The sequence below is a fragment of the Phlebotomus papatasi genome, chromosome 1, assembly GCF_024763615.1.
Source record: "Phlebotomus papatasi isolate M1 chromosome 1, Ppap_2.1, whole genome shotgun sequence".
Lineage (NCBI taxonomy): Eukaryota > Metazoa > Arthropoda > Insecta > Diptera > Psychodidae > Phlebotomus > Phlebotomus papatasi.
In genome coordinates, this window is record NC_077222.1 from 28,533,324 (window position 1) to 28,605,412 (window position 72,089).

General features: G+C 33.3%; 4 protein-coding genes across 5 annotated transcripts; 2 read left to right on the plus strand and 2 right to left on the minus strand.

Moving 5' to 3' along the window:
- Nucleotides 1-8,534: 8,534 nt before the first annotated feature.
- Nucleotides 8,535-37,986, minus strand: LOC129799555 (MICOS complex subunit Mic60). Of its 2 annotated transcripts, XM_055843571.1 has the most exons (7): nucleotides 37,797-37,957; nucleotides 36,785-37,505; nucleotides 32,566-32,732; nucleotides 31,975-32,503; nucleotides 31,866-31,886; nucleotides 13,279-13,729; nucleotides 8,535-8,915 (listed from the first exon to the last, which is right to left on the minus strand). In XM_055843571.1, exons 1-7 carry the CDS (start codon nucleotides 37,836-37,838, stop codon nucleotides 8,738-8,740), a joined length of 2,109 nt encoding a protein of 702 aa, XP_055699546.1. In that variant the 5' UTR covers nucleotides 37,839-37,957; the 3' UTR covers nucleotides 8,535-8,737. The 2 variants fall into 2 exon arrangements, with proteins under 2 accessions (XP_055699546.1, XP_055699547.1); XM_055843572.1 differs by lacking the exon at nucleotides 31,866-31,886 and having other exon boundaries at nucleotides 37,797-37,986.
- Nucleotides 37,987-42,946: 4,960 nt separating this feature from the next.
- On the plus strand, nucleotides 42,947-43,724 carry LOC129799584 (39S ribosomal protein L35, mitochondrial). Its single transcript, XM_055843609.1, has 2 exons — nucleotides 42,947-43,091; nucleotides 43,153-43,724. Exons 1-2 carry the CDS (start codon nucleotides 43,067-43,069, stop codon nucleotides 43,662-43,664), a joined length of 537 nt encoding a protein of 178 aa, XP_055699584.1. The 5' UTR covers nucleotides 42,947-43,066; the 3' UTR covers nucleotides 43,665-43,724.
- LOC129799578 (fumarylacetoacetate hydrolase domain-containing protein 2) lies at nucleotides 43,655-49,429 on the minus strand. The gene is made up of 4 exons (XM_055843602.1): nucleotides 49,248-49,429; nucleotides 48,797-49,184; nucleotides 48,396-48,727; nucleotides 43,655-43,881 (listed from the first exon to the last, which is right to left on the minus strand). Exons 1-4 carry the CDS (start codon nucleotides 49,328-49,330, stop codon nucleotides 43,722-43,724), a joined length of 963 nt encoding a protein of 320 aa, XP_055699577.1. The 5' UTR covers nucleotides 49,331-49,429; the 3' UTR covers nucleotides 43,655-43,721.
- A 3,499-nt stretch (nucleotides 49,430-52,928) lies between these two features.
- Nucleotides 52,929-59,457, plus strand: LOC129799573 (arrestin domain-containing protein 17). The gene is made up of 4 exons (XM_055843595.1): nucleotides 52,929-53,356; nucleotides 53,499-53,971; nucleotides 58,456-58,824; nucleotides 58,887-59,457. The coding sequence occupies exons 2-4, from the start codon at nucleotides 53,516-53,518 to the stop codon at nucleotides 59,082-59,084; spliced, it is 1,023 nt and encodes a 340-aa protein (XP_055699570.1). The 5' UTR covers nucleotides 52,929-53,356; nucleotides 53,499-53,515; the 3' UTR covers nucleotides 59,085-59,457.
- Nucleotides 59,458-72,089: the final 12,632 nt, after the last annotated feature.

Here is a 72,089-nt window from a genome sequence, read left to right on the forward strand (position 1 = left end):
CAAGTTTCTAGAGAGGCAAAAAGCTTTTAGATCAACATACGGAATCCGGTAGAAAACCATATTTTATCAAATTTCAGGCCATTATGAGCTTCAACTATTTCTGTAATATCGACATATTGCATTTAAGGCAAGATATCGAACTATTTATTGAGGTAAGTACAACATATTGCAAAATCATTTTCAGTGATATATTTAATTGTAGAGCCATTTGTTTGCAAATTTATACCAATATTATAATTGTTTTTTGATTTAATTCGGCAGAAATTTTAAATTATGCTAAAAATGTTTCAACTGAAAAAATTGCCGGCGTCAGCTTTTCCATTGAAAATATTATTTCATAAAAATTATGTTACTCGGCTCTCTCAAAATACACCAACAATGGTGGTACAACGTTCCAAAGAGGAACATAGGCCTTCCCGCAAGGGGAGTTCGGAACATCCATTGTTATTCTTTCTAATACAGGGATAGGGTTGTCAATCCCATGCCCTGTGGAAAAATTTTTTTGTCGAGATTTAATAAATTCAGTGATGAGAATCGATTGGTGGAACCATTTTAAGTATTCTTTGTTAGTTTTATCCAGAAATATTAAGAATTAGAGGAAGAGTTCATAATTTTGGACTATATCTAAATTTGGACACTTTGAGGGTAAAATTGGACACTAAAAATAAATTGATTAAAATAATGGGTTTTTATTCCAATAATTGATGAATTCTATATAAATATTTGATCTTTTTGGAAGATTTTAACACTAAATACATTAAATTTTGAATATTATTTGAGTTAATATTGCTTTGTTTAAACTTCAGTTATATTTTGCTGTGATGAAGCACTAACAATCTTTCCTCGTTATTTTTAAGTGATATTATTAAATATTCATTTAATATTGTGTTGATTCACGTTAATAGTGATTTGTACATTTGACCTGAAGTGAGATTTGCCTTGTGAATTACGTTTTTCGTGTGAAAAATGTGAAATTTTCTCAGAGATTCACCAGTGAGGTGATACTTCTTATTTTAGACAGGTGTTTTTCTCTCAAAAGTCGTGTAGTTTTTGCTTTTTAGATGACTAGGTTGTATAAATGCCTGGGAAAACAAAGGAGCATCACCTGTACGAAAGAGAGTGCCGAAGTCAACTCACTTTAATGAATGATATGGACAGTTTCCTGACTTCTTGTGACATTCTACGGTTCCCTTATATAAGCAAGGAAAAGACTTGGCAAGATTGGTTCTTGAAATACAGAACAATGGTCATCCTTTTGAGGTGAATTAACTGTCCAAAATTACAACCAAAGTGTCCAAATTTACAATCAAGTTGTCCAAAATTTGAGTCAAATTCACCGCTACATACCAATTAATTTTTAATCGTATTAAGACTAATTTTAGTAAAAACAAAGACGATAAACAGCTTGCCAGGTTTCTAAACAACCCTTCTGAAAAGAGAGTAATAAAATTCTTCAATTTGTATTGAAAATACCGCACTTAAAACTATGGACATTGGTACTTATATGCAGCACCCTGTCCAAAATTATGAGCCTTTACTGAAAAAACGGTAAGGGGTTAGCTCCGCTAGCGCTATCCAACGGGTAGATAACTGTGACGCTAACGGTTCACTCTAGTGGCGATATGCCAATACCTTGTAAAAATTGTGCCGATTTGCTGATTTCGCACGCATTTATCGATTTCGTGCCAGTTTATCGAAAAAAGTAGTGGCAAAGCGTACGAGGCTTTGCGAATTGCTTGAACTATCCCGAGAAGAAGCCATCATAAAAACCAAATTGAAGTTAATAATTGTCTAAGAAGAGGGTACTTAAAAAAAGTGCTTAAAAATAATCATTTTAATTAATTGTTTGACCAAACCTCTTTAAAATTAGGCCGTTTGACTATCAATAAATGAAGATGGCGATTTTTCTGGCGATAGATGTAGATGTCGACATGTTCACCTGAACTACTTCCAAAACATATCCAAAAATGAACAAAATCGCCTAGGCCAATTTTGAACACAGTTAGAAAAACCTCATTTTTGACGCCTTTTATGGAGGAGGGCGGGGTTGGGGGAAAAATAGATTAGCTTTGAGATTATGTCGGTTTAAGAAAGTTATCGAAATCCGTAAGCTGATATCTCTTACCGTTTGAATTTTATATGTTTTTTATTTTTAAAATAAAGCTAATATCGTTACTTTCCCGATCCATCACCTATTGTGACAGATGCAGCCGGGCTTAGAATTTCAAGATCTTTCAAAAAAATCCGTTGAAAATTAGGCCCTCGCGGGTAATTTAATTAGGACCTTCAATAATTCAAGATGGCGATTTTTCTGATGATAGTTGTCGACGACCTCCAAAAAAAAGCTGGACTACCTCCACAACAAATCCAAAAAAAAACATGTTTAGGAAAGGGGATAGAAGAGGTGGGAGTAATTTGAGTAAGTTATTTCTCTACAGTATGCTTATTTGTGGGGGAGGGGGGTCATCGAAGACCGGAAGACAATATCTCTCACCATTTGACAGCCAGGATGGTGAGAAGTTGAAACAAAGTTGATTGTGGAAATTGATCTCGTGGAGTTCGAGCAGTTAAAATGACATATTTCGTGGAAATTCTCAGTGGATTTCCACGGGAGTTTCATGGAAATTCTACGGAATTTCAACGGAACTTCTACGAAATTTTCGCGGAATTAGACAGAACTTCCACGTTAGTGTTCACAAACATTTACAGTAGAGCCTCGCTATAGTCCATATTTGGTTCCAGATTTGACACTTGGGTCGCACATATTCCATGTCATTTTTAAAATTATCAACGACTTTTAGTATTGAAATTGCTCGAGGGCTTCCACTTTCTTTGCGATTGTGGTACTTGTCCTCGCTCTCTTCATTATGGATCACAATTATCACAAATATTCAATAAAGTTTGCCAAAAAATATTAAAATAATTATGAAAACATTGCATGTCGCGTACTAAAAAACATAACCTAACTTAAAATCGTTTTGAAATCAACGGTTGATAAATTGTGGACTATAGAGCGATGGCCTATAGCGGGGCTCACTGAGAAAAAAAAGAGGGTGCGTTTAACTTTTTTTCCTCATAACTTTAATAATTTTTAGGTGTAAAAATATATCAACATTTTTTAATGTTAATTTTACACCTTTTTAAGGGTAAAATTAACATGAAAAAGGGTAACTTTAACACCCAATACACCTAAAAAGGGTAATATTTACACCGATTTTGGATAAATACTGCAGGGTAAAATTAACATTTCCGGAATGTTATTTTAACTTTTTCGGATTTTTCTCAGTGTTCTACTGTATGTACTTTTTTACGAAATACTTTTTTCTGAGTCGTCATTACCCCACTGAGAAAAAAGTGGGTGCGATTAACTTTTTTTCCTCGTAACTTTAACACTTTTTATGTGTAAAAATATATCAATATTTTTTAATGTTAATTTTACACCTTTTTAAGGGTAAAGTTAACATAAAAAAGGGTTAATTTAACCCCTAATACACCTAAAAAGGGTAATATTTACACCGATTTCGGATCAATAATTCAGGGTAAAATTAACATTTCCGGTATATTATTTTAACTTTTTCGGATTTCTCTCTCAGTGCCAAGTCTCATGACATGACCGTAGATGAGACCATTCAGTAATCTCCCTCATTATTGCCAGAAGCCTGACCGATCCACGGCGAGAGTTCTGCGTTCTTAACCATACGTGCACCTCCATAGCTGTTTTAGTAGAAAAGCATTAACAAATGTCAAGTGCAAATGCATGCTTAAGCTTTTCATCACAAGATCCCAGAAGGACCAAGTCATCTCCAAACAGGAGATGGCTTATTCTGAAATCTTAGATACGAATTGCACTCTGTCCCCGACTGTTCTCCATCATCTTGTCCATGTACAAAATGAACAATAACGGTGATAGAACACATCCCTGGCACAGTCCAACACCCACCTGCATAGCACAGTTTGAAGATATAAATTGGTTGTCCTAAGAAATATATTTTCTGTGTGAAACAGTTCTTTGTTCTGCTATTGAGAAAGTGGAAAAATCAAATGAAGCACATGTTTCAGACGGTAAAAAACCCTAAAAGCAATACAGTTAAATTTTATTATAGAAAATATATTGATACTATGTATATAGCAAGGACCCCAAAAAGATAGAAAGGTGTACGCAATGCGGATATATTTCTGTCATTCTATACCGTTGAAAAGAAATATTGCACAGTGAAAAAAAAGTTAATTACATTACTCACACATTTTTCACACTTGCTGTAGCGCACGTGAGATGTGGTTCAACATTTTGGAGCTACAATTTAAAGTATGTAACAATTCTATGCAGATGATGCAGACAATTCTCACCAAGTGCACACGGGAATCATAGTGATAAAGCTTCAATTTACAGAGCAGGGAATATTCACTGCTAATATTTTTCTCCCGATAAGATTACTACTTTCCAGCAGCACCAAAATATTCGCGCTGCATCTTTTTTATTTTCCAAATGTTTGTAAAGAAGGTACATGGTGAAGTCGACTATTATCACTAAAGAAATTTACGAAAATTCTGCTAAAACTTGTTGAAAATGCAAAGTTTTCTAAAGATATCTTCAGTCTTAAAAATTCCTCATACATATATATTCAGGTGACTCTAGAAACTTCCATAGTACAGAAAACTTTTGCTTCATACGTTTAATTTCATTGTAGAGAAGCTAAAACACATCCATTAATTTATTCTAGTGCTTAGGAAACGAATACTTAAAAAGACGAATATTTAATTTAGTCAAACTTTATGCAAATAGAATATGTGTATAAGCTAATTTGAGTGAAATTATAAGTCAATGATTATTTGTAAAAACAACCAAAACCATATAATTCCGATTATAATAACCAGCACTTTCATCGTATATAGTTCACAAATTAAATTAAACCATTGAAGTACAAACTACCGAATTATTGACGTCTAAAATTCAATTTATTTGTAACCCAATTTATTAAATAAACATTAATCAATTCTGTCTCATGATGAGTTGTATTGACATATTAGGTTAAATTAATCTCATCAATTATGGTCATCGTGAAGCTTCATGTTCTCCAATTGGGTTAAAGCTTAATTTCGAAAAAAGTGTTTTTCGCACTCTCTAAATACGAATAAGACAAACTGAAGTAGTAAGGTGGTAATTTGATTTGATATTCCAAGAATGCACTAACACAGAAAAATGTTGACTATAAATTTAAGAATAAATGTAAGACTCCGGGAACTTAAATTGGACGTGAATCCTGGAGGTGTTTAAATTCAGAAGCTCTTTCCCAATGAAATAGGCTAGAATGTCTATTTTTTGACGCTAAGATATCGGGAGTTTAAGTTCAGCATTACCTGAAAAATGTCTTAAGATTTGCAAATTACGATTAAAACTAAATGATAAAAGGATTTAGGATCAGGGCATTGGCATTCATTGGAAGGGATTTGAAATTAAATTCCTATGTGTATCTGTTTAACTCTTTTGTCTCCTTTGGGACTCTGGGTACCCATGGAAACAACAATGTTTTTAGACTATCTAGAATCGATAAAAATCCGATTCTTCTGGATAAGTACAAACTATAAGGATGTCCAAATCTAGGATTTTTTTGCAGGATCCTAATTAACTCCTGAGCTTAGATATTTTTGGTCAAAAATCGTGAATATTCGATTTTCTGCTTCCTTATGGATTGAAGTTTAAAGGTAAAATTCTTTTAAAATATGCAATTTATTAACAATTATAAATTTTGGGATTATTTGAGAGCCCTATTTCTTGACTTCTAGCACTCCGAAAAGTTGGAACACTTTACCATCTCTTTTTGAAGAATTTTTGGAATTCTAATCAAGATTCTAATAATTCTAAAAATTCTGAATACAGAAAATTCTGAACCGAACAATGGTTTCGCTTTCAATAAAAACAAAATATTCTGAAAACACACTTAACACTATGCAAGAAATTGATATTTATTTTTGTACAGGGATCTCACATGGTACGTTTGGTAGAGTCCAGTCTCTTAATAAGAATCTATTCTTAGTTTAGTTCTTAGAAGACACCCCGCTTTGCTCTTTCTGAATGCTTTTTGGACCTTCAAAGAGACAAAGACTAAGGGAATTCTCGATTTTCCTTGTCTTAGAAATTGTCGAATCTTAAACTTGCTGCCATGTCACATTTTGCCCCAAGTTCCTCAAACGACTCATGCTTCGGACAATGCATTTTTTTCTTTATGTTTTTAATAAATTTGATCCTTGGCTCTTTACAGACAATTTGAGAAGTTTAACTATCTATTAAAGTATAATATTTTAATGGATCAAATGGATTAAATTCATTAAAAAGATATTGAAAAAAAATGAGTTGTTTGATGCTTGAGTCGTTCGAAGGTAGTGCGCTTTCCTCTACTTGAATTTTTTTCAATTTTGTCTTCTGAAGTTAATTTTTTCAATGAGCCTATTGGCTTTTGGAAAATTGAAGTTTGTCTCCTTTTCGTTCTTTTGGGGACGAGAGTACCCATGAGTTTTCCAATTTCCCAGAGGCGAAAAAAAATCTTTCTCTACAAAAGTATCATATTTGACCACCAAAACTTACAATAAAGTGAGTTTAACTGAAATTCGTTCGCTGGATATGTTGTGGTTCGGAAAGAGTTAAGCTTGTGCATTTTAGGGTAAAGAGACTTAAAGAAATCTAACCTTTTTTTTAAATACAAAACTTTATTAGCAAATATGAATTATCTTCTAAGGACGGATATTAAGAATTAATTTTTAAATAGAAAGGAAAAACGCGCAACCTTCGAACGACTCAAATCTTGAACAACGTTTCAATATGTTTTTAATAAATTGAACCTATTAAAAGTTAGCTCAGTGCTTCAAATTTCCTGAAAAGAGTCATGAAACAAAACCATCAATAATATAGAAAAAAAAATGATTGTCCAAAGCTTGAATGATTCGAAGCTAGCGCGCTTTCACCTATTTGCCTCAGAATTGAAAAGAAGGATTAAACAAGGCTAAAATAAAAATGCAGTACTTCTTTAACACTTGAAAGAACCCTAGTGGCAGCCGCTGCCAATTTAGTTTTTAATTTAATTTTTTATAGTGAAGAATATCATTTCGCCTGGAGGCCTGATTGAATGCGTGCAGAATATCTGGCTATTTTTTCGTTATAAAATTTTTAATAAAAATTAAATATTAATGTAAATATATTGCAAAAACAAAAAACTGCACTCGGAAGGACCAAGTGGCAGTTGCTGCCATATGCATTTTATATGGGAGTTTGACGTTCTGTAGATGTAATTTTCTTGATTGTTAGTGTATAAAAGCCTTAAAAGAACAAATTAAAAGTGTTTTTGCAAATTATTGAGAAGAATTATGGGAAATATTGAATTGGGAAATATGAATAATTTTGGGAATTATTCAATTTTTCTCTTTCTTCCCAAAGCTAAAAATCCATTTTGTTAAGTGAAGTTAATAGAAAATAGTTAATAGTTTTAACTATTGTTCATAAAGTAGAATTTTTGCTTTGAAAAATAAGAGAAAAATTGAAACATTCAAAGGCTGCCGCATCCAAAGGCACACCACTTTCCCTGACGCCATGATTCTGATAAAGATGAAAACATCGAATGGTTAAAAATCCTTAGATACAGTACCCAAGGAGATAAAATTTCTGATTCAGACACCAGAAAATAACTGACTAAAGCTCCGAATGTTAAAATATAATTAAAAATATCAAAATATTATGTAAAATCCGATAAGTGGCAGCGGCTGCCACTTGGTCCTTCCGTGACACTTTTAGTTAGGGTTCTACGAAGTGTTAAAATATCATTAATTTTAAAACTTTACAGAAAGGAGCTTTAAAAATCGAAAATCTTTAATTTCGATATTGAATATTTAACTTGAAACTTTAAGCTTTCTTCACCTGAGAATTGTCCTCATTAAAATTTTAAAGTGTTAAATGTCAGTCTTCAAGCTAATAGAAAATGTCACAATAACGAAGCTAAAATGGATGTTTTAAACTGTTTTTAAATTTTTCTTGAAGGGGTTTTAATCTAAAATTTGCAAGCAATGCTGTTCAATTTATTTTCCGGCTTTTAAAGCTTTTCCCCGATGTTATTAGAATAGACACAGTCTGTATTTGTTCTTTTTTTAATAAATGAACAATAAAATAGTTCTTGACATAATTAAATTGCATTATACAGCATCTTCACAAAAACCAATTTAAAAACTGATTTCATTTTCTTCATCTCAATTAATTTATTTTTGGGAAATCTGATTGAACCTGTTGCATTTATCCAACTCAATTTTATTGCTTCTCAAATGAATTATTGTTCTTCCCAATTTATCAAAACTTTATAAATCTATTTATATCTACTTACCTCAAGTATTTTTAGAAGACTATTGATGCTGAAAATCTTTTATTTTCAATTTCCATCGCACGAATTCTCCAGCACAAGCAGAAAACTATCCTGAAATCAAGATTCTAGGGATTTTTTTGAGATTTGCAGCAAATAAAAGTGACTCATGATGAATGGATATCAAGAAACAAGTTTGGAATTTAACTTTCATGTGTATTTCTCGCATTTCTACCGCTCTCAGCACGACCATGAAGAACACACCACCTTCTGCAAACGTTCATGCACTTCGACGTCCAATTTAATTTCAACGTGACTTTAAATTACAATAATTAAATCTGACGAATGGTGGAGAAATTAAATGTCTAATGGAGTTTAGAAGCTGATATATAATTTCACTACAAGTACATGAGACCAGTGGTGGCAGCGTGTGACATTAACGTATTTATCGCTTGCTGAGTCTCCAGATACAGACGACACTCCTTCAGCCAATCACTGGCCACTTTTCTGGGGGCTCCCTGGAGGAGGTTCATGTATCTCAGGGTTTGCGTTAGATTTCCACGGTCCATCCAGTAGCTAACAGGACAAAATTCACCATGATAAAAAATCCATAAATATTCTAAATCTCACACTTACTTTAAAAAAAATAGTAAAGATTTTTTTCAACTTATATGCATTGATGATAAATATATACGATATCTAATTGCAAAAACAAAATATGATAAACCTCAATTTTCATGTAAAATTCTAAAGGAAATTCGTATTCTCCGATAAAGACCTTTTTTAAACTGACAAATTTCTTCAAAAAATTTAAAAGTATCAAATTCAACAATAATAAAGCTCAAATGGAACTGCTAATGTTTTTTAACCAATTCGAACAAATAACTGGTGAAAATTACTGTAATGTAAAAGACCATTTATTAAGCCAGATTATTAACAATCTCACCTTTTAACTGCTCGAACTCCAAGAGAGAGAGCAGTTTTAACAATCGTGTTTTTTTTTTCAACTTCTCACCATCCTGGCAGCCAAACGGTAAGAGATATTGACTTCCGGTCTTCGGTGACCCCCCCTCTAAGTCAACATTCTCTATCGAACTAACTTACCCAAATTACCTCCCCCCACCCCTTTTATCCCCTTCAACAACATGTTTTTTTTTAATTTTGCAAAAAATTGGCCCTGGCGATTTCGTTCATTTTCGGAAATGTTTAGGAGGTAGTCCAGGTGAACATTTCGTCCTTAGACACCTATCACCAGAAAAATCGCCATCTTGAATTACACTATGCAACACGATTTTTGGCACACGGATCTCACATGGTACATTTGATAGAGTTGAGTCCCCTGATCAAGAATCTGTTCTTGGTTTTTCTCCTATACGTCACAAGTTTCTTTAATTATTTTTTTTTGTTTTTGCTGTTTTGTCACATATTACCAACCGATTGTGTTTACTTGAGGGAAAGATCATAGGATAATTTTAACATTTGGATGATCATCGGAAGTCCAGGACTATCGTTTTTATGGTATGCACTTCCATGATCGCAAATTATCGCTTTCCACTGTTTCACGGTCGCCGGGTGCAAATCCGTTCGACTTCTCCGTATAGGGCATTTTGTTGGCCAAGATCAGGACTAAAAAATGTAAAGAATCTCAGCTAATACTAAAGTGTTGAAGACCTGAACTCAGCCCTTCGTTGTGGATGGGGTTGTATTACGAAAACTTACGTTCGGGCAACGCTCAATTTCTTCATCAACAGATTTAAGATCGTAATCCGTGCCAAAGATGGTTATGCCCTAGACACACTTACGACTTAAGCCGAGAGACGACTTAGTGGAAAATTATGGAAATGTAGTTTAATTATTACGGCAGAATCACATTGACAATAAAATGCTCGCCGTAGCCTCACCGTATTTCATTAATTTACGTATTTTCATTGCAACTCTTATGCAAATATTCCATTACCGTATTACCTTATCTCATACGCGGTGGCACCAGGTGAAAATAATACAAGAAAATTGAAGAAATAAAACGAAAATGCGATAAACGGTGAGTAAAAAAACTGTACGATTAATTTCACTTACAGTCTTTTTTTTGCTCACCGTTTATCGCATATTCGTTTTATTCCTTCTATTTTCTTACATTATTTTCACCTAGTGCCACCGAATAGGCGATAAAGTAATACGGTAATCCAGAATTTGCGTAAGATTTACAATGAAAATGCGTAAATTACGCATTGAGATTTCTGACTTTTTGTCGTTTACACCAATAAAGCAAATTTAAAATTAAGAAGAAAATACAGCGGTTTAAAAAGGTTAGGGGAATGTAGGCAGCCTTCGCACATTTTTTCGTGCTTCATATTCAGGATGTTTTTCTGACTAAACTGTAAAATGGGCAGTGAATTGCACTACACCAAAAAGTTCTCTGATCTTCTAGGTTTCTATGCATGTCTAGTTCACTATCACAGAATTGTTGGTTTTTCCTGGACAGGAAAATGAAAAACATATGACGATTTGTGCGATTCTTACCCCCGGGGGCAGCGTTCACACGATGGGGGTCTGGGTTCATCATTGCTTTTTTCTCGAAATAAATTTTATCTACAATTAAAAATTATTTTCCTATTGTTATACTGTACCCCCGTGAACCCCCGGAAACTATCACTGCATTAAAAGAAAATCTTTAAAACACCTTTTTTTACATTTCTGGAGCACTGTTTTTTCTTCCAAATGAATATCGAAAAATCGACTATGAACATGTTCACACGGTTCACACTGTCAATAACCGTCGTATCATGGAGATGGGAAGGAGACTATACGCCTGTCGAAGAGGAAATGACCACGAATGTCTCACTGTGGCTTATGAGGCTTTAGTGAGGTTATGATTTTCAAGCTAGAGTTGTCTAATGGATGTGCGAAAGCTCACACATTCAGTGTTTGAAACCACACACAGTGTAGTACTTGCAAATTTTCCGACACCGTGAAAATAATTTCCTTCCGATGCAAAAAATTATTACGTAAATATCATCTCAAGTATACTCTTTATCCACTGTGTAAGTGAGTTTTTTAGAAATGAGTTTAACTATGAGAAATCAAATGAAATGTGGCACCATCAAAATTACCCATTTTGGGCCAATTTTCTATTTGTGATCCTAGCACCTAGGAAAGAAGGGCCTGGCTGCCTATTTTTACAATGAAGATAAGGTTCATAAATACTTAACTTATGGCTAAGAAATGCGGAACCAACTCTTTGAAAATAAAGAGAAAATTCGCATCGTTCGAAAGCTCACACGTGCGAAGCCTGCCTACATTCCCCTACAGTTCAATTGGACTACACTTTACACAGCTCTCTTTTTAAGTTTGAGCAGTAATATCGACTTATGAGTGAATTATCGAAGACCAAAAGTGAATATCTCTTACCGTTTGGCCTCTACCTCTGTTACAAGATTTCAAACAGTTAAAAGTTTCTTTTTTAATATGGAATAAAGATAAATCAAGCACGAATATTTTAAAGATTCATTAATGATTAACTCTCATGTAGCCGTGCTAGAAATTTCAAGAACTAAAATAAACCAAATTTAAGCTAATCGCTTGATTAAAAACCCTCCAAAACGGGTTTACTTTGACATTTAAACATTCAACATAGAAATATTTTTCATTTATACACTGAGAGAAATCCGAAAAAGTTAAAATAACATTCCGGAAATGTTTATTTTAACCTGTAGAATTGATCCGAAATCGGTGTAAATATTATGCTTTTTAGGTGTATCAGGGGTTAAAGTCACCCTTTTTCATGTTAATTTTACCATTAAAAAAGTGTAAAATTAACATTAAAAATGTTGATATATTTTTACACCTAAAAAGTGTTAAAGTTATGAGGAAAAAAAGTTAATCGCACCCCCGTTTTTTTCTCAATATAAGTGTCTATGGATCAAAAACTTCATCTTGACTACATCCAAGACATCTTCAAAAATAATTAATACTTTAGGAGTTGTTTACTAAATAAGTTAAAAAAAAAGGTTGGAGGGGGGGTTAGAAGCGGATAGGAAAAATCTGAATTTTGGACTCTGTAGATAAGATTTACATATGTAGAAGTCGATATCTCTAACCGTTTTCGCTTCACGTCTCTGACAAATTGAAACAGCGGATTACTGCTCTCTCTTTAAGTACGAGCAGTATAAATATATTTGTTTCTCAAAATTAAATAACTTTTTCGGAGAATACGAAACAGAATAATTATGTCATATTTATTTCAGAATTGAATAGATAAATGAATAAAATCAATCAAAAAATAAAATCTAGGTTTCGCTTTTAAATTATCAAAAAATATTCAAGTTTAATATAATTATTGGAAAAATTGATGAATGGCTAGCGAAATATTTAAATGAAAGCTTAAAGTACATATAAAATATTTCCACTGCTATCTGCCACAGTAAATTTGCAATGAATTTATATGTATAAAAGTAAGAAGCCTCACAAAATTAAATTCCGATACATTCTAATGCAAGCGACGTTATGTTAAACTTGGAGAAATTAATTCAAAACATAATTCTGACATAGAAAATTCGCTTTGGAAGAATACCAAAGTGTTATAAAGTTTGTAGAATCTTTATAAACATTATAGATAATTGAACATTAAGCCCAAAATGCATATTTTAATTAACTAATTAATTAAACATGAGGATTAAAACAAATACTTTTAAAAAAGAGCTTTTGAGAGGATTACAAAATTGCTGCTTCATGAATTTTCAGAAATATTGATAAATAGGTTAAATAAAATGTTTCAATGAAAATCAAGTAAATAAATTAGTTTTAGCAAAGTCACACAAAATTTTATGATTGCAGTATGAATAAGCTAGTATAATTTAGTATATGCATGTATTAAGTGAAAATAAATAAATTGCAAATGAACCAAATAAACAAATGAAAATAGAAGCAAATATAAACTTACCGAGCTCTATTTAGTATGTCATAAGTATCCAATTTGCTAAAATCAACAATCTCATCTTTCAATTCCTCTTTGGAAATGGGATTGTCGGGCGTCAGTATGAAAATAGATTGCAAATATGACAAGATGTACATTGGAAGTCGGGCACCACCTTCTGGCACAAGTGCAAGACGTCTGGCCAGACGATCAACCTTCAGGAATCGCTCCCTGAGAGCCTCTTCAGGATAAACACCCCTTGACAGTGCCTCAGTGGACATGGAGCCCAATATCGTCTTAACCACTTTATCATTCTCAGCGGCTGCCTTTTCCACCGCTTTCACAGCATTCTCCAGTGGCACCAATCCCTCACGCCACGACGAATTACTTTCTCCCTGCCTCACACACAACCACAGAGCCTGACATGCACTCCACAGTCCCCGTGCCTTCTGGGACTTTTCCTCAGCTTCAGCCCTTGCTGAAAATCACACGCACATATTACGTCAAGTAAAACCCTTAATAGCCTTTACTTTATTATATTTTCTTTCGTAAAACTCATCAAAACCTTTTAAAAATAAATTGCACGTAAAATCATTTCCGTTTCCGTCAAAGACCTAATTTTTTCGAATTTACATATTTTTACCTCGTTAAGAATTCGCAATTATCAAGCTATATCTTTTATATATTAGATGTGATTCCTTCATAATCGCCCCTATTTAAGATTAAAATTCAGTAAATGGAGAAAATTTACATTTCAGTAAAATTAAAAAAAAAAAGAGAGAAATAAGCAGTAGGGGAAGACTTTCTGGCTTCCAACGTTCCAACACTTCATATCTCTCCCGTAGTCCTTTAACGAATTTGACTCATCTATTTAATAGTCTTAATTATATAGGAAAAAGTTTGAAGTGGCCGAAGTCAGAATATGTTCTCCTAAAAGAGATTGTATAGAATTTCAGCATAAGTGTTAACAAAGCCTCCTTATTTGCCATCGATAACCTAGATTTCATTTAGATTGCTGTACTCCAATAATCGTTTCGTATTATTTGTCTAGCGTTCCAAATTATTGGAAAAACAATCATAATCACCAGTTGGAATATCCCCTAAAGTTCTCTTTAATTGTTTAACATGTTTTACGTTTGCTAATTCAAAATCGATTTAAACCAATTCAATATTCGTTTTAGAAATTTTCCTAAAATTGCATAAAAAAATTAAATAAAAATTATTTATCGATAACTAATCGGTTTAGTATCGGTTGGTATCTGATTCAGAGAAAGCGTATAGTCGTTTCAGAATCGGAGTAGCACGATTCAAAGATAAAAGATAGCGATGGGATTTTTTGAATTAGGGGGAAGTGGGCACCTTTGAAAGTGGGGCACCTTTGAAATTGGGATTTTTCACCTATTTTAAAATAAAATTGAGCCTTATCTCTATCGTCTCCTTTGAGACTCTGGGTACCCATGGAAACAACATTTTTTTTTAGACTATCTAGAATCGATAAAAATGCGATTCTTGTGGATAATTACAAACTATAGGGATGTCCAAATCTAGGATATTTTTTGCAGGATCCCAATTAACTCCTGAGCTTAGATATTTTTGGTCAAAAATCGTGAATTTTCGATTTTCTGCTTTCATGCAGATATTGTGAGTTTTTTGATATTTCTAGACCCGAATAAGGAAAAACCTCTCGGGGCCAATAGGTATGATAAGTAACAATTACAGATTGCATAAATTTGATAAACAATTTTTTCTTAAATTTTCAAAAAACTTGTTCAAACTTTATGGGTACTCTCGTCCCTAAAAATCTAGAGGTCAAATGTAAGGTTATCCCGCCAATGCCCGTCATTTCCTTTTTGACACCAACCTTGTAACAAAATTCCAAGCGGGAGCGACATTTTTGCCAATATGGCCGATAATTTTGACATTTGGTAGCGCGAGAGATTGCTTTCAGGGAAGTTTTTCCTATTCTTCCTGATTTTGGTGAATTCTGATTGTCCAGGAAGTGTCTTTTATGGTTTTGAGAAAGCTTAATGTGTCTGCAATAACATCGTGTTGAGAGAAACGTGTTTCAAAGGGTCCCGGTCAAAATCCCGAAAGCCAAAATCCCGAATTCTTAAAAGTGTCACAAGCTACTCCCACGATTGTACTCGCGCTTGCTGGAGGCAAAGGGAAAATTTTCTGTGTCTCAGGAAATTATTCAAAACATTTTCCTCCATATAATTTCATCCCTTTCAGGATTTTGAAAATTCGGGATTTTGGCTTTCGGGATTTTGGCCTTTTCGGGATTTTGGCGTTCGGGAATTTGGCGTTCGGGATTTTGGCTTTCGGGATTTTGGCTGCCACCGGTTTTAAAGTGTTGTTGGTTTTAAAGTGATGAAAGAGTTATCGTGATATGATTTAGCTGCACGAACAGATTGAGAAGCCAAATTACATTATAATATGGCTGAGTTCCACTTAAACATGGGAGAAAAATCCCAATTTCAAAGGTGCCCCACTTCCCCCTACAGCATTATGTGTTACTGTAGGGTAGTTCAAACTACTGCCCAATTTTGTGTTTGTCCTGTATCTCCCACGACTGAAGGTATATGGAACTTAAAAAAACAATTTTTTGACTAATTAAAATCGATATAAAACCGATTTTTCTGGATGATTACGAACTATAAAGATGTCCAAATCTAGGATATTTTTTCGCAGGAGCTTTACTAATTCCTGAGCTAAAATATTTTGAATCGAAAAATCGTAAAATTAGCTCGCTAGATAAAAATACTGTCCTAAAATAGTTGGTGACGGTAGATACTGCCGCCATTATCACGGACTGTTTCTGCACAAAACAAGTTTATTTTTATTATGCCCTAACCGACCCGATTAAAAATAGAAATAAATCTGATTCAGAATTGTGTACCATCCCAAGACCTTTGAAATGAAATCATGCTTGTCTAATTAGGTCTAGACATACACACAATCTCTAGAACGGTTTAACATTTGGCTTTAAAAAAAACATTTTTCGGAATGATTCAAGGGCATTTTCGTATACGAATGACGAGAAATCCGGAAATATTAAAATAACATTCCGGCAGTGTTACTTTATTCTCACGATAATGATTCGAATCTGTATAAATATTACCTCTTTATGTGTATTAGAGGTTACAGTTACCCTTATGGAAAAAATACCCATAAAAGTTGTAAGAACATAAAGAAATATCGATATATATTTAAGGGTCCCAGTCAAAATACTGAAAGCCAAAATCCCGAAAGGATCAAAATTCCGTATGGGTCAAATCCGGAATCACAAAATTCCGAATAGCCAAAACCCTGAATGGACCACAATCCCAAGAAGGCCAGAGCCCCGAAAAGCCAGAATTCCCGAATAGATCAAAATCCCTAATGACTCAAAATCCGGAATAGGTTAAAAAAAATTGGTAAAATCAAGAATAGCTAAATTCCCGAGTGAACCAAAATTCCGAATAGCTAAATTCCCGAATAGTTAAAATCCGGAATAGGCCAAAATCCTGAATGTACCAAAATCCTGAATGAGCCAAAATCCTCAATAAGCTAAAATCCTATATAGGAAAAGTCCGAAATGGGCCAAGACCCCGAATTCTTAAAAGTGTCATAGCTACTCCCACGATTGCATGCGAACTTGCTGTATGCTGTGCTGATACCGATTTTTACAAATAAAAAATGTAACTGTATGGAATAAAAAAGCTAATTCTACCCTTTTTGTTTTCTCAGTGTATTGACGTACGTGCCTAGATGACGCGACTTCCCAAACATTACTCAGAAAATGAAACATCAAACGACGTGTTTTAAATGGTGCAAAGAAGGATAGGGAAAAAATAAATGTAATGCAATTGGTCTCGAAAATTACGTATGCGGCTTATGTGGGTCCCTCGAATACCTTAAGTCTCTATCTGTAACCGTTTTGTCTCTATCTTTTCTAACGGTCATACGAATAGTCATAACATAAAATTCAAAAAATATTGAGGAATGAAGAATTATCGACGGTTTAAATTAAATAAATCCGTAAACTAACTTGCAGAAATGAGACTCAGGTGCTGCGGCATCTGAAAGATAACCATTAGATAGCACACAACCATTGCACTGGCTCTTGTCAAGAACTGGATTGAGCAGTCGATCAATGGAGAGATATCTCGCCTCTGATGCACGCATGTGCTCATGAGGAATATTCCGATGAGATATAAGCTCCATGGGGAAACCGCAGCAGAGGAATTTTAAGCTTATTGTGGCTTTTCATCTAACAATATTGCTCTCCATGTGGAGTACGAGCAATAAAATGACAACAAAACATTGAGGTTTTTAATAAACAAATAATATAAGGCCTCCAGTGAATTCAGTGGATAGAGCATATTCTCTATGACTCGGAAATCCGGGTTCAAAACTGGTCAGATACAGATTTTTCTGATATAATATCGGTTTCGAATTCATTTAATGAATCAATAAAGATAATGCCAGAGCTCTATCAAAAAAGAAATTAACCGTCTAAACATTTAGAATGGAACAAAAATGATTTTCAGTTTGGAATGGGGAGTTAACACTAAATCTACCAAGACCCGATCAAATTGACCGGTTTAAGAACTTCTTAAAATTAACACATCTTTAAACGGTACAAAGTCGCTATCAAACTCTATGAGTTTCTTAATGCTTGTAATATATTTTTCAATGTTTAAATTTTAATATTTTCCTCTTTTCCAAGAAAAATTTGTTGAGTATTCTATCCTACTACAGTCTGTCAGTTGACCAAGTGCGCTAGAAAAATCGACCAAAAACGGTCGGTAGGTTTAGTGTTAAGACGATACATTATATTGACTACCACCGCCGATTTAATCTTTATGATCATTTTTCGCAGACAAAACGGTGAAAAAGATTTATTTCTTGAATTTTATTATTATTGTTATTATTATCTAAATTTACCTAAATACGTCTGATTGTCTTGAAAATTTATCTGTTTTTAGATAAAATTTAACTTATTGTATAATATTTTAGTGATAGTTATTTCGACGGCTATGCGTTATGTAGGATAATTGCAACGATAAAACGAACGGCGTTATCACATTTGCACATTAAAATTTTAATGTGATTCACATTAGCCGTACTCACTATGGCGTTGTTATCTCGTAATCTCCGTAATCTGTTATCTTGTTATAATTTCTCATTTACAAAATACATTACGAGAACATAACGAGATAACGAGATAACGATATTACAAGATAACAGCGCCATAGTGAGTACGGCTATTGATTGTCGCTTGTGAGCGTCCAAATATGTTATTTGTGTCTTTGAGTCACTTAATATTTGGGGTTTTTCTATTTATTGATAAAGAAATGAACTTGGCCTGCAAAAATAAATTTAAATTTACCTAAAGCATAAATATTTTTCACATTAAAAACTTAAAGAGAAAATCGCATTAATTTGTCGCAATAATGCTATAAGTGAATTTATATCAAATTTTGCGGGCCAAGTCTACCTTTTTATCAACAAATAGATCAAATTTTGAATATAAAATGATTCAAACAAACAAAATACACATTTGGACTCTCACCAGTGACAATTAATGTGAATCATATTAAAATTTTAATATGCAAGTGTGATAACACAGGAAGGCTATTATTAAGCAATAGCTTAAATTCTTAAAAGGTTCAGCTAAGTCAGGTAGACGGTAGAGTACGGCACAAAAGTTTATCAAAATTCTGCATAATTTCAGAATTAAAAGTTGGGAACCACCTCGCCTATGCACAAAGTCATTTTATTAAAATATTTTGCAAATCGCCGTTTACTCATGAATCACATTATAAACTAGAAGCCAAAAGGTTACAGATATAAGCTTCGGAACACCCCCAAAATATGTAGATTCAAGGAATTAATCTGTATTCTCTTTCTCTCAATTCATTTAAATTTTCCATTCTAGAATTTTGGTGTAAAAACGGTCTCAGTAGAAGTAAGATAGAGGGAAAATACAGACAACATTTTCCTCACGATATTCCTTTCGATTGTGCACTAGACAAACACAATCGATTACCACAAAGAAAAAGTAAATGGCAAATTCATGAAGATTTCCCACAAAGAAAGTGCAAATCCTTAAAATTTTTTCCAGGACCATTTGCGGGTTAATTACTCCCACAGATGCTATAAGCTATCCATTGTCATAATAGTGACCAACATTCATTTTCATGTGAATTCAACCCATATAATTTTGATGTATAGGTCATATAGCCAAATTAACACACGTTTTCTATTTGATTAATTATTCTACCACGCAGAAATGATACTATTTGCAATAACCAGTGTTGCTCCTTTCCGCACACACCGAATAACACCGAAAACTGTCAAGAGTATCTGAATATTTTCCAAGTGATTTATTGTATTTGGCATTACAAAGCCTCCGCCTTTTATTCTTCCGATTTTGCTCAAAATTATTCAGCTCAAATATGAATTGTATATTCTAGTATTCAGTTCATAAATAAGCGTCCAAATTATTCGATTAAAATATTGATATTATGCAATTTTAAGAGATAATGCACTAAATAAAATGACTATTTATTGTATTATTTGATGACTTATTTTTTTAATTAAATTCAGCTTTTTGATTAAATTGTGGATTTGATGCTACGAATTCATTATATGATTCAATTGAAAAGTAAGTTATGTTTCATCAGTGTCAAACCTTGTTGATTTTAAGCTTTATTTTCAAATGGATAGTATCGTCTAATTTTTGTTCAAGCCAATTTATTTTACTGCTAGAACTCCACGAGAGACCATTACATAATTTTTCTCCATTCTAGCTTCCAATCCAAATGATAAGAGATTCAGTGACTTACCGACAAGTTAACATTTTCTAGCAAACTAACTTTCTCTCTGAAATATTTATGAAGTAGTTCAGAGATACTCATCCACCGTCTTACATTCTGCAAAGTCAAAGTTCAGTAAACCTGGAGAGCCTATTTTTTAAACGATTTGATTAAGGGTTTCCAAAAATCTGAGAATATTAAATATTTTACTTATCCGGCATTTCAGGTTCCCGGGACTTCGGAAATCTTGGACTTTAGGATCCCGGTTTCTTGGATCCCGACATTTAAAAGGACGCGGGCTCCCGGGATTTCCGGATCCCAGGATTGTTGGGATCTGGGGATTTTCGAGGTTCTGGGATTTTCAGAGTTTCGATATTTTAGAATCCCGAGTTTTTCAGGATCCCGTGATTTTCGAAGTCCTGGAGTTTTTGGTTTCCAGGTTTCTTGGGGGCTCAGGATTTTCGGTATTTTTCTATTATTTTATTTTCGGGATTTTTTGATCAAATTTGGATTTATTTGAAAGGTCTTGAAATTCTAAAACCGAATGCACCGCTTAAAATCGATGTTGAATCGGTAAAGTATCGGTAATACATTTATTTTGAAAATACTGTTTTTCACGATTTTTTGATCTTCTGAATCATCTAGAAGACAAAGGGTAAGAAATATCGACGAGAGAAGATATCGAGAAGGGTCTTCGATGATCCCTCATCTCGAGTTTAATATCTTTCTTTTTTCAACCAAACCTCTCATCCGTTCTCTATTCGTAATTGATACAAACTTTTTCAATAATTTTTAAATTGTTTTGTATAGTTAATCCAGCTGAACATTTTGTCCTTAGACACCTTTGAATTATTCAAGATTTAAAGTCAACAATCTAAGAAAACCTAAATATTTATAAACCGATTTGACCAAATTTGGATTTTTTTTAAATGGTTTTGAAAATATACTTGTTTTGATCAATTTTCGAACTTCAAGAGGGTTTTATAATGACTTACAGACAAATTTGAATCGATTTTAAACGAATAATGCATCCAAAAAGTTTACGAAAAAGAATATTCACTTGAAGCTCCTTCTCAGAAGTACAAGGAGCTCGAAAGTATTCTCACCTTTTTTTCGTATTTCAAAAATTAAATAAAAATTTTATGATACTTGACTAAGCTTTGCGCTCATTTATTAATTGTTTGCCCAATTTTGAACATATCTAGTATTTTATTACTGCTTATTTTCTTTAAGATTTTCCGATTCACAGCTAATCTAAATATTTCTTTAAATCATTTAAAGACTTTAAAAATAATTTAAGTGTAATTGAACTGAATTTTGGATAAAAAATATTTGTAGGTTCATACCCGACTCATTACCGTTCGGTACCGGTTCCGACTTTTGTAGAATTCGTAGGTCTTTTCAACAAACCCAACCTTATCCAAATCGGTTGAGAAATACGTTTTCTACAGCTATTTTTAAAGTGTAACCATGGAAAATATTATTAAGGGTTATACAAGGGTATTTTCGAATATTGAAAAAATTGGAAACGGTTTTGGATATATGCGACGGGATGGGAGAAAAATAAAGGCCATTATTAACTTTTTTGTTAACTTTTACTGAGACTTCTGAAAACCCGAAGTCGTCATCTTTTAACGTTTGGTCTCTAGCTCCCTCTTATTAGCCTCAAAGGTAGATCGGCATAAAGACAAATCTCGCATTACCATTTCACAGAAAAGTGTGAATCAGGGTATGATATACGGTGATGACATTTATACTTTCTTGTCCTTATTCTCTCATATAACACGTCGGAGGCAGATTTACCTCCTTTCTATAAGTACAAATAATTCTGCACTGAGAGAAATCCAAAAAGTTAAAATAACATTCCGGAAATGTTAATACGCTGCAGTATTGATCCGAAATCGGTGTAAATATTACCCTTTTTAGGTGTATTAGGAGTTAAAGTTACCCTCTTTTCATGTTGATTTTACCCACAAAAGGTGTAAAATTAACATTAAAAAAATGTTGATATATTTTTACACCCGAAAAGTGTTAAAGTTATGACGAAAAAAAGTTAATCGTAGCCTCTTTTTTTTCTCAGTGCAGTAACTCTTCCATTCGCTTTCCCAACAAGATTCTTAGAGGAAATCTGTCTCCAATACTTTGTATGAGAGACTAAGGAGAAGAAATTGCAAAGGTCATCACCGCATGTATAATTTCCTGCAACCATTACTGACCGGAAAAACGTTAAAAAAAAACATGTTGCTCTCATTAATTTAAATTTTATCAAATAGCAAAATCCTTCGAGTCTTTTTTATAATTAAAATCAACATAATTTACTGACATAACAGTCACATATGACCAATCACATAATGAAAAGATACCAGAGGATGCTAAACCGCATTGGAAAATTTGTTGCGTCACATAACTGTTCTGGTATTTAATGATTTTCTGCTGGACATATGATGATTGCACTTGATTTATAAACAACAATTGCAGTTGTTGTAAATCAATAGTGAGCCTGAGATCAAATTTTGTGTAAACCACTAAGGCTTTTAAAATTACGAGAATGAGTTATCGGAAAATACTAACACTAAGTTTATGTGACTCTTGTCAGTCTCAATAGGATTTCAAATAGATTTTCTTCCTAAAATATTAGTAAACCGAGTAATGTGTTGCGATGCATCGACAAGCTTAACATCGCTCTTAATTATTCAGGAAGTTTTGCGAATTTTAAGTTTTGAATCCACCAAAAATCATGGGAAAGCTTTCAGCTTTGCTAAATTTTCGAACTTATGCCTTTAACGCTATATAGTTTATCATTTTTTTCCACTGTACTATATTTTATGTCTACTGGTTCACAATCAATTTGAACTGATTTATAGATCAGCTAAAAATACGTATAGAGAAATATGCTCTCGAGATTTATTTAACCTTTGACATTGAAAAATCGGTATTAGGAATAATTCAATAGCATTTTCGAATATGGACCACATATCTGCCTAAACAATCTCTAGCACATATCCAAATATTAATAAAATCACACGACGCGATATGTTAATTTATTGGAAATTTTCTATTCTTTGCCTTGTATTTCCGAGAAAGGAGTTTCATTTTGTGGAAAAGTCAGTTCTCCCTGTGGAATTTACCATTTTCTGGTTGGTTAAAGTTATCCCAATACTCTAAAAATCAGGGGCCTCTCGACATTTCATTTTTCCATACGTTTTTGCATAAAGGCACTGAAGAGTATTGGCAAGTTTTTTCCTAAAGAGAATTGACTTATCAGTCTGATATATTTCGAAATTGTGCATTAAAAGCTATCTAAAAATACATATTTCATAATGCTCGCCGAAATAATACAAGAACTACGAGGAAATTTCTTAAAGTCGTGGTGCAATATCTGTAAAGTTTTTACAAGGAAAAATGAAAAATATCTTCACTTTTTATTAGGCTCGATGGGCCCCTGCTGAAAATATAGTTTGAGGTTTCTTATATTTTATAGTCTATGCAGATATTCAACTTAAGTTTCTCAGATACTTTTGTGTATTTTAAATTAAATTTTCCTTATTTTCAAGTAAACTTCTGTAACAAATATTTAGTTAAGCTCAAATGATTATTGTTAAAGTTTCTTGTTTCGCATTTCATGTTTCTCCTTTTTTAATGTTTCATGTTTCACGTCTCATAAATTTACAGTACATTCTCACAAATTCGTTTCTTTTAAGATCGTGTAACTTTCTAATTCGGGCAGCACACAGTAAAAGCAAGATGAAATTGGCAAGTTGAATTCTATTAGTTGAACTGAACTAGTTGAAATTTCGAATAACAACCACTGATAACAACAACACTGAGTGAGAGAAATCCGAAAAAATTAAAATAACATTTCGGAAATGTTCATTTTACCCTGCAGTATTGATCCGAAATCGGTGTAAATATTACCCTTTTTAGATGTATTGGGGGTTAACAAATACCCTTTTTCATGCTAATTTTAAACTTAAAAAGGTGTAAAATTAACATTAAAAATTGTTGATGTATTTTTACATCTAAAAAGTGTTAAAGTTACGAGGAAAAAAAGTTAATCGCACCCCCATTTTTTCTCAGTGAAGTTTCAATTGAAAAGGGAATCAATTAAATTGCAGAATTAGTAAAATTCAACCCTCGATAATAGCACAAATGCAATAAAAAGTAGTAATAATATAATAGTACTAGAATGAAACAACAAAATAGCGTAAAATTTATTCAATTCACTGGTTGAATATTTCAACAATTATCGTGTGTAATAGATTCAATTTGATTATCGTAGTAATTTTTCAACCGATTATCGCAGCAAAAAGTTCAACATTCAACTACTTCGTTTGAACTCATTCTTCTTCTTTTTATATTTTGTGTAATTTCAGTGGAACTTTTAGAGAAAAATTCAACCAACTTTGCTTTTTAATTATGAAAATTCAACTTGTTTGCTTTTCAGCTTTGCTTGCTATGATAATCGTTTGAAATTTACTACAATTATCAATGCTCTCCTATTAGACACGATAATCGTAGTACAGTAGAGTCTCTCAAATCTGAATCTCTCAAATTCGAACGACGTTTAGATACAAAATGTCAATTGCGGGGTTATGTTAAAAACTTCGTATTCTAAATGAATGAAAATCATGTTTATGTGCTTCTTCCTGAATGTTTACACTAACGTTCAAAACATTCGACTTATTGGGCGTGGGTTTGTTTTTCAAGAGGATAATGATCCCAAGCATTCCTCAAAGCTTTGTAAAGGTTTCTTTCTTAAGAAAGAGAAACGCAGGGTCCTAAACTACATGCATTAGCCACCCCAATCACCCGATCGTAGCCTCATTGCAATTCTCTGTAATTTTCTCGACCAGATGGTTCGAGAGAAGGCGCCGACATCAGTTCCAATCTTGGTGGAAGCACTTCAGGAGACTTGGGCAGAGTTTCCTTCTGACATTTTGGAGAAATTGATCAACAGGATGCCTCGAATATGTGAGGCGCTTATCAAAATTAAAGAAGAATTCTTCGAGGAGAACTGAATTTGATGATTTTATTCATGTTTTTTTAAATAAAATAATGAAGTAAAAGAAATGAAATTGCAACAATAATAAGAATTAATTTGAAAAATAATAAAAAATATATGAAAAAGTAGAATTTGCGCTGGAAATTTTAATATTTAAAGAAAAAAAACCTTTCAGAACAGATCACACCGGGAACCGACCACAATCCGTACCAAAAATATTCCCTCGGCATTATTTTTAGTTTTTCTGACTCTTAATAATATTTACTAATAGTATTTAGCTTATATAAAATGATTATTAAAAGATTAGATCAGTTTTAGAATGTGAGGCTACTTTTACATTTTTGTCCAAAAAGCTAATTTTTGACTGATCCTCAAATTATAAATTTTGTAGCTCATGTATTTTCTCACATCTTGTTTAAAACTGTTCTTAGGTTTATATATGAAAAATGAAACTATTTCAGACAATATAACTGGATATTACAGCGTTTTCCTGGTGCAAACGGTCCAAACCAGGTGTATTTAAACTTACGAAGGGTGTATTTAATGTTTTGAACGTTAGTGTACGTCTGAAAACTGCAAGAACTCGAAAGCTTATTGCATCATTTTCTAAGCGATGAATCTCAAAAGGATTGAAAGAGATTGAAGAATTTCTACTGTTATAACCTGGGCTCTAAACTTTCCAGTGGAAATGAAGGAAATAGCATATACAAAACAGAAAATCATCAATTTATCGAAAGGTATCATTTTCTCCGAGAAAAGGGCGCGCACATCCAAACATAGCGTAATTGCAAATCAGCGCATATTAATCTTTCTAAATTCATCTAGTGACAAACCGAGATCTCTCTAATGATAGGTCTCATTAGCCCCTACTCCAACCCACTGTACCCCGATCCTTATTATATCCAAATGTACCGGACTCTATCTTTAACAACTCTAGGGTAAGTGCTCATAATTTTGTCCAGTTTCTTATTTTGGACACTTTGAAGATAACATTGGACACTAAAAATAAATTGATTAAAATGATGGATTTTTATTCCAATATTTGATGAAAAATGAATTCTATCTAAATATTTGTTCTTTTTGGAAGATTTTGACACTAAATACGTTAAATTTTGAATATGATTTGAGTTGAAATTGCTTTGTTGAAAATTCAGTGTGAGCAATTGCTTACGAGAAATATGACAGAACTTCGTGGCTTACTTCAGTCTTATTTAGTTTTGGTGAAGTACTAACAAAGTTTGTTCGCTGTTTTTGAGTGCTATTATTGAATATTCATTGAATATTGTGTTGATTCACGTTACTGATGATTTGTACATTTGACCTGAAGTGAGATTTGCCTTGTGAATTAGATTTTTCGTGTGAAAAATGGGAAATTTTTTAAGACATTCACCAGTGAGGTGATGATTCTTATTTTGGACAGGTGTTTTTCTCACGAAATTTTAGCTTTTGTGATGACTAGGTTGGACAAATGCCTGGAGAAACAAAGGAGCATCATCTCTACGAAAGAGATGTAGCGAGAAATGCCTTGAAAGGCTCCCGGAAAGGTCAGGGAATGAGCGAATCCGCACGTATTTGGAGTATCGAAGTCAACTCACTTTAATGAATGATATGGAAAGTTTCTGGGCTTCTGTGACATTCTACGTTTCCCTTACATGAACAGGAAGAGGACTTGGTAAGATTGGTTCATGAAATGAAGAACATTGGCATCCTGTTGAGGCGGATTAGCTGTCCATATTTACAGCCAAGTTGTCCAAAATAAAAGTCAAATTCACCTCTGCATATCAATTCATTTTTAAACGTATTAAAACTAATTTTAGTAAAAATGAGATGATAAATAGCTTGCCAAGTTTCTAAACAATCCTTCTGAAAAGAGAGTAACAAAAAAAGTCAATTAGTATTGAAAATATCGCACTTCAAACTTGGGATATCGATGCTTATATGCAGACTGTCCAAAATTATAAGCACTTCCCCTAATGCTTATTAACCAATTTCAATGAACTTTCATTTCTTTTTTTGGCCTTCCTCACTCAAGACTATTTAAAATAGAAAATGACCAGTGATAAGCCCAGATAAGCTTATGGTAGCTGAGATTTTTCACATGCGTCCTGAAAACTCATGCAATTCTAAGTAATTGCAATTCGGAATGCGTGAAAACTCGATTTTGAATTGAATTTTGAGGGTAAAAAATCGCGTTGAGTAAACTGTTCTTGTTGGTCGAAATGGATTAAATTGGTTCGACGCGATTCTTTACCCCCAAAATACAACTCACAATAAAATTTTCACGCATTTCGAGTTGCAAGCGCCTCTCCATGTACATGTAAATTTCACAACAATAAATTAAGTTAAAAGTTTGATTAGAAACAGTGTGAATTGGATAACATTCGCTCGCAAATGCACGAATTTACGAGAGTTTACTGTAAGTTTCATGATTCATGTTTCATTTTCTGTGTTTCATATTTCACGTTTCATGTTTCATTTTCTGTGTTTCGTATTTCACGTTTCATATTTCATTCATGTTTCTTATTCATTTTACGCATTTTACGTACAGTGAGTGTCAATAGTTTGTTGCCTAATGGATGTTTGAGAAATCAAGTGAAAAAAATGATAGAAAAAAATACTTTTCCAAATTTTTCTTTTTGCAGATGAGTTCCTTGTAATCCGTAGATATTATTTATAGTTTTCAAAAAAAATAATTAATTTTATTTCATATCAAAAATAATTGTTTTCCAAAAGTTGGTCATTTTTGAAAAATCAAAAGTTTGTTGCCTCATTAAAAAAACTAATTCAAAATGGTGAAAACGTGCAACCAACTTTATGTAAACCGGTTACATTTTGAGCTTATGTCATTTGATAGGCAAATGGTGGATTTGTACATTTTTAAGGCTGTCAATGTTAAATATATAGGTGTAAGAGTGATGATAAATAACAAGAAATAATCAGTTTTTTGATAATTCATAATTTAGGTTATAATGGCAAATTACAAAAAGTTGAAAGGTTGGATATTGTCCAGAGATACTGCTGGAAGGAATCGGCGTCGCTTAATTGCCAAATTTTATGGAAATTCATGAAAAGTTATACATAAAATGGTCAAATATTATAGTTATGAGGCACGAGTACATCTGAAAAACGCTACTGGTAGACCCAGGGTTTCGACTCAGAAAGCCGATAACCGCATTCTAGGTATCTCTGATAGTAACCCCATGATGTTTTCTTCAAAAATTCAGAGTCGGCTGGTTACAGCAGGCATACAGGCTTCAAAACCAACCGCATTTTAATGAAAGTGGTAAGAATAATTACTTGGTTTGCAGGTTTCCATTGGTAAACAAAACCAATCTGGTTAAAAGGTTGTAAATTCACTTGGAGCACGCTAAAAACGTAAAAATACAACCTCTTACGCAGTTTGGTTTTGCTTACCAATGGAATCTTGCGAGCCAAGTACCTATTCTTATATTTTCTTTCATTTTGAGTTTGATTTTCGAAGCATTTGAAGCCTGTATGCCCTCTGTAACCAGCCGACTTTAAATTTTTTAAGCAAAGATCATGGGGTTACTATCAGAGATACCTAGAATGCGGTTATCGACTTTCTGAGTCGAAACCCTGGGTCTACCAGTAGCGTTTTTCAGATGTACTCGTGCCTCATAACTATAATATTTGACCATTTTATGTATAACTTTTCATGAATTTCCATAAAATTTGGCAATTAAGCGACGCCGATTCCTTCCAGCAGTATCTCTGGACAATATCCAACCTTTCAACTTTTTGTAATTTGCCATTATAACCTAAATTATGAATTATCAAAAAACTGATTATTTCTTGTTATTTATCATCACTCTTACACCTATATATTTACCATTGACAGCCTTAAAAATGTACAAATCCACCATTTGCCTATCAAATGACATAAGCTCAAAATGTAATCGGTTTACATAAAGTTGGTTGCACGTTTTCACCATTTTGAATTAGTTTTTTTAATGAGGCAACAAACTTTTGATTTTTCAAAAATGACCAACTTTTGGAAAACAATTATTTTTGATATGAAATAAAATTAATTATTTTTTTTGAAAACTATAAATAATATCTACGGATTACAAGGAACTCATCTGCAAAAAGAAAAATTTGGAAAAGTATTTTTTTCTATCATTTTTTTCACTTGATTTCTCAAACATCCATTAGGCAACAAACTATTGACACTCACTGTATATCTAATGTTTCGTGTTACATCTTTTGTATTTTACATTGAGAATTGTCCTATTCATCTTTTAGCTGAGATTATTTACGATCTCAGCTCCCCTAGTCCGGGATGAATCGCAAACTTTTCATTAAAATGTGTCAACGTTCATAGACCACGATATAATACCCGCTAGAAATCAATTTTACTGCCCGTCCGACCATACAGCCGTTTCTCTCAAGTGCAAACGCTTCTAAATCAAACATCAAGTGATATCGACAAGCGGTTTTTGCATGTTTTGCATATTGATAGGCTGATACAAGTTGATGAACTCAAATTCACTCTCCATTCCCCTTCAGCTCTTTTAGGATATCTCGAAATGTCGTTTTCCCAATAACTTAGCCCCAGCCCCTACGGCATGGATCTAGTTCAAATTTTAGACTGTCCCAATGCCTCCTATCTGCCGTACAAAAATAGAATTTAAATTGAGCACAATTCCTATTTTAATTGGCAGAATTGGGACATCTACTGTGACAATGAAAGCTCGTGTGGAAAGCTACAAATCTTCGAAACATTTAATCTTAATGTGATCCATCATTATGGGTACAAAAAAAACAAAAAAAAATCGATTTTCTAAAATTCGATGTCGAATATTTCCAATTCTCGAAAGGAATCCACCAGCTGGGCATGAAAGTCTCGGCAACACATTTTCGTTGTTCTCCACAAAGCGCTGAAGTTTGTCTCACTTTGACATTTTTTTAAGTAATTGGATGTTCTACAACTCCTGAACCCTTTAAGGACGATTGGAACACCGGTGTCCCATAAAGAAAATAATTTTTCCTGGCTACCTCAAGTTATTTCTTTCTTATGTTTGTACGTATTTGCAAAGTAGAAGGTTGAAGGAATATAGAATAGTTTTTGCAAGTCTCTAGCTACTTGCTATTACCGCTTTTAATAAAATATTGCTCTTATTTTTAATTTTTTGCAGCCCTTTTTTTGACTTTTTACTACTCTTTTTTTTATTTTTTACTGATCATTTCGATTTTTTGCTGACCAAATTTGACTTTTTACTGCTCGTTTATTCAATGCCAAATTTCACTCGATTAAATTTCACTAAATTGAATCAGCGTCATAATGGTTCCGGTACACCTTTTAGATCAGGAAAATTTAATGAAATCGAATTTCGAATCTCTTTCTTTCTCACCCGTTTTGCATATGTCTATCTTATTTTTTCGCACTCTTCTTCTTCTTTTAAACCTCACAACGAATTGAATTTAGCTCAATCTAATTTTGAGTACGAAAGAGTAGGGTAGACATATACAAAACTTGTGAGAAAGAAAAGTATGTGAATTTTGATTTCATGAAAATTTCCTGATCTAAAAGGTTACGGGAGTCATAAAGGAGCCTTTTGCGACACATTTTTTAGATCAGGAAAATTTCATAAAGAGAAAATTCACATTCCTTTCTTTCTCAAAAGCCTTGCAAATGGTCTGACCTATTTTTTCGCACTCTTCTTCTTTTGAACATCCCACCTAATTAAATTTAGTTCAGTCCAATTTTGAGTCTGAGAGAATGCGATAGACTTATGCAAATATTTTGAAAAAGGGACGCGAATTTTGATTTTATGAAATTCTACTGATCTAAAAGCTGTGCCGGAGGCATAAAGTTCTAAATTTGATTTAATTATTAGTGTTCAAATTTGATTTTTCTTTTGGTTCCGGCACATTTTTTAGATCGGCAAAATTTCATTAATCAAAATTCACATCCCTTTCTTTCGTAAACGTTAAAATTTGATTAAACTCAAATTTAGTTTGTTGTAATGTTCAAAAGAAAAAGAAAAAAAAATGTGAAATATATAAATTTTGGTTTAATCAAATTTTCCTAATCTAAATTGTTTACGAAAGCTATTCAGTGACCTAATATAATTTTTATTGCTCATTTGTACAGTGTAAAAGTTAATTAAATTTTATTATGAGTCCGGCACAAAGCCTTTTAGATCAGGAAAATTTCATAAAGTCAAAATTCACATCTCTTTCTTTTCAAAGACTTTGCATAAGTCTATCTTACTCTTTCGCACTCTTCTTCTTCTTCTTTTAAGCATCACACTAAATTGAATTCAGATCAGTTCAATTTTGAGAGCGAAAATTTGGGATAGACTTATGCAAATCTTCTGAGATGGAAAGGGATGTGAATTTTGATTTCATGAAATCATGCCGAACTAAAAGGTGTGCCGAAGGCATAAAAATCTATTTTCCAAATAAGTCGCCTTGCTTTCACGAATTTCATTAACCCGGGAATGTTTCAGCATTTGAAAACGATTAATTTTCTCTCTATGATGATTGAAATAGATTAATTTCAACCAAAACTATGAGAACAAAAGTAGTGAAAATTATTTTGTTTAGATTTCGGGCGTTAGGGCAAATTGGGTGAAAAACAATCAAAATAATAAACATTTTCATAAATGCTTGGATTCAATCAATCATAAAGATCGCCCGTGGAAGCCCAAATTTAAAATAATTGTAATTGTTTTTTTAACCCATTTTTTTAAATTTTTAAGTGTTCCAATAAATATTTAATTAAAAAATCTTTCGATTTTTGTTTCGAAATACCCAAAATGCAATTTGAATAAATTATTAATTACCTCTGACTTCAAAGCTTATCTCTGAAGCATGCAAAGAATCATCTTATCAGGTTATCATTGAGATAAAAGTCTCCAAAAATAGCAACAACAAAAAAATGAGCAAACTCACCTTTGAGGGCGGCATCCATTCCTTTCACTTTTCCCACCATTTCAGCCAATTGCGTTGCATACGATGTCTTCTCCTTCAGCAATTTCTCATCGCTCTCTCGCGACAGTACCCGTCGGATTTCCTGCTCCTTCAGCTTCAGCGTCTCATTCAGGCTATCCACATGAGCTTGAGCCTGCTGCTTCAGTGCCTCCCGGATCTTCCTTTCGCCAGCAGCACGAATCTCAAAGAGCTCCTTCTGCTTTGCCATCGCCATCTCCTGGCGTTCCTTGCCCAGACGATAATCCAGTTCAGCTGCGAGAATCTCTTCCCTGTCATGCGACTGCAGACTATTGAGGACTCTCTTGAGACGCTCCTCGCCCTCCACATGAAGCTTCTGCAGCTCCTTCTGGTACGCCAGGACATGCGAATAGGCATAGAGAAGAAATAGATCCAGTTGATCTTTCGGCAGATCCAATTGCTTCTCCGTTATATTGACGCCCGGGAAGAGACTTTCCATTTCACTGACAAAATGATTCCGAGCATCTTCAACCTGAAATTGACCATTTCACTTCATTTCTCCAACTTCCCCAGGAAATCCTGCAGCATCTTTACCTTCTTCCAATATTTCTCACTCATATTCGATAACTCCCGCGCCTTGAATAATTCCGTTTTGGCTGCATTCAACTTATTCCTGGCACGATCTTGAGTCTCTCGAACTTTAGCATAAACTTCCGTCGAAGCCTGAGACACATTATCCTTCAATGCCTTTTCCAATTTTTCTGCAAAGACAAAATTGGCGATAAGCATAATTCCCTGCGCATTGGAAGATTTCTGCAGTGTCAAAAGGACTGTGAATTTGCATGAAGCATATGCATCATGCTTAATACCCAAATAGCAAGTTATAATTCTGACCGAATAATGACTTTCCATTTTGGAGAAGGATAATGGTAAAAAGACGGTTTTTGGCGTTAAATAAAAAAATATTCAAAATTAAATTTAAAAAAAAACATTTGCTTTTAATTTTTTTTATTACTCTATCATTGAGTAATAAAAATAACACAAAATGACGCATTTTTCCCATAAGAAAAATGCACTACAGAAATTAAAAATTCTATGGACATTTGACATGTTTCTCTGCCACTTTAACACGAAATCAACGTACGCAGCCTAATAAAAAAAATCTTTATAATTATTCACCTTATACATACTTTTCTAATTTCGAAATAAATTTCAACATTTTTTTTTACTTAACTCTGTCACTTCCTTTCGGACCCTGGGTACCCATTGGCTCCGTTCAGTAATAACCTTTCGAAGAGACAAAGCCACTCCAAAGCCAAGCCAAACCTATTCGAAAATCTACCGCAAGCCTAAAGTGCAAGTTCACGTACTCGCCGCTTTATCGCTGATTGTTCTGGCATGTCGAATTTCGATATTCTTGACACTTCAATCGTCAACACTGTCAACAAGAGTGTGCAAACTTTTGCTGCAAAATGTGAATTTTTGTCTAGTTTTGTGTAATTTCAGGATGGCAGAACGTTTGAATTGCAATTTTATTAAGATAAATGTCATTTTCATGAACTTTCTCAGTTTTGTGTAAGTGGTCGGTTTAAACGTTCGAACTTCCAACGGATTTTTAGGTAAGTTCTCTCTGATATACCTTCGAATCGGTAAAGGAAAAACCTCAGCCGGAGAGAGCTCTCAAATCGGGAAGGTTATTACTGAAAGAGAGGATTAGGGCGTTTCAACAAGGAAAAATTTTTTTTGGCACTATTCTCAGGGTTCTGTATTTGATGAGACAAGAAAGTTTTTCTTCGACGACCATATGATCAGACGCCGTTTAGAGGTGGCTGAATGACCCTCCCTGTAGAACATTTTTCTGATTTTACACTACAGAGAGGGTCGTTCAGCCACCTCTAAACGGCATCTGATCATATGGTCGCCGAAGAAAAATTTTCTTGTCTCATCAAATACAGTACTGTGAGAATAGTGCCAAAAAAATGCTTTCCTTCTTGAAACACCCTAGTACCCATGGGAAAAAATTATTTTTTGTGGTATTTAAAGTCGATAAAATTCTATTCTTGTGGATTTTTACAAACTATGGGGATGTTCAAATCTTGGATATTTTTTACAAAAACCTAATTACAGTGCCCGCTCTCTAATCGGGATCGCCGTAATCCGGACGAGTTATCGACGGTTGCATTTAATATCATTTTGAGGTCATGTTTAATGACTTAGCTATCACATTACAAAATTGCAATATTAATTTTCACTTTTATGCTGATGACCTCCAAATATACTGCTTTGGTGATCTAACTTCCCCTGATGCTTGCTTTGCTAAGGCTAATGCTGCATTGGTACTTATTTCCACTTGGGCAAGTAATAATACTCTCCTCCTCAACCCGACGAAGTCTCAAGCATTGCTGATTGCGAGTGGAAGATTACGTCCCAATTCCCATCCTCTTTGGCTCAATGGTGAGGCCATTCCCTACGTCCACAAAGCTAGAAATCTTGGAATCATTTTCAATGATTCATTGGCTTGAGACGACCACGTTTCCTATATAAGTAAAAGAATTAACTTTTCCTTATTTACTCTTCGAAGACATCAGTTCTTCACTCCTCAGGGCATTCGACTGCTTCTTGTTCGTGCCCTTCTCGTTCCTCTCTTCTCCTACGGTGCTGAACTATTTTTCTCTTGTGACGCTGCATCAATGCGTCGCCTCGTAATCACTTTTAATAATTGTATACGCTATATATTTAATCTTCGTCCTTATGATCATGTATCTCCTTATTATACTCAAGTTCTTGGAACCACTTTGCCTCTTTTCCTACAATCACGTGCTGTGGACTTTCTTTGCCGTCTTCTTAAAAGTCGTCAGCCTGGTTATCTGACGGAGTTCCTAGTGCCGGGTCCTTCTGTTAGGTCTTCGTGCCTCGCCGTGCCGAGATCGGGGAGCCGCATTCTTCACAATTCCCTCTTTGTTGAGGGAGTTATTCTCTGGAATGAACTTCCTAGAGAAGAGAAACGGCGGCTTATCCAAACCTTTTTGGCGCCGTAGTCTTGCTTTCTTATTTTGATTTTTTTTTTCTCGTTTTCTGGTCAGGAAGATTTTTTTTTCTCTTTAATGATGCAGATGGCTTATACAACCTGAGAAGGAGTTTTCCACCGTTTTACTCTGGAGTAGGTTGGTCACCAACACTCAGACGCCGGTGGGCGCAATAGAATACTTCCTGACCACATTCATTTATTTATTTATTTGTTTTATTTATATGTATCTCTGGAATTTTTTTTTGTGTATTAAGCTTTCAAGAGTGCAAGCTCAAAAGCAATATATTGAATAAATCTAAATCTAAATCTAAATGTTTGCATGTGCGTTCAACAATGAAAATGAATTATCTTGTGAAGTTTTTGTTTAATAAATGAAGTATAATAGCATAGAATTTTCTAATTATGTCTTTTTAAACGTCTTGAAAACTTTTATTCTATTTCTGCAAAAAAAAACTTGTATTATATTTTCGAGACGTTGAACAAATTCAAAAATATCCATCCGGATTACGAAGCGGACATCTGTCATTTTGTCACCAAATCATCCGGATTACAAAGCGGGCATTGTATATCGAAATTTTGACAGTATAAGTTTTCTTTTTGGGAAATATAATTTTTTTATGACTTTTTTTTAAGTTTCCGCATTAGCGAGTGTTTCAAATAATTGATTTGCTGTTCACGTAGGATAACATTTACATTGTCGACCAACGCGGAATTTTAGACAAACCAATTTCAAAGTTCAGACTTTGATAATCTAATAAGAATTTAGTAATAATACAATTTTGAAGTATATTTCAAAAATTACTTATTTGATTTTTTTTAAGAAATTACCCTAGGCCTTTACCAAATAGGAACACTTTTCGTCAAAAAATGCTTTTTTGACATAATTTTGACGTATCCACCTACAGCAGTGCAAACGATTTCCTTCAAAAAGACAATTTTTCACGAAAATTCAATTAATTTGTTTTTTAAAATTTCTTAATTTTGAATTCTTGTCGTTCTCTATTTTTACATTCCTCTTTTTTCTGAATTTTTGTTTTTATCACAATTGTAAAAGGGATGACCCTATTCTTGTGATTAAATAAAATAATAATAATAATAATAATAAAATTACTCCCAATGTGTAGAGGCCTTTATACTTAATTTTTTGTGCAATATTCGAAATGTTACCCTATTCGTTGTCAATTTTGGAAATTTCCAACAAGCTTTCCCTCTGGAAATTTACTTATCAAAAATAAATAAACGGAGTAAATATGTGGTAAAAATCTATACTAAATGACGTTTACAGAGTCCACTTCTTTTCCATTTCGCCTTTTCTAAATCAACAAAGATTTTCCTTTCTAAAAACAGGTGATTTGAAAAGTATTTTTTGTTAAAATATACGAAAAAAATAGTTTGACAAATTTGTAGAGTAATAAATTTCATCCAAAAATGCTACCTGGGATTGTTTTCATTTCAGCATTTTAAAAACCGGTTCGGAAAACCTATTTCCCTTCGAAATAGAGGAAAATGATCTGTGACTAAGTTGCACCGCAGTAAATTTCCTATAATAATTTACTAATTAGATGTCTAACAGGTTTTTGGAACTTGTAAAATAAAAATCCATTTTCCCGAGATTTTTCGAGGTTACAAAAATTTGCGTGCAGCATATGCTTCATGGGTAAGTAAATTACAAGTAAAGCTAAGTAGGCCGCGATAAAAATAAATTAAAGTGAAAATTGCAAAAAATCTGTCATGAATTGATAAAGAAAGGACATTGAGCTGGATTTAGGAGAAGTTCCTACTCACCAAGCTTTGCAGTTGCCTCTTGAGCCGCTTCTTCAGCCTGACGCACGGCAAAGTTCCTCTGGCTCGTCCTGTTCTTCAGAGTACTCCAAGAAGTCGTGTCCGTGTGATCCACAATACTGTCAACGACCCTCCGCACCTCCTCATTGTACCTCCGGAAGGTCTCTGCGGCCTTGCGGTACTCTCCAGCAGCCGCCTCTGCGACTGTCTCCACAGCCTTCTCCAGCTCAGAAACTGTTTTTGGCACCTCAAAAGGCTCAGCCTTCGGAGCTGCAGCTCGAGTCGGGGAACTTGGGCGGGATGGGGATGAGGTCTTGGGCGGGGGTGTTGGATCAGGTACTGGAATCGAAGTACTGGTGGGTGCTGAAGTGTCACTTTTGGGTTTCTGCCTGATCAGAGGAGGCGGCACAATATTCTCCTTCTTGTGCTCCTCCTCTTTTCCACCAAAAAGCCCAAAAATCGCAGACTTTGTGTCCTCAAACCTTCCAGTGATCCCCTTGTCATCGTCCAGGAGGGAATTTATTGTGGATTCGAGCGCAGGGAAGGTGGACACAAGGGTTTTCCTGAAGCTCTCATCGTACTTGGCATAAGCCAGTACACCTCCAGATACAGCAAATGGGGACAAAATGACAATGAACTTGCCAAATCCGGCTTCCCGGGGAGCACCGGAACTGCTGCTCAAGAGTCGCTTCGAGTGGAGGATTCTTGTGTCGTTTGTTTGGATCTGAAATAAAAGCAAATGATTGCCAAGGTAAGTGCCATTATGTAATGCTGCTTAGAATACACAAAAACAAAATTAGCATTTATCGTCTCCGCACAAACACCTTCGCATCCCAGAAACTTGCTCTTGACGTCACCATCACAAGATTTTAGGAATTTCTGGGGAAGATGTGATCATTGTTCTGCAGCAAAATTTATTTGTGTGAAAAAGTCTTCGTGCAAGAGATGACATAACTTTCTAGTGGCACGTTTATTTTGGTGCTCGTTGCCGTGGACAGAGGACAAGTGTACTGACCTTGGTGAGCAGGGAGGTTCTCCTAAGTGCAAGACGATACATTTTGGGACACTCGAAGGTGTGTCTCACCGGCTTTGGTGGAAAAAATCGAATTATTGAAAAACCACAACACCTGACAGACTATTCGTCCACCATTTATCCTGTCACATTGATTTTGCTCAGTTCGCCGCATTCGCCTGCCCTTTTGCTCGACTTTTCTAATCAAAAGACACAGTTATTGCTTTCAATTTACCCTTAAATTTTTCAGTGCCAAAAAAATTTAGGGATTTATTGCGAAAGATTGCACCTATAAAACCGTCTACACACTAGGAACAATTTAAAATATAAATCGTCAGCTCCAAAGAAGACAATTGTAAGCCTAAAAATGTAAACTTTTCAGGAGAGAGATTTTAAAATTTGACAGGCAATGTAAAATTTATTTTTATTAATTTCACTGCAATTAGTATACTTTCAGCTTTTGAAACTATTAGGTGAGATTCTTAATAATCTCACCTACTATAATCCTAACAAAAATTTCATGTCGTCCGATCGAGCTCAAATTTGGAGCTTAATAGCTCCTAAACTAAAAGAGATATCGACTTGAGGTTTTCGGCAAACGTTACATATCGTATGAAAATTGCAACTTGGTGTATTGACCCCCCACCCCCACCCCTCCTTCCGCCATTTTGAATACCCCCTTTCTTTCTTTTCTCAATAGCTTCGCCCCTATGGTATCGATCGGACTCAGATTTTAGTATGTTATAGCTGGGCTTTAGAGCTTTCGATAAATACTATACTTAATGTTTCCTGACCCCCCTGACCCGAGCTATAAGGGTCCAAAAAAAATTTCCTAGAAGTGTCATAACTTCGGTTATAATTGTCAGAATTTAAAAAGTGATGACATTCTGGAAAGCTCTTATGAAATGCCACTTCTCCTTCTAACATCGCAAGCTCATAAAACCACCGCTAGGGGTACAATTTTTAACTCTTTCCGGACCGCAGCATATGCTGCAAGCCAATTTCATCATTTTTTAATAAAAGATATCTAAGCTTAGGTATTAATTGAGGTCCTACAAAAAAATATCTTACATTTGGACATCCTTATAGTTTGTAATCATCCACAAGAATCGGATTTTTATCGATTCTGAATAATTAAAAAACATTTTTTTTCACTGAATATTCATATGCTGCTTTGGGTACTCAGAGTCCCAAAAGAGAAGAGAGAGTTAAAAAGAATATTTTTCATTTTGTTAAGTTAAATAACTCAAAACTTCCTTTGTGCATCGGGCTAAAATTTTAGTATGTTGTAGCCGTTGATTATACCTGTCAAACAAAAATACTTAAGTCGATCCATAACCCTTGACCCGAACTTATAAGGGGTTGAAGTTTGAATATTGACCGGCCTCTATCTTCGGTTCTAATTAACATTTTGAGCTAAATTTTGGGTTTTTGGTTTCGTCTCGATGGGCACTTTCAGGTGAAAGTTCAAAAAATCACCACAGGTGGCGCTACGATAGCATAAAAATTCAAAATAATTTTTCTCTCAGAAACGTTTGCTGTGGTTATGATAGAACCGGAGATATAAGGGGTCAAAGTTCACGAAATTCAAAAAATTATATCTCCGGTTCTATTTCACTGATTTTAATGAGTGATGGCTTAAACGAAAGATCTCACGAAATTATACAACTTTCTAGAACATTTGATGATTACTTCACCATAATTGTAGAGGACATTTGTGTCTACATTTAGTCCATACATCATTTTCCGCTCAGACTATGCTATCTTTCCGATTTTGCCGTTTAAGTATGAAAAAATTGATTTTTCCAATAATAACGCTTTGAAATCACTCAGATGCCAATTTGACTGCTTCTACTCCACCAAGACACTTAAAATAGGGTTTTAAATGGAAAGTCTCACAAAATACAACAATTCTTTGATAAGGTTGAAGTTCAAAAAATGAACACTTGGGGCGCTCTGGTCGAAAAAAAGACTTCAGAAACAAACATTGTCGATTATCTCGGCTTCTGAGTAATCGATGAGATCAAGTTTTATGGCAAAATTATAGAGAACATTCCGGTCTACATTTCACCCATATATCACTTTTCTGTCACTTCATCCAAATCTTTGATATTTTGGTTTAAATGCAAAATTTGGATAATTTTATGAATTTGATTTAATATAACTGAATGGCGTCCCCCAGCTTCAGCTCTAAATCGAATTTTCATGCATTCCGAGTTAGCTCACATTAGGAATCTCACCTACAACATAAGCCGGTTAGGATTATCTGTCCCTTTTATTATACTTACGTATTAAATATCTTCTGGTTACCGCTGTTTTAAATTTATTTGCAGTAAAATTGTGGGCAAAAATCTGGATAATTATGCAAGGTGATTTTTAGTTTTTTTTTCTTGTAACTTTTGCAGGAATATCTTAATCACCATAAAATGTTTTAAGGATGTAGATCTATGATTTCTGCATCCAATGATACCATCTTTTTATACTGTTGCAAGTAGACTTACAATACTCTTCTTTGGAACCGACGAAATGCTTTTAATTAACATTATTCGAAGGCATGAACGTTCGAAGGGAGAGCACTTTCCCCTAGTAGCAGTGCAGATTTTGAACACAATATAAATAGATTTATGGGGAGGTGAGGCTACTTCTAGCTATGGTGCTAGATTGTTATCCGAATACGACTTTTTCGCCTATTTCTAAATGAAGCTGGTTCTTCGAATTATTTTATTTATATCCACAATTATTTTGTCTATTCAAATTACATCATGTTAAAATCCAGTTTCTATCAGAAATATGCGAAAAATCTTATAATAATGTAGCCCCACAGCTCAAAGTAGCCCCACCTCTCCTTATTCAATCTGAAGCACTATAGTTTTGACATTCAATCCATTTCTTGGTGCATGTCTATAGGTTTAAAGGGGTTATGTGTGGATTAAGAAGATTGGAATACAACATATTTCTCTAATTGCTTTTCAACATAATAATGTATTATTTTAATTCAAGTTCTTAAATATATAAGTGGCTTGTTTATTTGAAGCAAAATCTCAATTCTCTTCAGTTCTCTCTGTCTACTGCTTCCTCTTCAATGGTTTTGTTCCAACTCCAAGTTCCAACTCCAAGTTGGATAATACTATAATAACTCAATAATAATACTATATTGGCATTTTTTCGATTTCTTACAAAACAAAAATATACAGAAGAAATTTTTAGAAGATTTATTGCTATGACAACTAGAATCTATGCTAAAAGTGGTGGTAAAAAAACAAAATTATATGAAAATTCCTTTTTGTAGTAGAGAAATAAATATTGCAAAATTTACTAGGGGGAGGCTTTGAACTTTCGCACACAAAAATGATGTCCAAGTTCAGTGATTTTTTCTGACTATCATGCAAACCATATGGATTCTCCAACTATGCCAAAATAATGTCTTACTTATAAGGTTCATAATCCCACCAAACAAAATCCCAGGAAATCCTTAGATTTTGCTCCAGAGGAAAATGAAAATTTAATGGCGATTTGTCCGATAGATGAATCAAGTTTCTATTATCGCACACGATTCACGCCATCATTGAACACCCCATTTTCACCGTAAATTTTGCACCGGACACTAAAAGTTGCACATCATTGTTTAAAGGGAACTCTAATCTACTTGATTAAACCGTTTTATAAGGAATAAAACATTTTAATATCACTTTTTTGGAACTTTTCTGAGAGATGTTTTATTGACATTAAAAACCATTTTTTTGCTTGATTCTACGAGAATTTCACTCCGGAAACGATTAAATCTGATGAATACTTTCTTGAAAAGTCCAAATATCACCAAATTTACACGAATCAATAAGTTTTTAAAGCTAAAAATTGACTAAAACTCTGCAAGCGAGAAGACCACACAAGATTCCACCATTCCTCCATGGAGCTGGATATGCACAAAAACGTTTGAATGCGCATCATTGAAGATTTCTCTGTTCCTGCAGCTGCAGGAATCGGGATTTAGCACAGATATTGAGCTTCAGCAGGTGAACAAGCTAAAATTTTCACAAAACATCTTCTTACGGACAATTTCTTTTCTTTGTCATGCAAAACAACACAATAGTGAGGTTATGTCAAAGATTGTCAAAAACCAGTTGTAAACTGTATGAGCTTATTGCAGATGTGATTCTTTCATTGCACATTCAGTTTGTGCAAGCTTGAAAAATATTTTTATATCAAAGAAATGCAAAATTGCTTAATAATTACTCAACTGCAGCCTATTTGAGTCAAATTACTTCTTGTTTATCGACTTTACGATTTTTAAGTTTTCCTTTTTAGTGGTGGATCAAATCGGTAGATTACAATAGATGTGAATATGAGGGATCGCATCTAAAATGAAATTTCTTGGAAAATGTGAGAGAAGCCATGTCTTCTATGTGCGATCAATGAATCTGAGTCAAGTTTGTGAATTTTGTTCCACCCACAAAAAGTGCCTGTTCAGCCTAAAAGATTTTTACATAAATCTGATTCCTAATAACCCTTCTACCCTTTGTGATAGTAGTTTTTCAGAAAAGTGATATTAATTCTGCACAATCGTATGAAATATTGCACAGCAAAATTACAGTTTTGGACCTGTTTTTATTTTTTGCTTCCTGAAACTAGGAAAAAAGGATTAGACTCTCAATTTTTTCTCAAAAGATGGGATTTAAGGTTAGCTATTACAATATATAGCCATATGTGAGATTCATAAAGGAATATGGGAGAAATATGAAGTGTCTGAAGGTAGCGTATGTGCGAACGATCAAAGCCTCCCCCCCCCTACAAGTGTCAAAATATTTTTAATATATATTTTTCTCATTTTTCTCTGTCGAAGTTTTACGAAAGTTTTTTAAATTTCCAATACGAAAAATATTTTCACTGGAAATAGAGCAAAACGGAGCAAGACGAATTTTTAGTAAAGTTGAAGAGGGAAGATTTTGAATAAGAAATTTTTATTTTTGCGCAATTTCAATGAGTGCTTTTTCTGCTCTCAGCGTATAAAACCCTTTAGTAAACTGTTCTTTATTTTAAATGTATTTAACTTTTTCTTTAAATATTGTTAATAATAGATTGCTTAATTGTATATGGATAAAAAAGAATCACGTGAACTAAAAGTTTCTTAGGTTTATCCTTTTCCAATAGGCCTTTTTAGCTCAAAATGTGCTGCAGTTGCTCAGTTCGTCGCCGGCGGCGCCGAAACTGTCATTCGTGCCGTGAACATAACCTCACAATAAAAATAAGAGAAGAATTGCAGAAATATTTTGGAAATGTTGCGATTAGCAACAAATATAGGTAAAACTATTGAAAAAATATTGGAAAAGTCGAAACATTATTAAGGTTACTTTATTTTTAGCTTGCCGATGGAGTGCAACACTTTGCAGAGCCAGTGTAAATGCATCAACAACATACTCCAAGATCCTTCCCAGAAATTTATCGTCACTCTCAGCCCCGATCCCGACTCACCAGCTTCCTTCACTGTCGCCCTTAAGTCTAAGCTGTAATCCTCGCATCTTGACCATTGCCAATTCCGTCAGTGTTAGTCAAAACCGTGGAGTGACCAAGTTCTCAATGAGGAGCGGCAAGAGGAAATCCGTCAAGGCTGCTCTTAAGAGATTCTACCGACTGGATTGGGGAATTTGGATTCGAACTAGAACGGGAAGGCACAAGCACATGTGGCGGAAATCAGCTAATCAGAAGAGGAGATTGAGGAAGCACGTCTTTGTGAATTCGACACAGGCTTGGATGCTGGACAAGATGGTAACGAAATTCTGGAGGACACCTAAATACTACGTAGATGATCCCTATCGTCCCTATCACTCTCGCGAGGAATGTTTCTACACAAAAAAGAGGACGGATTATTACTGATTTGCACCATTTATTAACCTTGTGGAAAAACATTTAGAAGAAATAGATTTTTAGGTACTATTCATCCTTGATAATTGGGTTGGTCATTTTTCCGAGAATCTCGATTTCACTATCAATAACATCACCCGGCTTCAGGTACTCTGGTGGATCGCGGAACATTCCCACGCCTCCAGGAGTTCCAGTTAGGATTACGTCGCCCGGACGTAAGGTAATTGACCTGAAAGTAAGGTAAGATTTTTTAAATTAAGTTTAAACTGGGAACCGCATTTAGTTCTGATTAAAGTTTTCTGCCCGATTTGAGAAAGACTTGAGTTTTTTTAATGAGAAAAATAGTGTTTAGGCTCCTGAATCATATTCGCAAATAAGCAATTTTAGGCCACGCCTACTTTCGGAGCTCTGATCTGAATTAAAAATTTATGAATCTAGCTCTAGAAATTAGATCTTGAAATCTTCGACAGATCCGAAGCGAGCCCAAATAAACGTTAAAAATTGATTTAATAGAAAAAACGAAAATGAAACAATTTTTGAAGTCCAAAAAAAATCAATTTGTTTTTTTTAGTACAATATTAAGATAATTAAACACTTCATTAAGCTTCGAAGTTTCCGATGTTTCAAATAGATTAATAGAAAATGTTAGTCTAAATTTTGCAAACCCAAAAAAATTAAGATATTGAAATCTAAGGCAAAATAGCGCTTTTTTCTCATTCAACCCCGTTTCTGAAAGAATGTTCATAATACATTGCCGAAGAAAAATAGGCCCCGCCTCCTGCAACGCTTTTATTACAAAAGAGATGGCAAGGCGTCCCAACTTTGCGAAATGCTCGAACTCACAAGATAGAGCTATACGTGAATTATATTTTTGCCGGTTTTTTTTTGTGTAACACAAAAACGGTATACCGTTTTATTAACGATCATCTTAACGATTAAATTCATCCGCAAATCGAAAAAAAATTTGAACTAGAAAATTGGCTAAGTAATATAACTTACGCGCAAATAAAACGGAATAATCGGGAAAAATAAATCAATTACGATTACTTGACCAATTACAAAGAATTAATAAGAAATTCAATTGATAAGAAAAATCCAGATCTTTCCAAAAAATCCAAATTTAACCAAATCGTTTAAAATATGAGCCCTTCAAAGAGGCTGACCTTTGATTCTCAATAATTCAAAATGGCGAATTTTCCGGTCATAGGTAAGTTTAGACAAAATGATTTCCTGGAGGGGAATTCTGTAACGATATGACAATGCCATATGACAAATTTAAATATTTTTATGTGGTAAATTCGGATATATTAATCGAAAATCAGATTTATACACTGAGAGAAATCCGAAAAAGTCAAAATAACATTCCGGAAATGTTAATTTTACCCTTCAGTATTGATCCAAAATCAGTGTAAATATTACCCTTTTTAGGTGTATTATGGGTTAAAGTTACTCTTTTTCATGTTGATTTTACCCTCAAAAGGTGTAAAATTAACATTGAAAAATGTTGATATATTTTTACTCCCAAAAAGTGTTAAAGTTATGAAGAAAAAAAAGCAAATCGCAGCCCCTTAACGGTCACTGAATTTAAATTCTGTACATTAATTCATTACAAACATTATTGATATAGATAGAATAACTATCCAAGAACACAAATTGGCAACTAGAATTAAAATGAAGAAAGAGGAAAGAGGCCACTTTTAACAAATTCGACGGGATGTCGTATTTTCCGTCTGTAATTTTGAACAAAAATTTTGCATGACTTTCCGCGAAGCGAAAAAAGAACAACAAAATGCATTTCTATCTCTATCGGACTATTTTTTCCAAGTAATTGAAGGACTAAAGTAACTAAAAATCCATTCCCGACAGCAATTCGAATATCAATTGCCCAGAAATTATTATTATTAATCGTGTCGAAATACTTGTTACAATGTAATTATGTTATATTGCTGCTGTTGTATTCCGTGTTGGAAGAATCCGCTAAGTCCATGAGAGAACCGCCCAGGAGCGCCTTCCCCGTGATGTGGATGCTTCTTCCATGCTCCCGGAGTTTTTTTTGGGCAAAGGCGGTGCATTTTTATTACGTTATATTACAGTGACAATGTATTTTTCTAAACATTCAGATTTGCACCGGGCGGGACTTGAACTCACAACTGTGAGAGTCGAGCCAGAGATCTCATCCGCCCAAGAACCAACGATCTTGCCTATTGCGCCACTGAGACCCCCAGAAATAAATCATCTAAAATCACTCAATTTGCGTATGATGTATAATACCATGGTAATGAATGGGTTATAAACGCCATATCTCCGGTTCTATTTAACTGATTTTGACGAGTGAGGGCGCAAATTAAAGGTATTGCAAAGCGCTACAACTTTGTAGAACATTTGAACTTCGTAAGTCCAGCGCTAGGACTAGGAGCGCCACAATCGAAAAGCAATTTTTATATAATTCATAAACTCAATTATCTCGACTCTTGCTCAACCGATTTTGTTTGATGATTATTTCGGCATAATTGTAAAGGACATTTTATATCTATATTTTGTTTGTCCAAGCATAATTTTTTGTTCAAATTATGTCATGTCTGTCAGATTTTATCGATTTAGTGTAAAATTTATTTTCCCCACAATACCGCTGCGAAAGTACGCAGGTACTGATATGACCGCTTTCACTCGATTTCGTTATTTAAAATAAAGGGTTAAAAGGAAATTCTTACAAAATTCAATCACTCTTTGATACTGTCGTAGTTCGTCACGAGGTCAAAAGGCCCACTGTAGTCAAAAACGTGTTCCAAAACAAATAAATTGAATAATCTCGGCTATCGAGCAACTGAAAAGATCAAGTTTTGAGGTAAAATTATAGAGGAGATTCTAGCCAATATCATCTTTTATTTATTTATTTATTATTTTATTTATTTATTTATTATTATAGCCTTTATCATCTATTTGTCAGTTCATATACATCCTAGATATTTTGATTTAGGGTGGAGTAAGTACTTTTAGCCACTTTAAGGTTTCATGTGCTTGTAATTTTTGTAATCTTCTTTTTGTAAATAAAATAAAATTTTGTACAAAGACACCTCAAAGCCGTTTCTTCCTAATAATCCAAGAGATTTCTTAAATTTTTTTTTGGATATTTTAGTGAAAAATGCATTTTATGCAACTATGCATGTTTCAGTAGTTTTAACCACTTTGTAAGCACTTTTGGCCATTGTGTGTAAGCACTTTTGGCCACTTGTTTCCAATAGAATTTTAATAAAATAACAGAAGAAATAGCTCCCGAAAACTTTCACAAATACACAACACAAGTTCTATTTTTATTAAACGCCAATTTTATGTTATTATTAGAGTATTTTAAACGACTTTTTGCACATTTTCTATTTGATGTAAAAATCAGTCAAAAGTCACGATTGTTTTTACTGAAAACCGTGAGGTGCGCCGCGTGTAAAATTTATGGGAAAATGAATGGCTAAAAGTACTTACACAGCCGAAAACAGTAACCTCTTTTAGCCACATCCGATTTTCATTTAATTTGTTAGAAAATCTTATTAAGGATGATATCTTAATAAAATTTAGTTAATTAAGAAATGGACTTTCATTGAATAACATCAAATATTTTCATGAAAAATATGAAATATTGCAAAACAATTTCTCTTAACATTAACAAGTTTCTTAAGAATCCCATGTTTTTTTAAGTGATTGTTTACCTTGTCCAGAATTTCTTTCAATAACTTAGAATTAATCAAGTCGATACAAAATCAAATATGGTTTTCTGATTCGTTAGATTAGAGGTCACGAAATTAGACCCATTTTCCTGTTCTAAATAAACAATAAAAGTGATTTTACTTTCGATGGCCAAAGGGCTGACTCTACCCTAAATAAAAGTTTGCAGTTTTTCAAAAATTGGATTCCAATTTTTTGTTCAATCTCTCATCTTAAGTTCCAAATCGAATTTGTACGCAATCCAAGTTTGCTCACGTTAAGAATCTCACCTACAATAAGCTGATCTAGACTTATCATTAGCTTTTTTTCCATATTCGAATGAAAATTTTTAGGTTGTATTGAGCTTAACCTCAAAAGTTTAAGACACTTTTTGCCTTTTTTGTGGTTAAGAATCTTCAATGTTTTTTTTTTGATCAATAGAAATAACAAAAAGAAAATTTATTAAAACGTGTTTATAAATTTTACCATTTTCTAACCTGAAATTTTAGCCTTACCTTCAGCATAACCATGAAGAAAATTTTAGGTTATGTATTTTAGATAGCGTTCTTACTTTAGGTATCGTTCTTACGACTTTTTTATCTTATTCATCTCAGATTTTCAAAATAAAGGGAATTAAATTAAAATTATGCTATTTCAGATTCAGTAGAGGAATTCTGTAACAATATGACAATGTCATATGACAATTTTGGTGGTAAATTCGGGAGCAGGAGAATATTAGAAGTCAGTTAGCGTCAAAGCGCTAATGCATGGAGCTGTGAAGCTCTGTTATGGCTCCTAGATACTAGAGAAATTTATGTCCATTTTTGATAATTTTTATCAGCGCCACTAGTGGTCATTTCATGAAGCTGTTATGATCAGAAGAGTTAAATCATACCATTTACGTGCTCCCTATCAAATTCAGATAGTCAGAACGGTCAGAACTGTTTTTGACCTCTTTTGTACTTGAGGTCAGAAGGGTTAAAGCTCAAATTTTTTATCACAAAATGCTAGATACGGATAATCAAAGGGGTTTAGACGGAAACTTACTGAGTAAGACGATTGATGATGTCGTCAATCCGGAAGATGAGTTCATTGGTATTCCCTGATTGTTTCTGGACTCCGTTGATGCTGCAGCGAATCTTGAGATTGTGAGGATCTGGCACGAGACTCTTGTGGACAATCGCCGGACCCAGAGGGCAGAAGGTGTCCATTGACTTGCCAATGAGGAATTGCTTGTTGTTCAGGACTTTCTGCCAATCCCTGGCAGAGATATCCTGAGCCACGCAATAGCCAAAGACGTAGTCATAAGCCTTCTCCCTCGGCACTTTCTTGGCAGTTTTTCCAATGACAACGGCCAGTTCTACTTCCCAATCGATTTGCTGCAGAGATACAAGAGATACCGGCTCGAGTGTTTTTTCGCCTTATCTTGAGTTATTATGCTCTCTTACTGTGCTTATCTCGTGGGCTATCACTGATCCCGTGGGGCCCACGAGAGTACTGGCGAATTTGCTGAAGAACATGGGACGAACGGGAGGAGTCAAATTCTGCTCCTCACAGTGACCACGGTAGTTCAGGCCAATGCAGACAATCTTCTCGGGATTTGACACTGGAGACAGCAGGGTTACATCACCTGTCATCTCTTCCGAAGGAAGTCCACTGACCTTCTTGGAAATCTCCCCGAGGTCAACGTCTTTCTTCAGGAATTCTATCATGTCATTCCCATAAGAAGACAGAGATGTAATCTTCTTTCCATCTTCTGATAAGACACCCAGACGGGTGGTGTCTTCTTTTCCCTTCCTGTACTGGATGAATCTCATTGCTGCTAAAGATGATAAGCTGGGAATTCAATCAAAAGCGTTGTAAACTCTTTGGAATTGACGAATTAAAATTAATAATTACCTCAAATGCCTCACAAAAGTCCCTTCAATCTGTCGCCACGTCTGGGAATGACCACAAATTTTACGCACTAAAGAAAATGACATTCTCTGTATTTTCTGATAATATTCTTTGAGAATTATAATGTGTGAGTGATATTAGAATTTTTTGTGCTTCTTGGAGAAACCGGCTGATCGCTGAAGAGTGAAAGAGACAGCATGAATAGGCCTCAGAAAATTATGAAAATAAAACCGTTGAATAGGCCTTTTAAAATAAGAAAAGAAATAAAATACATTTTTTTGGAGGGAAGTTTTCCTGAATGTTATCTTTCTTGGTCTTATAATTTTCATAGAAAAAAATATTTTAATAATAAATACCAGAAGGATACTTAGAGGAATCTTTTGTTTTTGCTTTTAGTAAAATATCCTAATTTAAACTATTAAAAAATCGTACAAATTTCAAAGGTAAACTTTGTTTTACAAGATTTTTCTAATAATTTAATTATTGTTTTAGTAAATTAATTTACATAAAGAGGACTGGATCATTGAAAAAGTATTTAGAAGTTCTACACAACTTTGGAACCTTCATAATTGTTCAAAGTAGGGCTACAATTCAGTGAAACTTTTGGCGGGAAACTCTTAACAAATGGAAGGAATCTCTTATTTAATTTTCTTGCATTCAAAGCCATCAACATCAAACCCCTCAAAAGGCTACTTGCGAAAAACAGTTTTCTTAAAAGTATAAAAAAAACGAAAATATTTTAAAAGGCTGAAATTAAACTAGAAATTTTGAATGGTCCAAAATAATAATATTGCGGGGCAATCACCTTTCAGATGGATCCATAATAAAAAAATAATAATATTTAAAAAAAATATATATAAATTAATTGCAAATCAAAGGAAAAGAAATCTTTGGCTTAAGTAATTTTCTTTAGAAAAACTATGCAGAATTTCAATGAAATCTGTGCAGGGTATTAAGTTTCATTCCGATTAATGCGACTAACTCTTGAAACTGCCTAATAATTTTCTTTAGAAAAAAAAGAAAGAAAAAATATATTTTTTAATTGCTATTGTAAAGCATTGTATCCATAGGTAATTGAATATTTTGTCCCTTTTTAAAGTCCTTTAGAGCATTAAAATTATATAATTGTACAAAACAGTAATAAATAAATCAAATTTGATAGAGATATCCAATTTTAGAGGGGTTACCTTAATTTCAAAATTAAAAGAGGTCTATATTTTTCATTGCTTAAATAGACAGATTAACTTATCTAAGAATATACCATAAATATTTTAGAAGCTCATACGAAGTATTTTACAATATATGGAGACGAAAACAAAGAAGCATCGAGCAGATTTGTATACGTTCAGGAGAACAATCAAAACTTTGAAGCGTGTTTTATCCACTTTTTTATTTTTGCAATTTCTCTCAAAAAAAAACCAAAAAAAAACTTAATTGATAGACTATAAATGAAAGCTTTTTTCTTCAGTATTAAATGTTATTATAACATGTTAAAATTCAAATTTTGTTTAAAAAAATGCATGTTTTTTTTTTTAAAGAACACTGAAAAAAGTTACGATTTCAAGATTTTCTTAATTTCTTACTTTTCTTACTTGTGAGAATTAAAAATATTTTTAGTTGCGTTTTCTCGGACAAGAATTACGAATTGCGAATTTTTCGTCAATTAGAGAATGTTGCTACGAGGCGCTACACCAAACTATTCATTAGTTCGCCATTTTGCTTTTTTTTTTAGAAAAAGTGTATTTAAGCCTTTTAAATATGTAAGAAATATATATCCAAAATTTCAAGTAAAAAGGTCGCTTCTTTGTCTCCTAAAAAAAATCGCGAAAGAGGCTTGAATTTTAGCGTCCTAATTAGGGAAACCCCCTTTAATGCTTTTTTTCATTTTTGTTATACATTATTAATGTAAATACCTAATTGTGGGGCTTTTTCTATTTACTAATAATTCCAGAAGTTGAGTAATCGACAGTGGAGAACTAAATAACTATTTAATTTTCTCTCATATTACTGCAATCATTCTTTTTCTTAATTGGAATAAAAAAATGAAAATTTTAGAAAAAAATAATTGAAGTATAGCGCATTAAAAAAATACGAATACGAATCAACTTTCAATTCCTCTTCAAAGACTTAAAGTGTAAGAAATTATTTGAGAATTAAATTAATAAAGGGAACACTCTGCATGAAGAAAAGTTTATTTTAAACTGATGCCTTAATTATGTGTTATGTATACAGCTCATATCTAATTTCCTATTTTTCATAAAATCATGAAGAGATAAATATTTTTTGGTAAAAAACGGTAAATTAACGGATTTGTTGGATTCACATTGGTCGGTAAAACACTAAAAAGTGATTAGAAATCTCTTTATATTAAAATAGATCATAACTTCTTATTTTTTTGCCAAGAAAATAGACTTTGAGACTGGGCCAAATTTACTGAAAAAAATAATTTAAAATTCAGCATTGCAAAATTCTTAAAAGAAACTGATGCCTCAAATTCTTACCACAGGATAACCTTCATGAACTTTCTCAAACTTACAAAGCTTTTAAGGGATTCAAGCAAGAAATATGGAAGATTAAAAAATTAATATATTCCCTCGCTCGACCGGTTCCTCGTCTCGACCGTGAGACTTATTTATTGAATTTATTTATATTTGTTATAATATTTTGGGTATGATCTAACATTAATAGGTCAATCATTCCATGAATAATACGAATAAGTGGAAAATTCATAGAAATTAACGAAACTGACCATGAAACATTAAAAAATTGACCCACCGGTCGAGTTGAGGAACTCGGTCGAGTGAGAGTACTTTACCTTATATTGAAATTTTTAGTCCCATTTTCAAAATAATATTCTCTCAGAAAATATCAATACTTATTACGTTAATTTATACAGCATATTCCTCGTTAAAATAAATGATTTTTTACTAAGCTGTAAAGGAGTAAATTTCCTAAAACAAAATATATAATGTTAATTGTATATTTTTTGAATTTGCAAGAGTGATACGTCACAATATTATTAAAAGTCTGACCAAATTTGCCCCAGAAGTTTTGAGATTTTCCCCAAAATCGACGTTCAAAGAATTGCTCTATTTCTATCGAAATAGAGGAAAATTGTCGTCAGAAAAGTTGTAGAGCAGTAATTTTTTTTCTATTCCTGAAAATTTGTAAAAAATAAAAATCTATTTTGACAAATTTTGTTCTAGTTTCCCTTGTATTCCACAAATTTGTTTTTTACTGATCATCTGATCAATTTTCAAAAAAAGTTTCCAATGAATTAGGAAATGAGACTGTTAAAAATCTCAGCTAAAATTTCTAAATGGTCTTAAAATCTTCGATTGTGATCACTGTAAGAAAATTTGATCATGTCATACCTAGCCAGATGGTTCATCTTTATAATTTTTTCAGAAAAATATTTTTATGCAATTTTATGCATTAGAAAAAAAACTTCTCTTGTAGTTATCTGTCTATTTAACAAAATTTATAATCAAATTTACTAAAAATGTATCAAAATGTTGCAGTCTTACTTACCTTTCGATCTCATTTAACACGAGACGCACACCGTCTTAGACTCACCTGTGTAAGAAATAATGACGTAACATTACAACTATACATAACTGTATCTATAAATTACCTGTTCTATATGAACATTTCTTGTTTCTCTATGCCTCTTGCTTCGTTGGTGTTGGCGAGATCACCTCCAATCCCAATACCTGAGTCAGTGTTCGTGGAGATTTCTGGGAGTGAATCTCGCTCGGGAGCTCTTTAAAGTGGCAGATGAAGGAATTTGGGTCTTTTCTCCTGTCTCTACGGCAAAAAAATTAAATTATCTGGATAGTAAATAGTTTTTGGATCAATAATTTAATATTTTAGTAGCAATTAAATGATTGCAAGTGAATAAAAAGTGAAAGCAAAATGGTGGTAATCTTGATTTGAAGTCAACGAAGAGACACGCAGAAGTTGTGGATAATTGCATTAAATGTGGCATTGTTGCTTGGTGATCTCCTAACACGGTATAATTGTGACTTTGTGAGTGGTATAGATATTGGGGATTAATTTGCAGAAATTCGATAGATTCATTAAAAAAATTTTTTAAAGAGATCTCCGACAAGGTAAACTACTTCCTCCACACATATTCATTCTCTTCCATACTTCATATACTATTATTGTTTAAATTCGTGGGTGAAAACGAGCCCATTGCATAATTTTATCAGTATGGCTGATTGAATACTCTGTTGCCTTTGCTATTGTTAGGAAAGAAGAAAAACAAGATGCCACGAAAACTCCTTAAGTTTCTCATACTCTTCGACAACACATCACTCCTGTACTTTCCGGGACAGTTTCTGTCCGGGAGGGTACTGCTCCAGTTGCAGCATGAGACCCCTGTGCTAAGTCTGCATTTTAATGTAATGGGCGAAGGTGTGGTTCAGGTGCGATCGGCCAGACAGGAGAGGACGTATGACAAGGAGAATTACATTGATTTCCGAATGCGCCTTCTGGGTGATTCAGACCATGAGCCATCCATTTTGTCACCCGGAATCCACAGTTTCCCCTTCAAACTGGGTCTTCCACTTGGACTACCATCGACATTCCTTGGACGATACGGCTGGATCCAGTACTACTGCAAGGCAGCTCTGAGAGAACCATCTGGACTCATCCACAAAAACCATCAAGTGTTCATTGTCATGAATCCAATTGATTTGAACATGGAACCGTCCATACTATCTGTACGTTTCAAGGCCCTATTCCACCATTTACTAAACTAAAGCTTTCTTTAAATTCTTATTTGATTCGTAAAACCTATCGAAAGTTCGCTAATCTGTTACGAAAATTATCCATATGCTTTCTGATTGATTATGAAGGCTTACAAGATCTAGCCAATCAGATAATGCGCTAGGACTAGAATATTTTACGTGATGAAATATTTATTTGAATATGGATAGTGCTATATGAATACGATTGCATTTTTCTCGGAATGGAAAGAATTGCGATAGATAGTTCTTTCGTGATCCTTTAATTAAGTTTTGAACTTAAGGAGGAAGAATTTTTTCCTCCAGAATGCGATCTAGATAAGAGAAGATAAAAACGATTATAGCGCGATCAAATGGATTAATTTAATCAAGTTAATGGATGGTAATTTGTGACCTTATGGCTCAAATAGGCTCAGACTGATCCTCGAAAATATTTAGCTCGTAATATTTTAAAAGTAAAGATTTATACCAAACTGCCATACACTAAGGCCTTAGAATTCTCAATTAGAGGTCTATTATTACGAATAGAATAAGTAGTTGAATCTAATTGAATGAATTGAATGCTCCGAAGGGTGGTTAACGGTTGCAAATTTCACCTAATTAAAGACAATATAATTAAATACATTTATTAATATTCTCACAAAATATTAATTCACAATTAAAATGCATAAAATCATGCACGATATTCATATAAACAAACAAATCTTGGCACAGAAAAAATAGAATTCATTCATTACACGATACCTTAAGAAGATGTGTAACAAAACCAAAAAAATTAAATGATTTTTTCTCAGCAATTTTTTAAATGAATTAGGAGATAAATCCTTATAATATTTTAGTTAAAAAAAACTATCACTATTGAATTAAATTTTCATTCATTAATCATCATTAATTTTGATTTTAAATTTGATATAGAAAGTCCAATTTTAATTTTATAAATAAGTTTTTTTGGTTTAATACGAAAAACATTGTAAAAGGAATGTAGTACGCATAAAGTCTTTCCTCATTATGAATTACCTGAATAAGAATAATTCAGTGATAAAGTCAAATATCCTATGATAACCGTTAACTCCCAAGACGGAAATGCAGATACCTCAATGTAAAGACTGAGACCTAATCTTTACCCGGCGAAAAATTATCTGTTTTTCTGATATAACATCTTTGTTCACGATACAATTTTATTCTATTTTTTTACACCACCATTCTAAACAAATTATATTAATAAATTTAAAGGATAAGTGCAGATTTTAAACTTTAACTTCGGGATCATGCTCGTGCTCTTAAAGAATAATGGCTTGACAAAAATTGGCAATCTTTTTTGTACTCAAAAAATGCAGTTCTTAAACATATAACTTTTGAAGCTGTCTACCAGAGCGTTATGGTGTTCTTAACCTTAGGGCCCTTAGGGCCTCGACAGATCTGAGGATTAAACGAGAGACGGCTTAGCGTAATTACATATATTCGAAATAATGATTAAACTACATTTCCATAATTTTTCACTAACTAAGTCGTCTCTCGGCTTAAGTCGTAAGTGTGTCTAGGGCATAAATCGTATAAGCCACTAAAATGTTCGTAAAAGTTTGTACTTTTTTCACAAACATTATTCATAACTTGATAATTTAACGAGCATTTTTTGTTCTTTACATTTTTCGTACATTTTTATTTGTCTGGCAAGACATTTACGAACAAATGACAAAATTTTACGAACAATTTTACGACCAAATGCTTGTAAAAGAATATAAAATGCTTCTCAAGTGATCATGTTACGAACAATTTTTGTGAAAAAAACTACAAAGTTTTTTACGACCTTTTTTGTAAATTATACGATTTGTGAGTATTCCGTTAGTCCTCAAGAAATTCACAAACATTTACGAAATATTTTTTCCTGTGTATACTTGGAAATGTGGTATTTCAGTACCTGATATATTCCAAATCCAATATTGTAATTTACAATATTAATTCTATCAGGTACTTTTTGTTCCTAAAAAAAGTCCGATTAAATATAAAAAGCATTCTTTTATATTTTTCTTAATTTCTATTAACGAACTTTCTTTTTTTGTGTGCTAAAACAAGGCAATTTTCTTTACAATTTTTACTGCTTCAGTTTATTTTACTTTGAAGTTTGAACTGATTAAATATTTTAGAATATTTCTTAATGAGTATTACATTTACTCAAAGAAATTCAACAAAAATTAGGCGAGGAACCCGAATGAAGATTTTTTTTGATAACAAAATACTGAGCAATGAAGGAATGTACTAGATCAGATTTAAAATTTCTATAAAACTCTTGATACAAATGTAAATAAAAAAATTGAACATTATATTTTACTAGTCTTTTCTAATTTATTTAATGATTAAATAGCTCGGAGAAAAATTATTAAAAATGGCTCGTTTAAAATTCAAGATTTATCGATTCTTAAGAAGCAAACCTGGGATTTTTAAAAATTAAACATTAAATCGAACTTTAATAAATTCTTAAATTTAAAGAATAGAAGTACGACAGGAATTTTGGGTTTAACCTTGTGAAATTTCTCAAGCTAACTTAAGGGAGTTGCCCCAGGAGACTAAAAACGTGTTGTTTTTTCGCGACTTTTTTAGAAGACAAGAAACGATTAATCTTCTTAATTTTTTTTTTAAGTAACACATCTTAAAATCGTTACAGTGTTTATGTTAAAAAAAATGCATTTTTGAGACAAAATGTTGTCTATCATATTGTAAAAGATAGAAAAATAGGTTTACAAAAATTATTTTAGTTGAAGTATCGAAGACTATTTAATTCTGAAGATATCAAATATTTTTCGATTTGTTCGGTCAATGAGATTTTTCTTAATTTTTTCTCTGATTCGATAAAATCGTATGAACTAGAAGTGAAGAAAATGGACTATATAAATTCTTTAGTCCCAAACCGTTTTACTCCGACAGGGGCATTAACTGTATAATAAATAAATAAAATAAATAAATTTAAAAAAAACCTGCTTCAGAGTTTTGGATCTTCGGAAGTACTTTGAATTGGCTTCTGACTTTTTTATGGCATAATCCTAAGATAGTTTATACATCTATTAGAGCAATAGAAATACAGACTTCTTTTGACCTTGTAATAAAGGACACTCCCTTAATAATGCGCTATTGCTTAGAAGGCATTAAGACAGAATAAAAAGTGATGCAATCTAGAAAAAGTGCTATAATGTCTTCTTTAGAGACTGCTAATTATGAGACAATTAAAAAGAAACAGTTTAGGATTACTTTTTACGTTCAAAATTTTTACTGACCTAAAAATTAATATTTTGTTTTGCTCATCAACATATTTATTTTATATCCTTTACTGGCCAGAAAAAATTCTTTTTACTGCATACTTCAAGTTTTATTTAAATATATTTTTTTATTGTTTAAATGTTTAAAATAATTAAAAACTTTATAATCTCAAAAGCACAATTTGTAAAATAATATTAGGGTAAATGTCCTAATTCAAAACCATTTCCAGACGCTTTAACTTTGACAGAAGATTTAACACATTAAATTCATATTTTTTCTGAAGAGAATTAAATAAATTTACTCCTTGACTCTGCTAGAATGTTACTGTTTAGTGAAAATTCTTTAGATATAATTTGAAAACTTCTTAAATACAAGAAAAAATATGCGAGTATAAAATGCTTGAAAATATATAAATATAATAATTTAGTATTGTATTTATCGTGAAAACAATGACGTTTCCATTTGGAGTAGCGAAAAATTTCCATTTGGAGCAGGCTTTGAATTAGCTTAATTTACCCTAACCTCTTTTTAATTTTTTTACCCAAAGGTAAAAGAAAAACATTTTTTATTAGAATAGATATAAATGCGATCCTTCTTATTGATTTAAAATTATAAGGTTATCCAAATCTAGGATATTTTTTGCATGAGCCCGATAAATTCCTGAGCTTAGATATTTTATACAAAGTTTTTTAATATTTGTTTTACAGTCTGAAAAGAGTTAAGATCTTTGACATTAAAATATTAAAATTTAAGACTCGAATGAATATAAATTCAACGGTGATTTGATCGTTGGTTGCATCAACAGATCGGCAAGTTTTTTGTAAAGGATCAATAAGGACGTTTGCAATAGTCGACGGATCGATATGATCCATTAATATAATTAATAAATAGTTTGGAAATCGGAACAATCTTGTTACACGATTGATTGGCAGATTGATACGACTTTTTCAGAGATCAAGAAAATTGGACGATATTTGTAAAGATCAACATGATTTTTTCAAAGGATCGGTGGATCATCACGATCCTTACTAAAGATCGACAGATTACCACAATTTTTGCGAAAAATCGATAGATTAACACTCGTGTAGGCCGTTAAAACTCAAAAACGTAAAGCTTTAAATATTTTAATAATTTCGGAATAGGGCAATGTATTTTTTTTTTATTTAGAGCTAATGTTAAAAACATTTTTTTAAAATATTTTTCAACAGCAACCGTTTAAGTGCGATATCGAGCATAAATTGGGGGTGGCTTGTGTAGGTGGTGGAGCTGTTAAGTGCCGTGTGATTCTGGATCGAGGTGGTTACGTTCCCGGAGAGAGTATCTCAGTGTCAGCTCTTGTATCCAATGGCAGCAATGTTACAATCAAGAGTACTAAAGCATCCCTCACGGAGACAATTGAATATGTGGCACGTGGAAAGGTGGTGCAGACGGAAAAGAGGGATCTTGTTACAATTACCAGAGGAAAAGTTCGTCCAGGAGGCGTAGATGAGTGGCAAAATGAGACTCTCTATGTTCCTCCTCTGCCGCCAACGAATCTCAAAGGGTGCCATATTATTAGGATTCAGTACGATGTCTTTGTAAGTTTTTAATTTAAAATTCCAATGGGATGTCTATGTTAATCCTATGAACAAATTTTCAGTTCATTGTGGAGCCTAAATCCTTGGAAAAGCAGATCAAACTCCAACTTCCCATAGTGCTAGCCACGTATCCATTCCGCAATACTTCAGGTGACATTTCAAACACCTGGCCAGAATCGATACTGAAGCCTGAGACTCACTATCCGTCCACTTTACCAATCTTCCGACCATGGTTGCATGAGAAGAACGAAAATAACTGATAGTCGATTGTGTTGCAACATTACTGTGCCTTAAACTAATTTTAACTCACAATTATCCTTAAGGAACTTTCTGCAAATTGTCCCATTTATTTTTGTCCAGACACAACGATACACATTCTGTGATACCTTTTTGGCGAATCTCTATTAGAAAAAAAAATGAATAAGTTACTGAACTGTTGAAAACTGCCCAAAATCATAATTATTCATGAACAAGAGCAATTTGTAAGTGTTCCATTTTGAGGATAAACATTTCATTACTAGTGAAATAATGAGAGATGCAAGAGCGCTCTCTGAGTTACGAATATTTTAAAGATTTTCATTAATATGTGAATAATAAGTATTAATTGAAATAATATAATTTAGGGTGCCATTATATGCTGTTTTTTTTCTTTTCCCATGCCCATTGTTTCTCATTACGCAGTATATCAATTTCTTTATTCCTCTTTGTGTATATTAAATTGGTGATAAATGTTTCAATAGAAAAAACTTGTTAAGATTTCGATAATTTATAAGGGTTTTTCTTGATGTTACATTATCCTCTAAATTTCTTTAAAAAATATCTAGAAAGTGGGACAACGTGTGATTAATTCACGGAAAAAACGATCTTTGCTTTTTTATTACCCAGTTGAGATTAACTTCTTAATTTTCATCCAAAATTCAAAGACATGTCAAGTCAAATCAAACTACCCTAAAATCATTCACAAATGCACTATCAAAATTTTTAATTTTAATTTAATATTTTATTTTGAAAAACTGTTAAAAGGACCATTGAAAACTTGAAATCATAATTTGGTTTGAAAATAATTGATTACTTGGACTTTTTAAATATTCAATTTAAATATTTAAAAAAATATTTTGAGATGATCTTATAAAAAATTATAAACTTTTAACTCAGAATAGTAAATCCTTTTTTTAACTTGAAATTTAAATTTAAATATTTATGCATTGTAATCTCAATTAAAGTGTAGTAATCAGTCTTACAAAATTTAAAATATTAAATTTAAATATACGAAGCATTTTTCAATTACATAGCATAGCATATTATGCTATGCTAGAATGTAATTATATAGATTGGGGATTGGAAAGATCATTGAAAAATATGACTATTTATTAAAGGGAAATGATTATTTTGTTTAATTGGCTCTTTGTAATTCTAAGTGATGAGCAAATTTTCCTGAAATAAGAATAACAAGGGATCAACTTCCTTGAGTTAGTCCTCTCTATTTCACAAAAATATGAATGATATCAAAATATGAAATGAAATATGAAATATGATCCAATAAAGTCGAAAAAACCATCCATTCTTCATTATCTTTTTTAGTTTAGGCGCTAGGTGAGAAAATATAAAAATTTTTTGAAACTCTTTTTGCTTCTAAAATTCACATTTTTAGTTTTTTCAAATTTTTTAAATAAAATATACAGAGTAAAATGACACATCTTTCAGTAAAAAAAATAAATTTATTTTAGTCAGTTAACGTTAAATCGGTATTTTTATGGAAATTGGAAATAAGTTTTTTTGCACAAACATTTTTTGTTGCTTTTTCTCTGACCTGTCACACAAAACTGGAATAGCAACAAAACGAAGAGTCAAAATGAGTTCAAACTTTCAAGAGATGTTTATAAGACTATTACCGAGGACACTATAGCACTTTTAAATAAATAAAACCTTTATTGTCGCTGTAAATGTGATTTTTGTGAAGACCGACTGGAGGCGGTCTTACCCGTTAGAGCAGAGGTGTGCAAGAAACCGTTGAAACCGAATTAACGTCAAAATAAGTTTGTTATAGTAGCGTTTTGACCATTGACGTACATGTTTCATTTGACGTTAATTCGGTTTCAACGGTTTCTTGCACACCTCTGCGTTAGAGGGTTAACACATGATAATCTTAGTATTTTTTGGATTAAAAATTATAACGATTACTGCGTGGGAATACAACTAAGGAAATTTAAATACGTGAATCACAAAACAGATTAAATCAGTATTGTTTAAATGATTACACTACTTTTTATTTTCATAATAAATATTTTTGAAAATAACTTTAGGTCACGTCCCTTTCATGAGATATTAATAACGAATCCAAATATGATATTTTCAATTTTAAGTGTACTATTACTACAATACTTCAAATTTTACACAGGATATATTTACTTCGGCGTTCTTGTCATTATATTTGAATTATTCAAATAGATCCTTTACTGAAATATTTTAGGAAAATAATTATAAGTTAAATAAATTAGGGGAGACCGGGGAGATTTGGGACACTTTTTTTTTGTTTTGACTTTGAGACAGTATTCCAAAAAAATCACGATAATGTATTACAATTTCATGCGGTCTATAGGATACTTATGATGGGTATTGACTTTAAAAAAAGTACTCTATAGAACTTGGAAAACAGCTGAATTTTCTTGGAGAAGATAAAACATTGATAAACAACAGGAGATGTTTGGGACGCATTTTTTCTCGCATAATTTGCATATTTGGAGCATGGTAATGTGGGAATTGGATGAAAAATAGTAGTCCAGTTTGAAATAATATTATTCACATTCGATTGTTCATAGGAAGCAGACGTTGAAGTTACATTCTTTGCAATTAAATCATTTATTAAATAAAAGGAAGAGTCTTTTCCTTCAATATCCTCCTTTTTGAATCCTACATGGGGGCTCGTCCGGGAAGGAGAGGAAATATTGATGGGAAAGACGAAGAACATTGAACATTGAAGAAGCTGACGAAAAACGTTGTAAGAAGAATTGAAGACGAAAGACGGTGCAAAAAGCACAAATAAGTGTTTTAGTGAATAAAAAACCCAAAAACGACGAAGGACGAAAGACGGCAACGGCGCAAAGTTGCATAAGACGACGGCAATAGTTGCATAAGACGAGAGCAACCATTGCATAACGACGAAGGACGGCAATTGTTGCATAACGACGAAGGACGGCAATTGTTGCATAACGACGAAGGACGGCAATTGTTGCATAACGACGAAGGACGGCAACACTGCAAAAGACGACGAAAATGGCATCTGTTGAAGAATTGCTGGAGAATTTCACCAAGAAGGGCTTGATGACGGAGTGCGCAAAGAGGAATTTGGATTGTGAAGGCACTAAAGAGGAGCTAGCACAGCGTATTGTGCAATTTGATGAGGATGCAAATGGAACGCAAAGTGAGAGTACAAGTGGTTCCAGAACCGATGTTGATGATGTTCCAGCAACAACTATTCCCAATGTTCTTGCTTCAAACGATTACAGGATGTTCAGCTTGAGGGACGTAGAAGATTCTCTCGAGAAATTTGGGGCAGAAGAATCGCAGGACATTGAGGTGTGGTTGGAGGAATTTGAAGACACCGCAATGACGCTTGGATGGAACGACATCCAAAAATTAATGTATTGCAAAAAATTGTTGACAGGCACTGCTCGTAAATTCATTTTTGCAACAACGGGCATCAAGGATTGGAAGACTTTGAGAGATGCCCTGAGAACGGAGTTTGCCCAAAAATTAAGTTCTCTCGATGTGCATAGACGCATGACAAATCGTAAGAAAAAAGCCGATGAAAAGTTCTTAGATTTTGTCTATGAAATGCAGAGATTGGGCAGGATGGGTAACCTTGACGAAGCAACTATATGCGAGTATATTTGCGATGGCATTGATGACAATATCCGGAGCAAAGCTCAACTTTACGGAGCAAAGACAGTTGAAGAACTGAAGTTTCGTATCGAAGTATATGAAAAGCTGCAGCTGAAACTCAAAGACGCTGAGAAAAAGGATGATAATCCTAAGAATGTTGCTAGAAGATCTCAGAACTCACGAGGAGAAACCCAAAAAACGATTATTTGTTACAATTGTGGGGATGCTGGTCACAAATCCATGGAATGTCCGAATAAAGAGAGAGGACCAAAATGTTTTAAGTGCAATGGATTTGGTCATACGTCCAGCGATTGCAAGACGAAGTCGAAAGTTTCAGAATTCAAGAGTAATAATGAAGCGAAGGTCAATATGATCAACATCATTCAATCAACTAATGACGAGCTTGATATTTTGATGATTAAGATTGGAGATAAAGAGTTTTGTGGGATCATTGACAGCTACAGTGATCTATCTCTGATCAATGAAGATACGTACGAGTCAATTAAAGATAAGTGTGAAGATCACCAATTATCATTTCAAAGAATTCGTGGTTTTGGTGGTGCAATTATCCAGGCTTTGGCAAAAACTACAATGAATATTGAAGTTGATGGCGCGAAGTATCGGATGGAATGCCATGTTGTACCCAAAGAAGTGATGGAGACTACTTGGTTGATTGGCAGAAATTTCCTTAAGACTGTACATTACACAATAGTGCCTGGTAAAGTGACGATTCGACGACGTGATCAATGTTATAAGAGTGAAAACAAGATGATCCATGTTGATGCGATGTCCCGTGCCAATATGACGATGATGACAAGCGCTGAAGATGTCACTTCCAAGATAAGGACTACTAAGAGACAGAAACATGAGATTGAGTATGAAGCATGGAAATTCAGGAAGATTAAGCGTATCAAGCGAGATCGTGAGGAACATGAAGCAATTGAGAAGGAACGTCAGAAAGTGAATCATATGAAAAATATGACACAGGTGGAACGCAAACAGGAATTACGAATGAATCCATGCCAAGTAACCAATAAAATTGTGGAAATACTGGAAGAAGATTTTGACGAAGAGAGATGTGGATTACAAGATTTGGCAAGACAAAATATTTCCAAAATTCAAGATGAGAATAAGCGCTCGTATGATCTTCGAAGCAGAAGGGCCAATGACTATCGGATTGGCGATTTGGTCGCCATCAGGGAGACAGAATTTGATGTTGGCTACAAAGTGAGAAAAAAAATTTGTCGGACCCAACGAAGTAATAGAAATACTACCTCATAAGCGCTACAAGGTGAAGAAGATGGGAACTGAAGAGGGACCCAAACAGACCATATGACGGCCGCCGACTTAATGAAATACTGGCAAGGAAGTTGTCCAGGGGGAAACTTGATGTCAGGAAGGGCCGTGTGGGAATTGGATGAAAAATAGTAGTCCAGTTTGAAATAATATTATTCACATTCGATTGTTCATAGGAAGCAGACGTTGAAGTTACATTCTTTGCAATTAAATCATTTATTAAATAAAAGGAAGAGTCTTTTCCTTCAATATCCTCCTTTTTGAATCCTACAGTAATTAATTTTAAATACTGGATTAAAAATATTTCTAACAGAAATAAAAATGTTTGATCTTTCATTTCATACTTAGAAATTAATATCAATCTTATTTGTACAATAGAGCCATTTTTTGTCAATCACTTATTTAATGTATTTTCTTCTTATTTACTGACCTAGATTTCTTTGCTTTTTTATTCTAAATATTGGAATCATCATCATCAATTCCTTAGGCGAGTAGATTCTTTTGACATCTTTTTGAACTCATTGGCGGATTCCTGTTTGATTTTACTATAACTGCATAGTATAATTGTTTTCAAAAAATCGAAAATCGGCCCTAAAAACCGTAATTCTCAATATTTCTGGATGAAATTCACAAAGAATACTTGAAATGGTCCTACCAATTGATTTCCATTGCGGAATTTGCAAAATCTCGACAAAAAATTTTTTGACCAAAAAAATCGATAGGCTAACAGTTTTTTCAAAAAATCGAAAATCGGCCCTAAAAACCGTAATTCTCAATATTTCTGGATGAAATTCACAAAGAATACTTGAAATGGTCCTACCAATTGATTTCCATTGCGGAATTTGCAAAATCTCGACAAAAAATTTTTTGACCAAAAAAATCGATAGGCTAACAGTTTTTTCAAAAAATCGAAAATCGGCCCTAAAAACCGTAATTCTCAATATTTCTGGATGAAATTCACAAAGAATACTTGAAATGGTCCTACCAATTGATTTCCATTGCGGAATTTGCAAAATCTCGACAAAAAAAATTTTTGATCAAAAAAATCGATAGGCTAACCCCTTACAGTTTTTTCAAAAAATCGAAAATCGGCCCTAAAAACCGTAATTCTCAATATTTCTGGATGAAATTCACAAAGAATACTTGAAATGGTCCTACCAATTGATTTCCATTGCGGAATTTGCAAAATCTCGACAAAAAAAATTTTTGATCAAAAAAATCGATAGGCTAACCCCTTACAGTTTTTTCAAAAAATCGAAAATCGGCCCTAAAAACCGTAATTCTCAATATTTCTGGATGAAATTCACAAAGAATACTTGAAATGGTCCTTACAGTTTTTTCAAAAAATCGAAAATCGGCCCTAAAAACCGTAATTCTCAATATTTCTGGATGAAATTCACAAAGAATACTTGAAATGGTCCTACCAATTGATTTCCATTGCGGAATTTGCAAAATCTCGACAAAAAATTTTTTGACCAAAAAAATCGATAGGCTAACAGTTTTTTCAAAAAATCGAAAATCGGCCCTAAAAACCGTAATTCTCAATATTTCTGGATGAAATTCACAAAGAATACTTGAAATGGTCCTACCAATTGATTTCCACTGCGGAATTTGCAAAATCTCGACAAAAAAATTTTGATCAAAAAAATCGATAGGCTAACCCCTTACAGTTTTTTCAAAAAATCGAAAATCGGCCCTAAAAACCGTAATTCTCAATATTTCTGGATGAAATTCACAAAGAATACTTGAAATGGTCCTACCAATTGATTTCCATTGCGGAATTTGCAAAATCTCGACAAAAAAATTTTGATCAAAAAAATCGATAGGCTAACCCCTTACAGTTTTTTCAAAAAATCGAAAATCGGCCCTAAAAACCGTAATTCTCAATATTTCTGGATGAAATTCACAAAGAATACTTGAAATGGTCCTACCAATTGATTTCCATTGCGGAATTTGCAAAATCTCGACAAAAAAATTTTGATCAAAAAAATCGATAGGCTAACCCCTTACAGTTTTTTCAAAAAATCGAAAATCGGCCCTAAAAACCGTAATTCTCAATATTTCTGGATGAAATTCACAAAGAATACTTGAAATGGTCCTACCAATTGATTTCCATTGCGGAATTTGCAAAATCTCGACAAAAAATTTTTTGATCAAAAAAATCGATAGGCTTTTCAGTTTTTTCAAAAAATCGAAAATCGGCCCTAAAAACCGTAATTCTCAATATTTCTGGATGAAATTCACAAAGAATACTTGAAATGGTCCTACCAATTGATTTCCATTGCGGAATTTGCAAAATCTCGACAAAAAATTTTTTGACCAAAAAAATCGATAGGCTAACCCCTTACAGTTTTTTCAAAAAATCGAAAATCGGCCCTAAAAACCGTAATTCTCAATATTTCTGGATGAAATTCACAAAGAATACTTGAAATGGTCCTTACTGTTTTTTCAAAAAATCGAAAATCGGCCCTAAAAACCGTAATTCTCAATATTTCTGGATGAAATTCACAAAGAATACTTGAAATGGTCCTACCAATTGATTTCCATTGCGGAATTTGCAAAATCTCGACAAAAAAAATTTTTGATCAAAAAAATCGATAGGCTAACCCCTTACAGTTTTTTCAAAAAATCGAAAATCGGCCCTAAAAACCGTAATTCTCAATATTTCTGGATGAAATTCACAAAGAATACTTGAAATGGTCCTTACAGTTTTTTCAAAAAATCGAAAATCGGCCCTAAAAACCGTAATTCTCAATATTTCTGGATGAAATTCACAAAGAATACTTGAAATGGTCCTACCAATTGATTTCCATTGCGGAATTTGCAAAATCTCGACAAAAAATTTTTTGACCAAAAAAATCGATAGGCTAACAGTTTTTTCAAAAAATCGAAAATCGGCCCTAAAAACCGTAATTCTCAATATTTCTGGATGAAATTCACAAAGAATACTTGAAATGGTCCTACCAATTGATTTCCACTGCGGAATTTGCAAAATCTCGACAAAAAAATTTTGATCAAAAAAATCGATAGGCTAACCCCTTACAGTTTTTTCAAAAAATCGAAAATCGGCCCTAAAAACCGTAATTCTCAATATTTCTGGATGAAATTCACAAAGAATACTTGAAATGGTCCTACCAATTGATTTCCATTGCGGAATTTGCAAAATCTCGACAAAAAAATTTTGATCAAAAAAATCGATAGGCTAACCCCTTACAGTTTTTTCAAAAAATCGAAAATCGGCCCTAAAAACCGTAATTCTCAATATTTCTGGATGAAATTCACAAAGAATACTTGAAATGGTCCTACCAATTGATTTCCATTGCGGAATTTGCAAAATCTCGACAAAAAAATTTTGATCAAAAAAATCGATAGGCTAACCCCTTACAGTTTTTTCAAAAAATCGAAAATCGGCCCTAAAAACCGTAATTCTCAATATTTCTGGATGAAATTCACAAAGAATACTTGAAATGGTCCTACCAATTGATTTCCATTGCGGAATTTGCAAAATCTCGACAAAAAATTTTTTGATCAAAAAAATCGATAGGCTTTTCAGTTTTTTCAAAAAATCGAAAATCGGCCCTAAAAACCGTAATTCTCAATATTTCTGGATGAAATTCACAAAGAATACTTGAAATGGTCCTACCAATTGATTTCCATTGCGGAATTTGCAAAATCTCGACAAAAAATTTTTTGACCAAAAAAATCGATAGGCTAACCCCTTACAGTTTTTTCAAAAAATCGAAAATCGGCCCTAAAAACCGTAATTCTCAATATTTCTGGATGAAATTCACAAAGAATACTTGAAATGGTCCTTACTGTTTTTTCAAAAAATCGAAAATCGGCCCTAAAAACCGTAATTCTCAATATTTCTGGATGAAATTCACAAAGAATACTTGAAATGGTCCTACCAATTGATTTCCATTGCGGAATTTGCAAAATCTCGACAAAAAATTTTTTGATCAAAAAAATCGATAGGCTTTTCAGTTTTTTCAAAAAATCGAAAATCGGCCCTAAAAACCGTAATTCTCAATATTTCTGGATGAAATTCACAAAGAATACTTGAAATGGTCCTACCAATTGATTTCCATTGCGGAATTTGCAAAATCTCGACAAAAAATTTTTTGATCAAAAAAATCGATAGGCTTTTCAGTTTTTTCAAAAAATCGAAAATCGGCCCTAAAAACCGTAATTCTCAATATTTCTGGATGAAATTCACAAAGAATACTTGAAATGGTCCTACCAATTGATTTCCATTGCGGAATTTGCAAAATCTCGACAAAAAATTTTTTGACCAAAAAAATCGATAGGCTAACCCCTTACAGTTTTTTCAAAAAATCGAAAATCGGCCCTAAAAACCGTAATTCTCAATATTTCTGGATGAAATTCACAAAGAATACTTGAAATGGTCCTTACAGTTTTTTCAAAAAATCGAAAATCGGCCCTAAAAACCGTAATTCTCAATATTTCTGGATGAAATTCACAAAGAATACTTGAAATGGTCCTTACAGTTTTTTCAAAAAATCGAAAATCGGCCCTAAAAACCGTAATTCTCAATATTTCTGGATGAAATTCACAAAGAATACTTGAAATGGTCCTACCAATTGATTTCCATTGCGGAATTTGCAAAATCTCGACAAAAAATTTTTTGATCAAAAAAATCGATAGGCTTTTCAGTTTTTTCAAAAAATCGAAAATCGGCCCTAAAAACCGTAATTCTCAATATTTCTGGATGAAATTCACAAAGAATACTTGAAATGGTCCTACCAATTGATTTCCATTGCGGAATTTGCAAAATCTCGACAAAAAATTTTTTGATCAAAAAAATCGATAGGCTTTTCAGTTTTTTCAATAAATCGAAAATCGGCCCTAAAAACCGTAATTCTCAATATTTCTGGATGAAATTCACAAAGAATACTTGAAATGGTCCTACCAATTGATTTCCATTGCGGAATTTGCAAAATCTCGACAAAAAATTTTTTGACCAAAAAAATCGATAGGCTAACAGTTTTTTCAAAAAATCGAAAATCGGCCCTAAAAACCGTAATTCTCAATATTTCTGGATGAAATTCACAAAGAATACTTGAAATGGTCCTACCAATTGATTTCCATTGCGGAATTTGCAAAATCTCGACAAAAAAATTTTGATCAAAAAAATCGATAGGCTAACCCCTTACAGTTTTTTCAAAAAATCGAAAATCGGCCCTAAAAACCGTAATTCTCAATATTTCTGGATGAAATTCACAAAGAATACTTGAAATGGTCCTACCAATTGATTTCCATTGCGGAATTTGCAAAATCTCGACAAAAAAATTTTGATCAAAAAAATCGATAGGCTAACCCCTTACAGTTTTTTCAAAAAATCGAAAATCGGCCCTAAAAACCGTAATTCTCAATATTTCTGGATGAAATTCACAAAGAATACTTGAAATGGTCCTACCAATTGATTTCCATTGCGGAATTTGCAAAATCTCGACAAAAAATTTTTTGACCAAAAAAATCGATAGGCTAACAGTTTTTTCAAAAAATCGAAAATCGGCCCTAAAAACCGTAATTCTCAATATTTCTGGATGAAATTCACAAAGAATACTTGAAATGGTCCTACCAATTGATTTCCATTGCGGAATTTGCAAAATCTCGACAAAAAATTTTTTGACCAAAAAAATCGATAAGCTAACAGTTTTTTCAAAAAATCGAAAATCGGCCCTAAAAACCGTAATTCTCAATATTTCTGGATGAAATTCACAAAGAATACTTGAAATGGTCCTACCAATTGATTTCCATTGCGGAATTTGCAAAATCTCGACAAAAAAATTTTGATCAAAAAAATCGATAGGCTAACCCCTTACAGTTTTTTCAAAAAATCGAAAATCGGCCCTAAAAACCGTAATTCTCAATATTTCTGGATGAAATTCACAAAGAATACTTGAAATGGTCCTACCAATTGATTTCCATTGCGGAATTTGCAAAATCTCGACAAAAAAATTTTGATCAAAAAAATCGATAGGCTAACCCCTTACAGTTTTTTCAAAAAATCGAAAATCGGCCCTAAAAACCGTAATTCTCAATATTTCTGGATGAAATTCACAAAGAATACTTGAAATGGTCCTACCAATTGATTTCCATTGCGGAATTTGCAAAATCTCGACAAAAAAATTTTGATCAAAAAAATCGATAGGCTAACCCCTTACAGTTTTTTCAAAAAATCGAAAATCGGCCCTAAAAACCGTAATTCTCAATATTTCTGGATGAAATTCACAAAGAATACTTGAAATGGTCCTACCAATTGATTTCCATTGCGGAATTTGCAAAATCTCGACAAAAAATTTTTTGACCAAAAAAATCGATAGGCTAACAGTTTTTTCAAAAAATCGAAAATCGGCCCTAAAAACCGTAATTCTCAATATTTCTGGATGAAATTCACAAAGAATACTTGAAATGGTCCTACCAATTGATTTCCATTGCGGAATTTGCAAAATCTCGACAAAAAAATTTTGATCAAAAAAATCGATAGGCTAACCCCTTACAGTTTTTTCAAAAAATCGAAAATCGGCCCTAAAAACCGTAATTCTCAATATTTCTGGATGAAATTCACAAAGAATACTTGAAATGGTCCTACCAATTGATTTCCATTGCGGAATTTGCAAAATCTCGACAAAAAAATTTTGATCAAAAAAATCGATAGGCTAACCCCTTACAGTTTTTTCAAAAAATCGAAAATCGGCCCTAAAAACCGTAATTCTCAATATTTCTGGATGAAATTCACAAAGAATACTTGAAATGGTCCTACCAATTGATTTCCATTGCGGAATTTGCAAAATCTCGACAAAAAATTTTTTGATCAAAAAAATCGATAGGCTTTTCAGTTTTTTCAAAAAATCGAAAATCGGCCCTAAAAACCGTAATTCTCAATATTTCTGGATGAAATTCACAAAGAATACTTGAAATGGTCCTACCAATTGATTTCCATTGCGGAATTTGCAAAATCTCGACAAAAAATTTTTTGACCAAAAAAATCGATAGGCTAACAGTTTTTTCAAAAAATCGAAAATCGGCCCTAAAAACCGTAATTCTCAATATTTCTGGATGAAATTCACAAAGAATACTTGAAATGGTCCTACCAATTGATTTCCATTGCGGAATTTGCAAAATCTCGACAAAAAAATTTTGATCAAAAAAATCGATAGGCTAACCCCTTACAGTTTTTTCAAAAAATCGAAAATCGGCCCTAAAAACCGTAATTCTCAATATTTCTGGATGAAATTCACAAAGAATACTTGAAATGGTCCTACCAATTGATTTCCATTGCGGAATTTGCAAAATCTCGACAAAAAAATTTTGATCAAAAAAATCGATAGGCTAACCCCTTACAGTTTTTTCAAAAAATCGAAAATCGGCCCTAAAAACCGTAATTCTCAATATTTCTGGATGAAATTCACAAAGAATACTTGAAATGGTCCTACCAATTGATTTCCATTGCGGAATTTGCAAAATCTCGACAAAAAAATTTTGATCAAAAAAATCGATAGGCTAACCCCTTACAGTTTTTTCAAAAAATCGAAAATCGGCCCTAAAAACCGTAATTCTCAATATTTCTGGATGAAATTCACAAAGAATACTTGAAATGGTCCTACCAATTGATTTCCATTGCGGAATTTGCAAAATCTCGACAAAAAATTTTTTGACCAAAAAAATCGATAGGCTAACCCCTTACAGTTTTTTCAAAAAATCGAAAATCGGCCCTAAAAACCGTAATTCTCAATATTTCTGGATGAAATTCACAAAGAATACTTGAAATGGTCCTTACTGTTTTTTCAAAAAATCGAAAATCGGCCCTAAAAACCGTAATTCTCAATATTTCTGGATGAAATTCACAAAGAATACTTGAAATGGTCCTACCAATTGATTTCCATTGCGGAATTTGCAAAATCTCGACAAAAAATTTTTTGATCAAAAAAATCGATAGGCTTTTCAGTTTTTTCAAAAAATCGAAAATCGGCCCTAAAAACCGTAATTCTCAATATTTCTGGATGAAATTCACAAAGAATACTTGAAATGGTCCTACCAATTGATTTCCATTGCGGAATTTG

Coding starts and splice junctions, on each gene's coding strand:
- LOC129799555 (XM_055843571.1), bottom strand. CDS start 37,838: ATGTATCGTCTTGCACTTAGGAGAACCTCCCTGCTCACCAAG. Junction 31,887..31,974: donor AATGGATGCCGCCCTCAAAG/GTGAGTTTGCTC, acceptor TGCATGCTTCAG/AGATAAGCTTTGAAGTCAGA. Junction 13,730..31,865: donor GATAAGCTTTGAAGTCAGAG/GTAATTAATAAT, acceptor TGTGATTTTCAG/CAAGGGCTGAAGCTGAGGAA.
- LOC129799584 (XM_055843609.1), top strand. CDS start 43,067: ATGTTGCGATTAGCAACAAATATAG. Junction 43,092..43,152: donor GCGATTAGCAACAAATATAG/GTAAAACTATTG, acceptor CTTTATTTTTAG/CTTGCCGATGGAGTGCAACA.
- LOC129799578 (XM_055843602.1), bottom strand. CDS start 49,330: ATGTCATTTTCTTTAGTGCGTAAAATTTGTGGTCATTCCCAGACGTGG. Junction 48,728..48,796: donor TAGCCCACGAGATAAGCACA/GTAAGAGAGCAT, acceptor GTATCTCTGCAG/CAAATCGATTGGGAAGTAGA. Junction 43,882..48,395: donor ATCATCAATCGTCTTACTCA/GTAAGTTTCCGT, acceptor CCTTACTTTCAG/GTCAATTACCTTACGTCCGG.
- LOC129799573 (XM_055843595.1), top strand. CDS start 53,516: ATGCCACGAAAACTCCTTAAGTTTCTCATACTCTTCGACAACACATCA. Junction 53,972..58,455: donor TGGAACCGTCCATACTATCT/GTACGTTTCAAG, acceptor ATTTTTCAACAG/CAACCGTTTAAGTGCGATAT. Junction 58,825..58,886: donor GGATTCAGTACGATGTCTTT/GTAAGTTTTTAA, acceptor ACAAATTTTCAG/TTCATTGTGGAGCCTAAATC.